This window comes from Zootoca vivipara, chromosome W (genome assembly GCF_963506605.1).
Source record: "Zootoca vivipara chromosome W, rZooViv1.1, whole genome shotgun sequence".
Classification (NCBI taxonomy): Eukaryota; Metazoa; Chordata; class Lepidosauria; order Squamata; family Lacertidae; genus Zootoca; species Zootoca vivipara.
In genome coordinates this window covers 2177394-2249482 of record NC_083293.1, presented here as the reverse complement: position 1 = coordinate 2249482, position 72089 = coordinate 2177394, and the positions used below count along the sequence as shown (strand labels likewise).

Sequence of the window (72089 nt, the reverse complement as noted above, 5' to 3'; positions counted from 1 at the left end):
TTAGGCTGGGGAAGGCCTGTACCAGGCCGCCCCCCTCCTCTCAGTAGTCCTGTCCCCTCTCTCGCCCTCGCACCGCCAGGCCCTGCCGTGAGGGGGCTGCCCGAGGTGGGGGAGAAGAGAGGCACACAATGGGTGCAGAGTCCGGCCTGAGCAAAAGAAGGGGCGGGCCTGGTCTAGCTTACACCCGTCTGCGACAACGGCAGCAGCCCACCCCGCCCCGATCTCAGCCTTATACCGAACCCAACTAAGCTCAGTGTTGTCTGCACTGGCTGGCAGTAGCTCTGCGGGGTTTGGGAGACGCCGCTGGGGGTTGAACACGGGACCTTCTGCACGCGGGGCGGGTGCACTGCCACTAAGCGAACGACCCCTAAAGCCCCGCCGTGTCGTTTTCCTCTTCGCTGGCCCGCACGCCCCATATTTCGCTTTGGCATCCCTTTACGTTCTCTCTCCCCCCCCCACACTCCTCCCTTCAGCCTAAATTCAGGATACTCCTGTCCCACCCCAGTCTTTTGCATTGCCGCCTTTACAGCTTGCACGTGACCGCCTATTCTCTCCCCCCCCCCCAAAAAATCATATTTTGCGTTGGCTTCCCGTCCTCTCACCTAGCCTACCCCCTCTCCCCTTTCAGCCGAAAATCAAGGTGTTCCTATCCCACCTCGTGATTGTCCAAGAACATCTGGAGGGCCATAGGTTCCTCCTCCCTGCTGTGCGAAGAATCTGCCTCAGGCCATCACACAGTCTAGTGTCCCAGCATCCTGTTCTCACAGTGTTCTCCCTCAGTTTAATTCTCAGGTCAGAGCATTCCTTCCCTTCCTTATGTGTTCATAGTTTTCATCTACAGTATCTTAACTAACTTATCCTGCTCTTTGTGCCTCCACCCCCACTTCAGCCTAAAGTCAGAATCTTTCTTTTCTCTTTGCCAGTTAGGATTGTCCCCTGCTGTGTTGTTCTATGACATTACCCTGGGTGTAGCATTGTTTCAGGGTATTGGTGGTGGTGAGTAGCAGAGTCTGTTTGAAGAAAGAGCTCTATTTTGGGTGTCAAAATGGTTCTTTTTGTGGGAGAAAGCAAACAGGAAATTTATCAGATAAAACATATTCTATGTTCTACAGTTCCACAAGAGTGTTATGGAGGTTTGTTTTGCATATTTCTGGTATGCTAAGCAGGGGGAAAAATTGGTCTCCAAGAAGAAAGGGGCAAACCTCACGTGTGTGCTTATTAGACAAAGGAGGCAGTGGGGTAGAGGGAAGGATCGCTTGCTGTTTTAAAGTGGCGACTAGTTTGTTCATATGAAAGTGATTTTGAGAATTCACCCATGACATACAAACACTGTTAGACATGGGAGATGATGTCAAAAGGTAACATGATAAGCTGCCATCTAGCATTGTTTATACTGACTGGCAGCAGTTCTCCCAAGAATTCAGGGCGGGTTCTCTCCCAGACCTACCCGAAGATGCCAGGGGTTGAACCCGAGACCTTCTGCATGCAAAGCAGGTGTTCTGCTTCTGAGCCACAGCCCCTCTGGAGAGTGCCAGGTTGGCAAATTCTGCTTATGCAGGATTTCCTGACTGTCTCTCATCCTAGCACTGAACTTCAACTTTGCTTCGGCAAGGTGGTTGCTTTATATGCCTTCAGACACAGCCCCAGGGACTAACCATTACTGTGTTCTGGGTGGTGAGAATTTATTACATATTGCAAAGTTACTGCACCATCTTCCCCAGAGGTTGATTAGCCATCCTTTATCTGCTCACACATAAAATTTGAGAGAGAACAAATTTATGATTATGCTACTATCCTCTAGTTACATACCTTGTTCTCTTTGAATAGAATGGAAATGATACTATTCACTGTGGATTTATGATTTTCATCCTGTAAAAATCATATTAGATATATTTGTAGCAATGTGGCCTCTTTCTGTCTGTTGATGGTTGAAGACAGGTTTGTAACTACGGTAGCCACTTACTTGCTTGGTCTCATATGGTAACAACTCATGCAGGTTACAAGGTATGGAATATTTGTTCTGCTGCCTGGAACACTGCTTCATATGTGGTGGGATTGCTGCATAGTTCAGAGCTTCTGGACCCATACTTTTTCATTTAAATCAAAGCATTGAGCTTCACCTGGATTGAATCCATGGTGCCTGTGCAGCACAAAAAAAAATTCTGCTGAAACATTCAAAGGGATGCTGCTCTTGTTGCCCACAAAGGCACTCTCAGTACTCGAAGTTCATTGCTAGAACAGAAGGATATAAAATGAAATAAACAAATTACTTTACTTTCCCTCAGAAACTTGTTTCACATTTTCCTCCTTTGCTTTTACATGCAGTTGAGCCAGGAGCAGCTGAACAAACTTTACCTGATACATTTGCATTGCAGCAGCATAAACCGTTCTCCATTTAAAACTTACATACATGTGTGTGTGGGAAACAGAACATAACTTCACAACTATCCAGTATATTGAACATTCCCACCTTCAAACTAGCTTTACAAATATATCCTCAGTTATTAACCTAAAAATGCCATACTAAACATGTTTACTTAGATCTAAGTTTCACTTGAGTTCAGGGGGATTCACCTGTAGGTAAGGGTACAGAATTGCAGCCTTAAAAATTTACATGGCCTGCCAGACAGAACTATGAAAGCCATGTGTGACTAAAAGGGAAAGGGAACCTACCTTTGATGCTATCTCCATTATCACCTCACATATCACCAGACCCAGTCTGGATCTCCAATCCTTGGAGCACGGTACCAACTCGGTCATCATGCATAAACCTCTTGGATTTATGCTTCTTTCAGCAGCCACATTGTTAGTGGCCTCCCATTGGAAGTCCAAATCAACTCCTTCCCAAGAGAAGTTGCTAGTGAAAGTATGGGACATTGCACTGTCAAAACATCTGACACATAAGTGGAGAGTCCTTAACTGTTCCTTAAAAAGATTCTTTATTTCACATGGTTTTTCTCCTATGTTAATCAAACAGCCCACTAAACCCCCTGTTTTATGGATAAACATGTGGAGAGGCTTTATTAAGAACTGATTTGACTCACCCCCCTTTTAAAATATGCGACAGTTGAATGCTGTACATATTGTATTCTCAGTTGCTTTCAGGTCTTCCTCCTCAGTGTACAGTGGTACCTTGGTACTCAAACGGCTTGGCTCCTGAACAAATCGGCTCCCAAACGCCGCAAACCTGGAAGTGAGTGTTCTGGTTTGTGAATGTCTTTCGGAAGCCGAACGTCACTGGCGCTGCTTCCGCTGCTTCTACTGCTTCTACTTGAGTGCAGGAAGCTCCTGCAGCAAATTGGAAGCCACACCTTGGTTTTCGAACGGTTTTGGGGGTCGAATGGACTCCTGGAATGGATTAAGTTCAAGAACCAAGGTACCACTGTATCTCTTAAAAAATAATAATTCTGCATGCATTTGTATTGTTTACACTTAAAACTTTTACTGTATTTTATTGTATTCTCTCTCTCTCTCTCCCCAGGATGAGCTTAAATTATCCAGTTGAATTCAATGGATTTTAATTTGACTGTATTACACCCTATTATTGCATCCTGTTTTTAAGTGTTTTTCTGCTTTCCTTCTTACTCTAACCATACGGAAATGTACAGAATCCTGAGCTGGGAATCCTACAGGCCTGGGAAAATATTTTTCAGGTTCCTATGCATGGTGTCAGAAGAAAATATTTAGACATCTTCTGTGCTGGAAGATGGATATCTGTTTTCTTGAGTGCTGCTAGCAAAGAGTCTAGATGCCCAGGATCTTCTTGGCCCTGCCTAGTGGACACTAGCATCTTACTGTGACTATGCGGTCTATTGATGGTATGTTTTTGTTGCTGTTTTATGGGTTATTGTTTGGCAGTTGAAGTTGTATCCAATTAAGTTCTACTCACAGTAGATGCATTGAAATTAATATACCTACCTTAGTTTATCAGTATATTAATTTCAGTGGGTCTGCTCGAAGTAGATTCAACATCAGAATCATAGAATTGTAGAGTTGGAATGGACCATGAGGGTAATCTAATCCAGCTCTCTGCAATGCAGGAATCTTTGCCCATTGTGGGGCTAGAACTCACAACCATGAGATTAAGTCTCATGCTTCACCAACTGAGTGATTATTATTAGTATACTGGATGCAACCTGGTTTTTGTGTGTGTGTTCAATGCTTTGTGCTTTACAACTTGGTAAGTCACTTGGAGATACTTTATACCAGAACATAAGAAGAATCTGCTGGATCAGGCCAGTGGCCTATCCAGTGCAGCATCCTGTTTTCACAGTGGCTCAACAGATTGCTGTGGGAAACCTGCAAGCTGCACTTCAGTGCAACATCCCTCTACTTACCGAGGTAGAACATAGCCATCATGGCTGATCCTCTTTTAAAGGATTAATCATACTATCCCTGCTCAGGATTCTGACTGCATTGCCAGACATCCTCTGCACTTTAGTATAGGACAATTGCAAGTGGCTCAGTATAGAAATAGTAAACCTTGCCAATGGGCAAACTGCCAACAGGGCTAATGGAGGGGGAAATGGGGTTCATAGGAGCGAGCATCAAAGTTCAAGGTGAACTATGCAGATTGGGTGCCTGTGAGATTCTGTCCAGCCCTGGCAACCACCCTACAAAAGCAAGCCCACTGACCTTCATCAATCTGGGTGTTTATAAATGTCAGTTCATGCATGTATTTCACCCTTGCAAATAAGTCTGCACAACTTACTAGTCAGCCTGCTGCCATATACCTGTATTAGTCATTGGTGCAAGCTTACAGTATAAAAGCACCAACTCCATTCCTGTTTGCCAGTGTTCTCCCTACCTTGTTTTTCTCATGGCAGTTCCTTGATGCTGCAGATAACCTGATTTTTAAGCTTAATATATTTAACAGGCGAGGAGGAGGATCCAAGATGGCGACGTGAACGGTAGCCTTGTTCTATGCTCAGTAAAGCTTTTGCTTTTTACTTTCTGCTTTGAAGGGTTTTAAGGGCTCTAAGATGCCTTAGGACGTTTATTTTAGAAGTTTTATGGTTTTATGGTTCAGATTATTTCTACTTCTCCCATAAATCTGCAAGAAAACGCTGTAGATAAAGACTGTTAAAGGGAGCGGGGCTCATTAACAGCACAACCTGCCCTGACCCTGCAGTTTCGAGAAATCTTCTCCTTATTTTCTTGCCGATATGAGAGGGAAGAAACGCCGCAGACAGCATTCGAATGAAGCTACAAGCACTGCCAAAAAACAGACAAATATCAGGGATTTCTTGCCTGACAATGACCTAAATGATATCTGTAGAAACTTCCCTACCGCAAACAGCTATGAGGTCCTTGCTCCCAGTACTACTCATGAGGAGCCTGCCGGCACTGTGGATGGCCCACAACTAGCCTCGAGCCTGTGTATGAAGGAACAGAAGGAACAGACTCTTGAGTCCCTGCAGAAAACTTCACCTGAATTATCCCAGTCACCAGCCCAGTTAAACGAGGACCGAGAGGCACTGGAACTGCTAATCTGTCAGACTGAGTTGATAACACATACCATCACCAACTTATATAAAAGGCTGGATGGGATCGAAAAGAAGCTTGAAAAAGTCTTTGGCTTGTTCAGTTGCCCCCCCTCACTTCCTCAGCTTAACAACATTGCAAACTCCGCTCATCCCTGCCCAAGTGTGCAGGCCAACCTTGCACAAAAACAAGTGAGATGTCTGCCCAACCAAGTACAAAACTCAAGTCTGCAACTCCAGAACAGCAAACTTGCAGTACTGGTGGGAAACCACCCCTTGAACTATAACAAATGGGTGGGTAAACACTCGGTCGCAAATTCCCTGACCCAACTGTTGGGGCAGACACTACGCCCCGTAGATATCGTGGACATCTCATGGTTGCCCTCTGGACCTTATATGAGACGTATGGTTATTAACTTTAGATCTGCCCATCTCGTTGCAAAGATTCTAAAACTAAGAAACCGTACAAGAAAATGGTACATCTACTTTACAAGGGTATTCGCCAATCTGACCCGTACACCGCTATGCACCAGGATAGGTGCTGCCTGTGTTGATGCTGGGCCTGTGTGCCACAAAGAACAAATAGACGGGGGAATGGAGCCAAGGACTCCAAACAAGGGCAAACCTACTACCCCACAGGGAGTGGCAAGCCTGCCTGCAAATGACTTAATTGATTTTCTACACCCCCCGCTTGGTACCCTGGTCTCTACGTGCAACGAGCCTGACAGTGGACTACCCAAGCAAGACCAGTCTGAAATGCTCTCGTCCTCATATGCCTCGATGCCAGAATTGGAGGCTTCCATCATTCTAAGCCCAATACGCAATCAAGATTCACAGCATTTGTCAAATTCTGACCCGTTAGCAACATCGACACAAGATACAGCTGTTGACCTGTTACCTTTGCAACCTATACGGGTCGGCAAAGCCCTTGCTCTGGAAAAACCAGCTGAACATCTTGATATTTGTAATAGTGTCATCGAAGATCCTCTGGGCCATATCAACTTATTGGCCCCTCAGTTAAAGTTATCACACCCACCTAGGGACCAGCGACCTCAAACCTGGAAACACCAAGCAGGGCAGAAAGAGGATGAGCCTAACCCAGGAGCCTCAACCCATCGGAAAAGAGACTGACTGCCACTAATTCCACCATCACCCTATTTCCACATTCTATCTTGGAATATGGCGGGATGGCTATCTAAGCAGGGTGACGTCGACCTTCTGGATTTTCTTACAAAATTTCAGATTATATGTCTACAGGAGACATGGTGTCTAGATCCCCATGTCCCTTCTTTACAGGGATACGAAGCCTTTGTTACCCCTGCGATAAAACCAAATATCCGGGGCCGACCTAGTGGCGGTTTAGTCACTTTTGTTTCAACCAAGCTAAAGTGCAAGGTCCAGCAACAGCAGTGGGTGAAGAGTAACAATTTACAAATCTTACTCATTTCTAGCAGTGAAGGAGGAGATTTCCTTTGCTTTAACATATATATCCCTCCCATGGGCACCCCTCCCCAGTCGTCACAAACCTGGGAAGATCTAGAGCTATGCTTGGAGAAGGCCGAACTAGAACTCCCTGGCATGGATATCCTGCTGGCCGGTGATTTCAACGCCAGGATAGGAAATGACATTAACATGTACTGCTCCAAATCTCAGTTCCTGCCAGAGGCAGATTGGTTTATTCCCTGGTCCTCTGACGATAAGGTCTTGAATAAGGCAGGCATTACACTAATGGAGACTGCCTTCAAATACAATTTGTATAGTCTGCATGGTACCTATATGGATAGGTCAGGGGGTTTCTTTTCTTTCCTTGGGCCTAGGGGTGCGAGTGTTATTGATTATATCCTGGTCTCCCCAAAACTTTTGGAGAGGTCACAGGGCTTCAGCACTTTCAATAGAACTGAGAGTGATCATCTCCCTATAGCAATCTCCTTAACTCCCCTTGGTTTGGAGGAACCGCAACTCCATCACTGCACAGACCTACCTCCAATTCTGGCCCCCCGTAGGCGTAAATGGAACAGCGATCTGGAATCTAAAATCAAACAACGCTTACACTCATCAGATTTATTGGCCTTGAGAGACCAGTGTATTTTATTTAATTCTGACCCCTTCTCAACATTCCAGCGGGTCTCAGAGTCGCTCTTCCCACTACTCACGAACTTCAATCCTCCCAAACAACAAAACAATTCGAGGGCCTGGTTCGACAAAGACTGTAGGAACTTAAGATCCTTGCTCAGAAAACTACAAAATAAGGTAAAACAGGAAGGGACTCTGAACTCCATGGTGAACCTTCACAGGTGCCGTTCTCATTATAAAAATACTCTAAAACTTAAGAAATCCCTCTACAGGAAGGAACAATGGGAGGCACTTGACAAAGCGATTAAATTGCGGGACGACAAAAAATTCTGGGAAATAATTGCTCAGGGAGTTTCACCCAAAGGGAAAATTGTAACCAACAGTATCTCATCTAACTTATGGTACTGTGAGGGACAGGGGATATCGCGAAGTCCCTCCCCTCCTGAGTTCAAGCCCATCCCCGAGCACAGGGGAAAGCAGAGAGAGTTCCGATGCCAGTGGGGAAGCAGGAAGTCGGGGCCGAGGCTCAGGCAAGGTAGAGGAGCCAGGGTCCCAGGTGGGACAGGAAGGGGCGAATAAGGGGGGGAGACCCATCCCCCCAACTCCGGAATTACGCAGAAAGAGGAGGGGAAAGAGGATGGGTCTGCCAAAGCTTTTGTGTTGGAGAAAGACGCGCCAAAAGCCATTAGGAGGTTCTGAAACCGACTGATCACATCACTCCGTGTAAATAGCAATGACTTTAGCACTGTAAATACGCAGCACCAATAAAAGAATAAAATGCAGAGCTGCGTAGCGTCGTTACTCTGAAGTAGTCCACTCCGGCCACTGTGACAGCAACCTCCTAATCCTTTTTGGGCTACTTTGGAGTTGCCGGGATGAGCGTGTCAGAGGCGGAGAGATGGCGGCAGATCGCGGAGCAAGCCCAGCAAGAACTGCAGCAGCTGTCGCTGCAGGCGCAGGGGGAATTGAAGGCAGCTAAAGAAGAGACTAAGAAGGTCCAGGACGACCGGCTACAACTTGCGGAACAGGTGAGAGCGCTACAGGAAAGAGAGCAGGAATTAAGGGCGGTGGCGGTAGACCTCCAAAACAAGCTGGATGCAGAGAAAAACAAGGCGGGAGGGGCACCCCAAGTCCAAGTGCTGCCAGGAAGGAGAGCCGGGACGCTAGTAAGCAAGTTCAATGGAGACCCGAGGGAATATCAGGGCTTTGAGACTGAGATTGTGTATGCTCTTGAGCTGCACCACGATGAGTTCCCTGATGATGAGCACAGGGTAGCGTTTATTGTGGAGCACCTTACCGGGGCAGCCAGGGAGTGGCTAAGACCGTTAATCGCAACAAAGAATCCTTGCATGAAGAATGTCAAACTATTTCTAGAAGGTTTGAAAACGATGTATTCGTCCGATAGTCATATGGACCAGACTAAGGAGGAACTTCATAATTTACGCCAAGGAAATATGACAGTTCGCGCGTATTGGGCGAAATTCACCATGCTGGTGCACAGATTGGGGTGGGAACTCGAGTCACCCCCAATGCAAGCGGCGTTCTACTTGGGGTTGCATGAGGAGGTGAAGGATAAGCTCTCGAGAGGTCCAAAGCCCAGTAATATGGATCAGCTGAGCAAAGCGGCTCTGGCGGTGGGGGTGAGACAGGAATCCCGGTGGAGCGACAAGCAAGCAACGCGCGCAAAGCGGGCTTGGTTCCCACGGTCGCAGGAGAAGCCACTCCCCCAACAACCCTTTCAAGCCACGCCTGGGGCCAGTCAGGACCAGGAACCCATGCAGATTGATAGTGCGCGCGCGCGCGGGCTTTTCAAACCCCGGCGGCGCCAAGACGCAAGGAGGGAAGGGGTGGGAATTGCTTTCTCTGCAACTCCCCCCAGCATCTCGTCAGAGACTGCCCACATCGCAGGGAGTGGCAAGGAAAGGCGGGAACGGTTGTGCCCTCCCCCACTGATGCAGCACCACAGCAGGGAAACGGGAAAGCCTGGCTGCAGGAGACAAGGGGCAGCAGCCAGGCACAGTCAGCAGACAACAGCCCCAGCCCACCCACCCGCACAGAGAGGAGCAGAGCCAGCCCACCCCTCCCAGAGCAGGAGTGGTTCTAGAAGTGACGCTCACGCTCCCAAATGGCTATCCCCTGACGGTCCTCGCCCTAATTGACAGTGGTGCCTCAGCCAACTTCTTCTCGAGAAACTTTGCAGAAGAGCACCAGATCCAGCTTCTGCAGCTGGATTTTCCCCTGCACGTGGCAACCATTGACGGCAGAGAGCTGCTGGGAGGGGCCATCACTCATCAAACCCCCCCCCATGAGAATGACGGTGGGAAGGCACTCAGAGACACTGGCATTCAACGTCACAACCATCTCAGACCCCCCCATCGTCTTGGGCATGAGCTGGCTGGCGCGCCACGACCCCTCCATCAGTTGGCACCAGAGATGCATCACTTTTGGATCGGACTTTTGCCTGGAACATTGCATGCAGCACCAACCAGGGGAGGGGCCTCCGATAGCCACGGTGGCCACCATGCACATCAAAGGGGGTGAGGCGATACCCAAGCCGTACTGGGACCTGCAGGAGGTCTTCAGCGAAGCGGAGTCCGACCACCTACCCCCACACAGGCCTTTTGACTGCCAGATCAACCTGGTGCCAGGGGCAACTATACCCCCAGCCAAGCTGTACGCCATGTCAGACCAGGAACTGGAGGATCTGCGCGCTTTCATCGACAAGAACCTCAAGCGGGGGTTCATCAGAGAAAGCAAGGCAGCAGGGGGCAGCCCAGTCTTCTGGGTGGACAAGAAAGACACGCAACAGCGCCGTCTTGTGGTGGATTTTAGACGGCTGAATTCAGTAACAGAGCCAGTGGCTTTCCCCATGCCCAGAGTGGATGATCTCCTGACAGCGGCACGCAGGGGCAAGATTTTCACCAAGCTAGACCTGAGGGGGGCGTACAACTTGATCAGGATCCGGGAAGGCGATGAATGGAAAACCACGATGTTCACGCCTCTGGGCTCTTTTGAATATCTGGTGATGCCCTTCGGGTTGCAAGGGGGCTCAGCATGCTTCCAGGCCTTCATGCACCACGTCCTGGGGTCCCTCCTCTTCAGGAAATGCTTGGTCTTCCTGGATGACATCCTTATCTATTCCGATGACCCAGTGCAGCATGTGAAAGATGTCAGGGAGGTGTTGCAGCGCCTGAAGGAGAACCACCTGTATGTGAAGCTGGAGAAGTGCAAGTTTCACACCAAGGAGGTGGACTTCCTGGGCTACAAGCTGTCAGACAAGGGGCTGGCGATGGACAAGGACAAGGTGCAGGCCATCCTGGACTGGCACAGCCCCAGGACGCGCAAAGATGCCCAACGCCTACTAGGCTTCGCCAACTTCTACAGGAAGTTCATCAAGAACTTCTCTCGCGTTACGGCTCCCATCACTGACTGCCTGAGAGGCAAGCAGAAGTTCAGGTGGACACCAGAGGCGCAAGCAGCGTTTGAAAGCCTCAAGAGGGTGTTCGCCTCAGACCAGAACCTGTTCCACGTGGTTCAGGACGCGCCCCTACGCGTGGAGACAGATGCTTCTGATAAAGCTGTGGGCGCCATTTTGTTGCAACTGGACGCCAACAGAGAGTGGAGACCCTGTGCCTTCTCCAGGAAGTTGACCCAGCCAGAGCGAAACTACACGGTGTTTGATCGGGAACTTCTTGCGATCCACGCTGCGTTCCAGCACTGGAGACACTTCCTGGTGGGCGCCAAGCACCCCATCCAGGTGTGCACAGACCACAAGAACCTGGAGTTCTGGAGAACTGCCAGGGTGCTCAACCAGCGGCAGATACGGTGGGCAGAGTTCTTCTCGAACTTCAACTTCTCCATACACTACATCCCGGGAGAGCAGAATGTCAGGGCGGATGCCCTCTCCCGCAAGCCAGAGTACATGGAGGAGGAGGCGCCACCGGCACCCAGGCACATTTTCCCCCCGTCAGCATGGTCCTGCGGAGCAGCAGTGGTGAGCGAGGCGGAACTCACAGCACTGACGGCAGCGGATGAATTTGCCAACCGCATCTTCAGAGAACTGAGAAGGGGGGGGGAGCAGGCAAAAGACTTTGCAGAACGCAGGGGGCTGCTTTTCTACAAGGGTGCACTGTACCTGCCCACCACCCAGCTTAGACGTACGGTCCTCAAGCAGATGCACGACAACCCAACGGCGGGTCATTTTGGGAGGGACAAAACCGCTCACCTAGTCATGAGACACTTCTGGTGGCCAGGGGTGCGGGAGGATGTGAGGGATTATGTAAGGGGCTGTGACACCTGCCAGCGGGCAAAGGTGGTCAGAGCGCCACCAGCAGGTTTGCTGGAGCCCTTAGCCACACCGCACAGGCCGTGGGAAGTAGTGTCCATGGACTTCATCACAGACCTGCCGTCGTCCAGGGGCAAGACCGCAGTGTTGGTGGTGGTGGACCTCATGTCCAAAATGTGCCACTTTATACCGTGTGCCAGGGCGGTCTCTGCAGAAGAGACAGCCAAACTGTTTGTGGATCACGTATTCAGACTGCATGGATTACCTTTAAGGGTTATTTCGGATCGTGGCCGCCAATTTGTTTCCAGGTTCTGGCGGCGGCTCATGAACCTCCTGCAGGTGGAGGTCAGCTTGTCGACGGCTAGACACCCGCAGACCAATGGACAGGCGGAGAGGGTCAACGCCATTCTGCAGCAGTACCTGAGATGCTACGTCAGCCAGCGGCAAACGGACTGGGTGGATCGCCTGCCACTGGCAGAATTTGCCTACAACAATGCGGTGCACGTCTCCACAGGGGTGTCGCCCTTTAAAGCCAATTACGGGCGTGACCTCAGATCTTTCCCAGAGAGGGAGGGGGAGGAGGAGGAGGAGGGCCCACAGGCTGAGGATTGGGCAGAGGAACTGGAGACGGTGCACCAGCAGCTCAGAGAACACTTGGAGAGAGCCAAGGAAGCGTACAAGAAGGGGGCAGATCGCCACAGGCGACCGGGGGAGGTCATTAGGGTGGGGGACAAAGTTTGGTTGTCCTCGGAGGGCCTTCCCATCAGAGGGCGATGCAAAAAGCTGGCGCCCAGAAGGTTGGGCCCCTTCACGGTCACGCAACAGGTCAACCCGGTGGCATACAGGCTGGCACTGCCAGAGGACATGAGGGTGCACCCTGTGTTTCATAGATCGCTGCTGTCGCCGTACAGGGAAAGCAGCAGGCTCCGAGGCAGCGAACAAACCCCTGAGGGAGGGGGGGAGAGGGAAGGCAGGGAGCAACTCAATGAGGCCACGGCCATCCTGGATTCAAGGTGGGGGGTGGGGGGACTGGAGTACCTCATGGCATGGGAGGATGCTCCACCGTCCCAGAATGAATGGGTCCCAGCCACTCAGATACAGGAGGAATTCCTGGTAGAAGAATTTCACGCCCTCTTTCCCCATAGACCCAAGCCCTGGCACATGGAAAGGGAGGGGGAGGGGGAGGAAGCACGGGAGAGCAGTTCACCATGGCGCTGGGAAGCGGAGTTTGAGGAACCAGAGGATGAGGTCTGGGTGTCACCGAGATCCACCCAGTCAGAGGAAGGAGCAGATTGGCAGAACATTTTTACCCCCACCAGCTCTGACGCCACGGACTTTTTGGGATTCCCATCCTCCCAGGCGGAAGGGGGGGCTTGCAGGACTGGGGGGAGGTGTTCACACCAACGGGCTCGGAAGGTACTGAGTTCTTAGGCTTCCAGTCGTCACCGACACCTGGGGGGGACCTGGGGAGGGGTGAGGGAGAGCTTGGGAGGGGGGTGGATGTGAGGGACAGGGGATATCGCGAAGTCCCTCCCCTCCTGAGTTCAAGCCCATCCCCGAGCACAGGGGAAAGCAGAGAGAGTTCCGATGCCAGTGGGGAAGCAGGAAGTCGGGGCCGAGGCTCAGGCAAGGTAGAGGAGCCAGGGTCCCAGGTGGGACAGGAAGGGGCGAATAAGGGGGGGAGACCCATCCCCCCAACTCCGGAATTACGCAGAAAGAGGAGGGGAAAGAGGATGGGTCTGCCAAAGCTTTTGTGTTGGAGAAAGACGCGCCAAAAGCCATTAGGAGGTTCTGAAACCGACTGATCACATCACTCCGTGTAAATAGCAATGACTTTAGCACTGTAAATACGCAGCACCAATAAAAGAATAAAATGCAGAGCTGCGTAGCGTCGTTACTCTGAAGTAGTCCACTCCGGCCACTGTGACAGGTACCAACATTTTTCCCAGCTCTATACAGCTCCATACAGTGTTAAGCCGAGTCAGTTTCCTCCTCTTAAAACCGATCTGTTAATGGACTGGGATCCTGTTACCGAATCAGAATGTTTACAGCTAATTAAAACTCTCAAGAATGGTAAAGCTCCCGGTGAGGATATGATTCCCCCGGAGGTGTTTAAACTAAATGCCCAGTGGTGGGCCGCTATTTTGGCCCAACTTTTTACTGTAATAAATAATACATGCAGAATCCCGTCAAACTGGAAACTGAGTCTGGTAGCCCCCATTTATAAGAAGGGAGACACCCAAGACCCGTCAAACTATCGCCCCATAAGTCTCCTGGACATCGCATACAAACTCTATACTCGCTACCTACTAAACAAACTGGTTGACTGGGCTGACCACTCTAACTTGTTTAATCCGGAACAGGCAGGGTTTAGAAAGGGCCACAGCACAACAGGTCATTGTATGGTACTACAGACAATGATAGATAAGTATACAAAGGTACATAAGAGCAAGCTTTTCGTGGCTTTTGTAGATCTTACATCTGCCTTTGATTCAATCTGTAGGGACAAACTATGGCAAAAACTATATGAAACAGACATTGACAGACGACTTCTCAAAATACTAAGAGAGTTACATACAGATACCACAGTCAAAATCAGAACCGGGATGTCAGGCAGCTATACTGACCCAATGCCACTGGGGAAAGGGGTTAAACAGGGTTGCTTGTTAGCGCCGTTCCTCTTTAATTTTTATATAAATGACATTGTTCAACATATGGCGAAGTACAAGTCATCAGCTCCTGCCCTGGAAGGCAAACATCTGAATATATTGCTATATGCTGACGACATGGCACTTACTCGAAGGGGCCTACACAGCATGCTGGAGGGGCTCGCAGCTTATTGTTCCCAAAACTCTCTAAAGATAAATTATGACAAAACAAAAATTGTGGTGTTTACTAGAGCTCGCCACACATTTAGATGGTCTTTAGATGAACACATAATTGAACAGTGTCCTTTTTAAAAATATCTTGGTATTACTTTCCAAGCCACATCTAGCTGGCGTGCCCATGTCAAGGCTGTAACCCTCCTAACACGTAGGACAATTGGTGCTTTGCTCAGCTTCTTTTATACGAGGGGAGGGCAACTGGTGATCCCGGCACTAAAAGCTTTTGTTGGAAAAGTGATTCCCCAGATGCTATATGGGGTAGAACTCTGGGGATGGAATCAGAAGCTGCTAGAACGGCGTGAAATCTTCCAAAATTTTTATCTCAGAAGAATTCTAGGCCTCCCTCAGAGTACTCCGGCAGCTTTCCTAAGAGTGGAAGTAGGATTACCTTCTGTGTCTGCCAGGGCCCACTTAACATTTCTGCGTTTTTTCACCAACCTCGCAGATGCCTCAAACACCTTATTGGCTAAGCAAGGCTTTGTATCTTTACAACATAATACTACTTGGCGTCAAAACCTATTAGATATTCTATCCAGATACAATCTACCTGAGTTTAATACTCTCAAACTGTGGAGCCCTGATAAAGTTCGGGAATGGATTTTTGAAAAAGACGCCTTTTTGGACACCACGAAGATAAAAAACTCTGGGTTTTCCTACTGGTTTCCCCGAGTAAAAGCAGTCAGAATCTGTGCCAACTACTTGGTGGAGATCACTGATCCCACCCTTCGGAGAGCTTTTACTATGGCGCGGTTCCAAACATTGCCAACTGCATATCTGACCGGTAGATTCACAAAAACCCCAGTAGAACATCATTTATGCCCTTGCCTTATGAAAATTAAAGAGGATCTTACCCATTACCTCCTCTATTGCCCCATTTACTCGGGCTTTAGAGATGCAATGCTGCAAATTATACCCAACTCTATAATCAATCCTGAAGATAGAGTAAAATTTTTGTTAGTTGATGCAAACCCACGTATTACCCATGCGGTAGCGGTTTTTGTGATGAAGGCCATGAAAGCCAGGGAAAGATTTATGGATGACAATGTAAAGACCCCTTCATCATCTGTTTAACTCGTTGCTTGTCTTCCTTCTCTTCCTGTTTTGTGGGATGAAGGTTTTGTTGGGATAGCATGCAATGAATTTTAATATTTTTAATTATTTTTCTTAATCATTTAATATTTTTTAATTATTGTTGTGTTGTTATTTGTGTACAGGCATGGTCCTCACAATAAACGGATTTGTTGTTGTTGTTGACATTTCCAAAAGAATGGGTATTTAACAGGCTAGTATTTGGGTGGCGCTGGTTTAATAAGGAAGCTTTCTTTTAGTCAGAAAGGTGACTGCTTTGGGTAGGACCCAATCCCAAATTAATCTTTTAAAAAAATGTTTAAAGTGTTACGGTACTATGGATATTAAGCTTATCCAACAAAGTTCTAATGAACCTAGATCAGTCTTTTCCATTGACTTCAGTGGATCTGTTCTGAGTAGAACTAACATGGAATAGCACCGTAGAAAGTAGAGGCTATTTTTCATAAATGATTTCAGCTGTAACAGAGGAGTAGGGGATTGTTTCAGGTTCGTCTTAAATATTTTTGATATAGATGGATTAGTATTGACACTGCTTTGCCTTGGTCTGCTTTGTATTTGATGTGACCATTTCTGCATTGGTAAGTAAATCTTCTACAGTATTGACTGCTATGGCCATGTTAACACAAAGCAGAAGGCTTTCCATGAGTTGGGGGAACATAGCTTTTGGAGGGTTTTCTTAAGGGGAAAGGGGTGGGAGGAAGAATAATAATGGTAACAGCCTGCTGGATCAGGCCAATGGCCTATCCAACCCAGCATCCTGTTCTCAAGTGGCAAATCAGTTGCAAGCAGGACCCAATTATAAGAGCACTCTCCCCTCCTGTGGTTTCTAGCAAATGGGATTCAGAAATATTTTTGTCTAAGCCTTTATCTGTCACAGTTCTAAAAATTCACTCCCTCTGTGGAGGGACCAATAAATTAGAACCCTAGAACGGGGTGATAGAGAGAATCAAGTTGGATTGGGTGGGCATTACCAAGGGCGGATCAGAGTTAGCCCCCACTCTATAGTGTGCCTTATTGGACCCTTTAGTTTATCCTACGTAAGGGAGCAGCTCCCATTCATTCCCTAAGTTAAGCGCTGAGTTTTGAAGACACTTGCGCCTCCCCCCCCCCCCCCAGGATAGGAGGTTTAGCCCTCACTACAAGCTTTTTCTTCCATGTCCTGCAGGATATCCCTTTAATACTCATCCCTGACTATAGCCAAGTTTTAAATGCATTTGCCCATATCCTCCCACCTATATTCCCCCACCCCACTCTTTCTGTTTTCCCCATTGTTCCCTTATAAGATAGGCAGGGACTGTATTTTTTTGCCTATGAAAGTTTGTAAGGTACCATATATGTAGGTGACACTGAATATATTATAAGTAATAAGCACCCTCTCTTTCCACATGCCCACCTGTCACAGTAATGGCTGGGGTTTTTTGCTGAAAATTTTATATCAATTAGCACAAGCTTTTAAAAGCAGCTCCTCTTGGACTGCAGGATCTTGTGTGGGCTGCTCCATTGTATGTCCAGCATGCCTCATACAGCCTAGAGCATGGGTAGGCAAACTAAGGCCCGGGTGCCGGATCCGGCCCAATCGCCTTCTAAATCTGTGTTTTTACATGGGTAGAATGTGTCCTTTTATTTAAAATGCATCTCTGGGTTATTTGTGGGGCTTAGGAACTCATTCATTCCCCCCCCCCCCAGAGTATAGTTCCGCCCCCCCCCCCACAAGGTCTGAGGGTCAGTGGACCGGCTCCCTGCTGACCCCTGGCCTAGAGGCTGAGAATTATCTCATTTAGCTCTCTCTTTTTAGTGATCTTTGATCTGTAAATGCAGAAAAGCCTTTTCCCTCCTCTTTTGATGTCATTTTGTACCAAGCTGTCAAAATGAATAGATTTTGAGTGCTTTGAGGTGTGACCAGTGCTATATTGTTGTCTGTTTTCAGCATTTGCCAAGCTCCACATTTCTTTGGTTTTGTCATATTGCAAGGAGGGCATCTCTTGATTTTTATTTTTATTTTAAATCATGTCTTTTACTATTTTAAACCCAGAATCTGTACTTGCGTGTTTAAGGTGAAAACTGGAGTGGAATATCAGAACTTGTACTTGGGAGCTTATCGGAATCCATGTGCCTAAATGCCAATGACTGCTGACGTTCTATAGTTTCTTATGTCTTCATAGAATTTAAACTGTTGATTATAGTGAATCCAAAATAGTTGTGCTGGTTCATATCTTCTTGCATGAGCAGCTGTAATGCCTCTGCAAAACCAGCATTACAATGTGCAGTAAAATGTATAAATAAATGCTTGAAGTTATTCATAGCTGCTTCAGCGGTTTTCTACTGAAAGTGGGACATAAATCTTAATAAATCTGTGCCAAGAGTTCAGTCCCAATGGAATGTTAGCTTAGCTGTTGCAGAGTGACATTCTTAAAGTGACCCCACATGTGGAAAACACATCAGAATGGCAGGCTCAAATGATTAATTTTTTTACCAGGATGATACTGCAAATGAGATCCTAGGTTCCTAATAGATGACAGCTCCAGGGCTTATTCCCGAGGGTAATACCATTTATAATAATTTTTTGGTTACTTACTGTGAATCTGTGAAAGGTAGCCAATGTGATACCTTCTTATCATCCCTGTCCATTGGCCAGTGCTTGTTTTGAGGCCGTACACACTGGTATGCCATACCGCCACATATTTTTTCCTTGCCTGCTACTGCCCCTTTTTTCATGGCAGCAGGCACAACCTCCTGGAAGTGCTTTGGCACAGTCCTTTAATGATTGCCGTAGCACCTTCCAAGCAGGTGCTTGCCGATCGTAAAAAGGTTGTGGCAGACCCCAAGGTTTGGTGTGACCCTTTTACGACTGTGAAGCACCTTCCTGGAAGATGCTTTGGTGATCATAAAAGGGCCACACCGGGAGGCCGTGCCTGCTGCTACGGAAAATGGTGGCCACAGCAGGCAAAGGTGCAATTGGGAGAGTTGGGGGTGGGTGCCTGTGGTTCTTCCCACTAGTCACTTCTCCTCCAGGATTAGGAGGAGCCATTGATGAGCACCCTTTGGGTTCGGTCAGTCAGCCAGTTTACTACTGCAGGCATAGTTTATCCAGCAAGTGTACTTTCTTTGGAGGGATGTGTGCATATGTGTAGGTGTATGTATTTTCTGGACATAATGTCTTACTGTGCATCTTCTCCACCACAGCCATATCAAGGTACACTTCCACATGTCTTTTTAATTTGAACAAAGTCACAGAGAATCAGCTAGCTTGTGAGATAGCAGATATCTATTACCCACCCAGCAGGAGATGTTTGAGAGAATTGTTCAGAAAAATCCTTCTAATGTAACATAAAAGTTGGATGGTACTGAAGACATTAAAAACATTGATAGTTGAATATAATATGGTGTAAAATAATCTCACCTTTATGAATAGACACTTTTAAGACACGTTATTATAGTTTGCTGCTTTTTGAGGGACTGTTGCATCATAGCCTGGTGCTTTTGTGGCCAGTCAGATGACTGGAAGCAGATGGGGGGGACCTAAGTGTTATGTAAACTCTATATTAAAAACAGATGTACTACAAAATAATATGCAGGCCAATAAAACCACCTCCCCCACCCATCAGCTGCTTTCAGAAAGCTTCTGAGATTTCACCAGATGCTCCTTCACACTTCCAAGCATATCTTCACTATCATGAGGGCCAATCACTTGCTTCTTAAAAAGACTAAACCTGAGAAACTTGAGGTACTGAGTTCTATGCCTGATAACATAAATTTGAAGGCTTATTAGCTGAAACTGGTCAAATAAGAGAAATAGATGGCTTTTGACACTGTCAAACCTGGAATCCTAAAAAGATCCTGCTACTCATGCAATAAACGGGCAACAAAAACAGTTTGTTTATATTTCCTGTTTTCTTTTCCCAAGCAGAGATAATATGCAAGTGTGGTGTCAGCTCCCTAAAAAAAAGGTCAACAATTCTGGGGACCCCTTCCTAAATGAGGTCAACAACTCTGGGAAAAAGGGGGGGCGCCGGATATGCTTAAGACGGCCCTGCTGCTCTGTCCCCAAGGTTCCAGGTTGATACCTTCAGAAACATTGGGTGGTGTTCCCCTGCAAAGAATAGCCCAGCCATGTTTGTAAATTTCATTGGGTGTTGTTGTTGTTGTTTAGTCGTGTCCAACTCTTCGTGACCCCATGGACCAGAGCACGCCAGGCACTCCTGTCTTCCACTGCCTCCCGCAGTTTGGTCAAACTCATGTTGGTAGCTGCTATGACACAGTCCAACCATCTTGTCCTCTGTCGTCCCCTTCTCCTTGTGCCCTCCATCTTTCCCAACATCAGGCTCTTTTCCAGGGAGTCCCCTTCTCCTAGTGTCCTCCATCTTTCCCAACATCAGGGTCTTTTCCAGGGAGTCTTCTCTTCTCATGAGGCGGCCAAAGTATTGGAGCCTCAGCTTCACGATCTGTCCTCCCAGTGAGCACTCAGGGCTGATTTCCTTCAGAATGGATAGGTTTGATCTTCTTGCAGTCCATGGGACTCTCAAGAGTCTCCTCCAGCACCATAATTCAAAAGCATCAATTCTTCGGCGACCAGCCTTCTTTATGGTCCAGCTCTCACTTCCATATATCACTACTGGGAAAACCATAGGTTTAACTATACGGACCTTTGTCGGCAAGGTGATGTCTCTGCGTTTTGGGTGTACTCTTGAGTAAAACTCAAATATTTTCTTTAGTAGCAAAGCTGGGTAATAAGTGCTGACATATACATAATTAGAACCCAAAATGGTTCTACTGAGAAAGTAGAGATCTTGGAATTTTTAGGGGAATCCTGAGATTTCCTGGTATTTTTTTAGTTTTAGATTTCCCTCTTTCTCCTCTAATAACACTTTGTACGTGGGCCAATTGTTGTCCATATTATTCCTTTGCACAGCCACAATTTCAAGTGGTGAAATCCACCAAGGTGTCTTGGGTTCAAAGAACCTTCTATATTTCTGCCATATTGTGTCTAAAGATCTTCTAACGATATTCAACATAAAAACATTCTTTCTTTCGATCTTTTCCTTCATCAGGTAATAAGAGGACAACATTTTTTAAAAGCCCAGTGAGAATTGATCGTGCTTAGCACCAACATATAAAATTCAATTTCTCTTGGAAAAGGAAAGTGGAAAACAGAAGGAGGAGCCAAATGGCTTGATTGAGCTCTTATAGTTTATATTCCATGGGACGATTGGCACCATGGGATTAAGCAGGCATCCCCAAACTTCGGCCCTCCAGATGTTTTGGACTACAATTCCTATCTTCCCTGACCACTGGTCCTGTTAGCTAGGGATCATGAGAGCTGTAGGCCAAAACATCTGGAGGGCCGCATTTTGGGGATGCCTGGGATTAAGGATCACAGCAGCATTTTCTTGCAGAGCCGCCTCGTATAAATATACGGTCATATAAATCTAGTTAAAGCCAGGATGCAGCCTACTTGCTAATGGCAGTGTACCAACTGACTATGGGAGGATTAAGCACACAGTTGATACCGTAGGAGCCACCTTGCCCATGACCCATCATTATTATTTCAGGCTTGTCTGGATTCAGTGTCAATTAGTTTTGCCAGTTAATAGTACTGATAGGACAGCATTGGTAATATTCAGGCATCCTTTCTATTTCTATGTTTGCTCTTCTCTTTCTTCCATCAGTGCTGGAAGATTTTACAAAATGCTTGCAGATTTTTTCCCATTAAAATGGACTTTTGTGGGAAATGGTAAGCAGATTTGAACTAGACATGTTGAAAATGACAGTCCAGGTTTCAGCAAAAACTGGATCTTGCATTTAATTCTGTGAATATCCGATAAAAGGATAGCTGGCTGCGAGTATGGTACACAGCTGTAATCCACTTGTTTACCATTGGGACCTCATTGTGTGGGAGGCATCTCAATGTTAACTCGTAATGCGGTGCTTGAGATATGCCAGAAACCAAATGCAGTGGTACCTCTACTTACGAATTTAATGCGTTCCAAACGCACATTCGTAAGTCAAAAAAAGTTGTAAGTCGAATCCCATAGGAATGCATTGGGAGAAAAAAATTGTAAGTAGAAGCAACCCTATCTAAACCGCATTCAGGATGGCGGACGGAGCTCCATTCGTAAGTAGAAACATTTGTAAGTAGAGTTATTCGTAAGTAGAGGTACCACTGTAATTCTATTCTTTTCCAATTCTAGTAAAAATAATAATTACTTAATGAAGACCAGCTAACAAAGCCCTGGTGGTTTGAGCTATGCAAATACAGAACTTTTGGGCCAAAACTGTTTTGTTTTCTTCATACTTGCTTCCACTTCTACCCTGAGCGAAAGCATTTCAGAATTGATTGATTATTCATAGCCATGGTTGGAGGCAATATGCTTCTGAATAGCAGTTGCTGGAAACTGCAGGAGGGGAGAATGCAGTTGTCCTGCTTGAGTCTTGCTTGCAGGTTTCCCACGAGGCAAGGGGGCGGGGCCACTGCGGAGGAAAGGGGCGGGGCTCCCTGTGCAGATCCTGCTACCCGTCCCCTTCCTTCCCTGCCCCCCCCTTTTGCCGGCCACTGATCAGAGTAGCGGGGCCCCTTCCACGCCCACCCACCCAACCGCGCGCGCTGCTCATAGGGCTCCTGAGCGGCCTATCCTTTGCCGGAACCAGTCCTCGGTCGTCGGGGGGCCAGCGGCATGGTTGATGTTGATCGGCCGCCTCTGCACATGCTTTCCCAGAGACCTTGGGGCGCCCTTTTAAATAGGGGTATCGCCTAGGAAGCCGCCTCGTGCCTTGCTGCCGGTGCATGGTAGCGCAGTGTTGACTGCGCCAGCAGCTCTCCGTGGCTTCAGATTAGGGTAAAATCAAATTTCGAGGGTTGAATTTGACCACGTCCATGCTTAGGGAACTGCTTTGTACTGAGTTGTGGGGAGGGGTGGGGGTACCCTGCTGCAGACCTGATCTGGATTTCCCTCCTACTGCATGGCTATTTACTCTGGGGAAAATGGTTAACATAATTGCTAATTGTGTGAATTATGTCATGTCTAGTCACTTTCTTTGGAACTCTTTTATTTCCATTGCATGCTAACCTTGCAGTATAGTTCTTTGTAGGCTTCTTTCTGTTGTATCACAATTGATGATAGATGGCTGGTTTGTAAATTCTTGTTCAACAACATGATTCAGAGTGTAAATATGCACAATGCTTGATATGTACAAAGTGTGTGATGTAGTTTTTGTGGCTTTTTTATTTAAATCAGATTTTTTAAAATTCAAATCAGATTTCTAAAATGCTTCTGGAGGAAAAATCTTTCTAAAGATAGTTTTCTGTTTAAGTTACATTACAGTCCAAAGGCTATTCATTAGGAAATAAGGTTTTGTTGTAAGTTTTTCATGTGTGCTAAAACTCAGTCTAAGTTTTTTTTCATTATTAAAAAAAGTTTAACCACATCAGTTAACGAAGTGTCTAGGCGTACTGTAGTTTCTTATAACAAGAATACAAAGCTTGAAAATGAATGAACAGCAGCTAAAATAATGTGTTCATTTTTCACATGGTCTGGTCCTTCACCTGCCCACCCCCCTCAGGAAAAGGTCTTCCTTCCACTCTTCAGGTTTAATCTGAAATCTTAGGTGCAATACTGTAGTCAGAGCTCAGAAACTGCTCGCACTAATGAAATCCCCTTTCGCAAAATGCACCTAGAACAATGGGAGTTTCAAACACTGGGTGGGGGGAGCATGTACTGTTGTGTACTTTTGGGAAGAAGTACCCCTTTGTTCATTAGTAGCTGGCACTCTCTCTCTCCCTCTCTCCCTCCCTTGTCCCCCACTTTTTTCCAGAGGGAAATGGGGAATCAGTGTGCATTGTCGGTTGTCACTTTCTAAAGGCACACTGTGGCAATCTGATTTTATTTTCTGAAGGGAATCTTTGGTCGTCTTTCTGATTTGATCTAGTACTAAATAAATACAGTACAACACAGCCAGGATCAGTTTGAGTTGTTTGTGGAATATAGCACAGTGGTACCTTGGGTTACAAACACCTCAGGTTATAAACACTTTGGGTTGCAGACTCTGCTAACCCGGAAATAGTACCTCGGGTTGAGAACTTTGCCCCAGGATGAGAACAGAAATCGCGCGGCGGCGGCGGGAGGCCCCATTAGCTAAAGAGGTACCTCCATGTTAGGAACGGTTTCAGGTTAAGAACGGACCTCCAGAACGAATTAAGTTCATATCCAGAGGTACCACTGTACTTTGCCACAGTGTAGTTATACGCATTCCTGCTGTTTTGTGTATTTTGAATCATTACTAGCCACCTTTACACATGAATATCTTCCATCCGTTTCTTACAGATAAATTTGGTCTGACGGGAAATATTCCAGTTCCAACTCCAATGGAAAACTGCAGGGAAGAAGTAAGAACAATTTAGTAGCTTAGTTGATAATAATGAAAAAGAGTGGTGGAAAGTGGTGATTGATTTTATAGGAGCTCAGATTGCTTAGGTTACTTTCTCCATGGTGTGCGAGAGTGAATTTGTATAGAGCAACTATTTAGAAATGATTTTGGTTAAATTTTTGGAATTCCCAGAGGGAATACATCCCAGGATGTATAGTGCAGCTTTAATAAGCCGATGATAACAAATGAACCAGATAACTCACAACAATAATAACTTGGTAAATTATGTATGTTTTCAATTCTTTCATTTTTATGAGATCCAGCTATCGGTTTCTGTTTTTTTGTTTCAGAGGCAATTTTCTTCTTACAAATATTTTTTTTTTATTGTTTGTGCCCATTAAGCATCTCAACTGCCTGTCAAGCCTCTGCTTAAAGACCTCCAAAGAAGGAGACTCCACCACACTCCTTGGTAGCAAATTCCACTGCCGAACAGCTCTTACTGTCAGGAAGGTCTTCCTAATGTTTAGGTGGAATCTTCTTTCTTGAAGTTTGAATCCATTGCTCCGTGTCCGCTTCTCTGGAGCAGCAGAAAACAATCTTTCTCCCTCCTCCATATGACATCCTTTCATGTATTTGAACATGGCTATCATATCACCCCTTAACCTTCTCTTCTCCAGGCTAAACATACCCAGTTCCCTAAGCCGTTCCTCATAAGGCATGGTTTCCAGGCCTTTGACCATTTTGGTTGCCCTCTTCTGGACATGTTCCAGCTTGTCAGTATCCTTGAACTGTGGTGCCCAGAATTGGACACAGTACTCCAGGTGAGGTCTGACCAGAGCAGAATACAGTGGTACTATTACTTCCCTTGATCTAGATGCTATACTCCTATTGATGCAGCCCAGAATTGCATTGGCTTTTTGAGCTGCTGCATCACACTGCTGACTCATGTCAAGTTTGTGGTCTACCAAGACTCCTAGATCCTTTTCACATATACTGCTCTCAAGCCAGGTGTCTCCCATTCTGTATTTGTGCCTTTCATTTTTTTTGCCCAAGTGTAGTACTTTACATTTCTCCTTGTTAAAATTCATCTTGTTTGCTTTGGCCCAGTTGTCTAATCTGTTAAGGTCATTTTGAAGTGTGATCTTGTCCTCTGGGGTATTAGCCACCGCTCCCAATTTGGTGTCATCTGCAAACTTGCTCAGGATGCCCTCAAGCCAATCATCCAAGTCATTGATAAAGATGTTGAATAAGACTGGGCCCAAGACAGAACCCTGTGGCACCCCACTAGTCACTACTCTCCAGGATGAGGAGGAGCCATTGATGAGCACCCTTTGGGTTCGGTCAGTCAGCCAGTTACAAATCCACTGAATGGTAGCATTGTCTAGCCCGCATTTTACCAGCTTCTTTACAAGAATATTGTGGGGCACCTTGTCAAAGGCCTTGCTGAAATCAAGATAGGCTACATCCACAGCATTCCCTTCATCTACCAGGCTTGTAATTCTGTCATAAAGTGAGATCAATTTAGTCTGACATGACTTATTTTTCAGAAACCCATGCTGACTTTTAGTGATCACAGAGTTTCTTTCTAGGTGCTCACAGACTGTTTGCTTAATGATCTGCTCTACAATCTTTCCTGGTATTGATGTCAGGCTGACTGGGCGGTAATTGTTTGGGTCCTCTCTTTTCCCCTTTTTGAAAATAGGGACAACATTTGCCCTCCTCCAGTCTGCTGGAACTTCGCCTGTTCTCCAGGAATTTTCAAAGATTATTGCCAGTGGTTCTGAAATCACCTCTGCCAGTTCTTTTAATACTCTTGGACAGCCGTCCCCAAACTATGGCCCGGGGGCCGGATGCGGCCCAATTGGCCTCCCAATCCGCCCGCGTGGCCATTATGCACTTTTAAAAAAATTTCCCAGCGAGAGCCATTTTACCTCCCTGCGTCGCCTCTTCCTCGCCGCCAGGAGCCTGCGCCTGTCCTGAGCGCAGCAGCAGCGCCAAGGAAGGGAAGCATGGCACGGGCTCCTCCTGGGCGCCGCCTGTGGCCATTCCTCCTCACGCTGCTCCTCCACGCAGGCCCTTCTTAGCCATAGGCTAGTGGCACCGCGTCTCTCTCCTTCTCCGAGGACTCCGCGCCGCACCTCCTTCTCCTTTCCCCTGCGCTGGGTTCCGCTCAGTCGAGCTTCACCCACCATCCCGCGCACAGCTCTTGCTGGTCCCGCGGTGCGTGCGCTGGTGGCGAAGCTTGACTGAGCGGAACCCAGGGCTGGGGAAAGGAGGAGGTGGTGCGGCACGCAGTCCTCGAAGAAGGAGAGAGACGCGGCACAGCCTCTCAGCCCGGAGGAGAAACCTCCCCTCCACCACAGCTCGCTTTAAAGCAGCGAAGCTGGGCAGGAGCCGGGCTGCTCATTCCTCCCCGCCCCTTTGCTGCCTCCCCCAACTGCGGCTCCTGTGCCTGCACTTGTGAGAGGCAGCAGCGGGACAGGAGCCTTTTCGGGCTTGCAAGAGCAGGCAGAGGAGCCCAGGGGGTGCCCAGGAAGGCAGTGGGGAAAAGCGGCACTGCGCCTTTAAGGGGCTCTGAACGGAGCTCCTGGCTCGCCCCTCGGCTCCTCAGCCCCAGAGCCCAGTCCAAAAGGCAGCTCCGCAGCCCTGGGCAGCAGCTGACAAAGGAGACCTGCCTAATCTGCCGTAGGACCCCAAAATATCAATCTCCCGCTTTTTGTGTGGGTGGGTGTGTTTTCATCCCGGTGTTTATCTCCTTCATCTCTTAAGGTAGCTGGGTCTCCCCCCCCCCCCCTCTCAGTGCCAGGCTAAGAGCTCACTTACTTTGCAGTAAGTTCAACGGGAATCAGGTAGGGCTCCCCATGAAACGTGGCTAAAGCCCTTTTGTCTCTTCTAATGCTTTCTATGATGATCAAATTCAGTTTTAAACTTTCAGATACAAAGTTCCCCCTTCCCCTCTCCAGACGCCAAAGACCAGTACTGTAAAGTTATAGTTTTTTGCCATCTGTTTTTAGAGCAATACTGTATTATAAAGAATTAATGGTGTCACTTTGGACTGCCTTGAATGAATGTGGCAGCATCTCCCTCCCTGACCCCACACCCCCAGTCTTCCCTCCATGAAGGCAGCATCTCCCTCCCTGACCCCACACCCCCAGTCTTCCCTCCATGAAGGCAGCATCTCCCTCCCTGACCCCACACCCCCAGTCTTCCCTCCGTGAAGGCAGCATCTCCCTCCTTGAACCCACACCCCCAGTCTTCCCTCCGTGAAGGCAGCATCTCCCTCCTTGAACCTACACCCGAGGGAGAGGTGTGCCCGTGGGGGGCTGAGCCTCCTCTCAACAACTCTGGAAAATGGAAAATTGAGTCTTTATCCCTCTGGACTCTCTCTCTCTGCTGCCCACCCAGCAGGGGTCCTTTCGCCAAAAAAAAAAAAAGTCCGGCCCAGCACAGGGTCTGAGGGGCGGTGGACTGGCCCCCGGCTGAAAAAGTTTGGGGACCCCTGCTCTTGGATGTAGATCATCTGGCCCGGGAGACTTGAATACATCTAAATGAGCCAAGTATTCTTGTACTACCTTCTTACTTATTCTGGGCTGTGTTTCCCCTGCTGAATCATCTGCTCCATATTCTTCAGGTCGGGCGTTGTTTTCTTTTTTGGAGAAGACTGAGGCAAAGAAGGTATTGAGGAGTTCTGCCCTTTCTCTGTCCCCTGTTCGCACTTCACCATCTTCTCCCCTAAGTGACCCCACTGTTTCCTTGTTCTTCCTTTTGCTACGGACATACCCATAAAAGCCCTTTTTGTTGCTTTTAACCTCTGGCGAGTCTGAGTTCATTCTGTGCTTTAGCTTTTCTGACTTTGTCTCTACACGTGCTGGCTATATGTTTGAATTCCTCTCTGGTGATTTCCCCCCTTTTCCATTTCCCTTTTAGTATTTCTGTCCATGGGATCTCACCCAGCGTTTCCCTAAGTTTTCTGAAGTCGGCTTTCTTAAAGTCTAGGATTTGAGTCTTAGTATGCTTGGTGGGGGGAACTGGGTTGCTGCTCTTGACGAATGCTTGCTGGAGCTAGCAGGTGTCAGGATGCTTCTGGATACTGAAGGAGCTTCACCACCTACACTCCCCACCCCACCCTTTTTTTCTTTCAGGTTTGTGTTGAGGGAGTGCAGCAGGCCTTAGATGAGCTGCAGGTAATCAGTAAGAAGCACAAACAGCTGAGACACCAACTGCAGGCACTGTTGAAGAGGGAATATGAATCCCTCCAGATGCAGCAGGTAAGAGGATCTTAAGCAGACCGCCACTTTCCAACTGAGTACATTCCCGGGCACAATTGAAAATGTTGGTGCTGACCTTTAAAGCCCTAAACGGCCTCGGTCCTGTATACCTGAAGGAGCGTCTCCACCCCCACCATTCAGCCCGGACACTGAGATCCAGCACCAAGGGCCTTCTGGTGGTTCCCTCATTGGGAGAAGTGAGGTTACAGGGAACCAGGTAGAGGGCCTTCTCGGTAGTGGCACCCACCCTGTGGAACGCTGTCACGGTCCGGTCGGCGGGCATCAGGACCAGAGGCAAGATGGTGGTGAAGAAGCAGGAACAGGTGCAGGGCTGAGGGTCCAGCAGCAGGCAGTTGCAGGGTCAAGGAGCAAGGCAGAGACGAAGGTCCACGGGGCAAGAAGCAAGGCGAAGGTCCAAGGGTCGAGGAGCAAGGCAAAGGCAAAGCAAGGGTCCCAGGAGCAAGGAGCAAGGCGAAGGATCAAGGAACAAGAAGCAAGGCGAAGGTCCAAGGAACAGGAAGCAAGGCGAAGGTCCAAGGGTCGAGGAGCAAGGCGAGGGTCCAAGGAGCAAGGAGCAAGGCGAAGGATCAAGGAACAAGAAGCAAGGCGAAGGTCCAAGGAACAAGAAGCAAGTTTCTGCATTGTAAATCCCTTTCAGCAGAGACCTGTTCTATACTTTGCAAGCGCCAAGGACATTGATGTGCCATAGGAACCCTTATTATTAAGAACAGGCAATGGATTTATTTAATTAGCTGGTGCAGTTTGTATCCGGGCACAGCCAATTGCCTGGAAGCAAAAAACGCCAAGCTCCCTTCTCATTTGATGCATGTGAACCTGTAGGTCTTGTTGCAAGGGCTTCCAGTCTGAAAAAGAGAGCCAGTGTGGTGTCGTGGTTAGAGCGCTGGATTAGGACCTGGGAGACCAGGGTTCAAATCTCCACTCAGCCATGAAACTGACTGTAGGGCCTCGGGGGGCCGATCGCTGCCTCTCAGCCTAACCTACCTCACAGGGCATAGCTGCCAAGTTCCGATTTGAAAAATAAGGGATCAGCAGCACTCACCCAGCAGCGCGGCACTGGAAGTCGTTTCTGCACATTTCTGGACATGCACAGAAGCGACTTCTGGTGCCAGCTCTACCCATGTCTGGGCACCGAAAGAAAATCGCTTCTGCGCATGTCATTATTACCTCCGTGTGGAGAGAGAAAGAGAGGTAGTAATTCAGCAGAAACAATCTCTAAAAGTTAAGAGGGTTTCTCATTTTAAAAGCTCTGTATTATTTTCAGCTGTGATGCAATATCCCCTCAAATATTCCTTCAAAACTCTCTTCAAAACCCACCTTTTCCACAAGACCTTTGGCTTAACCCCATAATCTTCATTATCAACTGCAACATATTTACACACAAAATAACAAAAAATTACCTTATACTCAGAAGACCACGAATCTCTGCAAAATTTGACCTGTTTTATCAATGCAGATTTTTAAAAAATATTTTTCAAGGGTCATAGAATCATAGAGTTGGAAGAGACCACAAGGGCCATCCAGTCCAAACCCCTGCCAAGCAGGAAACACCATCAAAGCATTCTTGACATATGCCTGTCAAGCCTCTGCTTAAAGACCTCCAAAGAAGGAGACTCCACCACACTTCTTGGCAGCAAATTCCACTGTCGAACAGCTCTTACTGTCAGGAAGTTCTTCCTAATGTTTAGGTGGAATCTTCTTTCTTGTAGTTTGAATCCATTGCTCCGTGTCCGCTTCTCTGGAGCAGCAGAAAACAACCTTTCACCCTCCTCTATATGACATCCTTTCATATATTTGAACATGGCTATCATATCACCCCTTAACCTTCTCTTCTCCAGGCTAAACATACCCAGCTCCCTAAGCCGTTCCTCATAAGGCATCGTTTCCAGGCCTTTGACCATTTTGGTTGCCCTCTTCTGGACACGTTCCAGCTTGTCAGGATCCTTCTTGAACTGTGGTGCCCAGAACTGGACACAGTACTCCAGGTGAGGTCTGACCAGAGCAGAATACAGTGGTACTATTACTTCCCTTGATCTAGACGCTATACTCCTATTGATGCAGCCCAGAATTGCATTGGCTTTTTAAGCTGCTGCATCACACTGTTGACTCATGTCAAGTTTGTGGTCTACCAGGACTCCTAGATCCTTTTCACATATAAATGAGTGTAAATTACAATGAGTTCTGTAGATACAAGAAGAGATGTTTTTAAGGAACATCCAAGCACTAAATGGGCAAATTAAAATCTGCTTATTTGTTTTGATTTGTAATATCAGCTAACATAGCTCCCCAAAACATATGTGGTCTCATGTTATACTGCACAGTCTGGATAAATCCCTCTTCTCTCCCCCCTGTCTAAAATACAGTATTTTCTAAATATCAGGTAGTTGTTTATCTCTCTGACCTCTAAATTAGTCATTTAAAACTCTGCTATATATACCTGGGCTGGAGAGTTTGTGTGGGTGCATCTGTAAGCCATAAAATACATCTGTTTCTTCCATGACTCAAATTAAAATTTCAATATGTATTTTTCTTTTCTTTTTTTTTTAAAAAAATCCCACTTAGAAACCAAAAACCTTAAGAACTTCAGCAACCTTCATTCCACCCCTAAGATTATGTTAGGACCCTCATCCCAACAATTTTATATAAAGAAGTATTTCTTTGGGGGGGGGAATGTAGAAACTGATGAAGCCACAGCAAAGAGGAGTTTAAAAATAGAAATTTGCTGCTGCCAACATTTGTACTGAAGTTGTAGCTATTTCCCTTCCCAGCACAAAGCAAAGTTTAGAGGGCAAGAAGCGCCTCCCCCCAAAATTAGGACCTTGAGCCCGTCGTGGCTCCTGCACTCACCAGAGGCACCGCAGCACAAGGGAACAGTTGCTGGGGACCAGGAAGGAAAGGCGCTTGGCGGGAGGACAAGCTAAAGAATCGCCACACGCTCTTCCTGGTCCCGGGCTGCAAAATGAAACGTGGAGCCAGTGCCGTCCCCGGGAAGACCAAGCGAGCGTGTCCATAGAGATAGGAAAAAGTAAAGAGTGATACTCGCGCGCACACTTCCTGGCTCAGTTTGCAAAAATAAAATAAAAATTACGGGGGAATTACGGGATATTTCCCCATTCGGGATGACAGCGGGAAATGGCTTTAAAAACGGGGGTTTCCCAGAGAAAACGGGAGACTTGGCAGCTATGCACAGGGTTGCTGTGGGGATTAAATGAGAGGAAGTACCTAACATATGCCAGCTTCAGCAAGTATAAGCAAGCAAGTATATGCCAATTGCAGTATTTTTGTCACGGTCCGGTCGGCGGGCGTCAGGACCAGAGGCAAGATGGTGGTGAAGAAGCAGGAACAGGTGCAGGGCTGAGGGTCCAGCAGCAGGCAGTTGCAGGGTCAAGGAGCAAGGCAGAGACGAAGGTCCACGGGGCAAGAAGCAAGGCGAAGGTCCAAGGAACAAGAAGCTAGGCAAAGGTCCAAGGGTCGAGGAGCAAGGCGAAGGCTCAAGGAACAAGAAGCAAGGCGAAGGTCCAAGGGTCAAGGAGCAAGGCGAAGGTCCAAGGGTCAAGGAGCAAGGCGAAGGCTCAAGGAACAAGGATCAAGGCGTAGGCTCAAGGAACAAGAAGCAAGGCGAAGGCTCAAGGAACAAGAAGCAAGGCGAAGGATCAAGACGTCAGCAGGGCAAGGGTCCACGGAGCAAGGATCAAGACGTCAGCAAGGCAAGGGTCCACGGAGCAAGGATCAAGACGTCGGCAAGGCAAGGGTCCACGGAGCAAGGATCAAGGCGTCGGCAGGGCAAGGGTCCACGGAGCAAGGATCAAGACGTCGTCAAGGCAAGGGTCCACGGAGCAAGGATCAAGAGGCCAGATGCAACCAGGCAGGGAAAGCGTTGCTGTGGCCAAGAGCTGAAGGGAAATGCTGGGCTTTTATCCCTCCCAGCTCCTGCCACCAGGTGCAGTGAGATCTCAAGTGGCCTCACCTGAGAGACTACTCCTTGCCTCTCCAGCACAAGCTGAGGTCTCCACCTGTGTGGCCACGCCTTGCTTCTCCAGCACAAGCTGAGGCAGGCCCCAGTCCTGCAAAGCACTACAGGCCCCAGAGCCTGACTCCTGCCCATACTCCTGACAATTTTGCACCATTCATTTTGCAACAGCCACACTGAAGGCCGACAGCCCCGTTTCCTGACCACAGGAAAATGCCGCAATATCCCTCAAATCACAGTTGAAGTATCCTGCTTCTCTCCCCCCCCCCACCGTGTCAAGAGTTTGTCTCTTGGAAATGAGGATAAGGACAGGGGTAAGGAATCTCTGAACAGGGTGGATAAAAATCAATGATTTTTTTAAAAAAATCAAAAAAATCGGATTTTTTTTTATTTAAATGTTTTTTTGATTTAAATTGGATTTTTTAAAATAAAATGCTTTTTGAGGAAAATATATTACCATCCAAAGGTTATTCCATCATGAAATAAAGATTAGTTTTTTAATTATGTAGAATAAGGTTATATATGTTTAATTTTGGGGGTAAATAAATTCCATTAATCCATTCACAATGTCATGCTCTTCCAGAGGTTTTTGTAAGATTATTGGGCAGTTTCTCTGCTTACAAGATATTATCACAGATGCTTGGTTTACTTTTGCAGTTCTCAAAACTGAATTTGACTCAACAGAGATCACTTGCCTCTTCTTCACAGCAAAAGTTATAACATGAATAGAGTTGAGAAAAAGACCTTAATCCTATTGTTCTACAAACCTATGTATACAGAAACAACCCCTTCAGTGCTAACTTTCAAGAAGTTCAGTGAATAGAATAGAAATAATATTTTTCTGATTGTTTGGAGTGGACAGTATTTAAGTTTTTCATGTGTAGGCTGGGCTGACAGTCTAAGTTTCTTAAAATATATATATTTTGTTTTTGTTTAGCCAAATTAGTTAACAAACATGGATGTTTGTTTAAGCACATAACATATGCTGTAATGTTATTGTTTCAGTTGAATAAATCTATTTAAATTGTTATTATTAAGGTAATGATTATTTTTCTCCTTCCTAAGTACAACAGTAAAGTTGTCCAAATATGAATGATTAACCTATTAAACTGGGGATAAAAAACTAATATGAAAAGTTGTGATTCTAAAAATCTTCATCTACCAGCATATTAAAGTTATACCAGCAAGAATTAGTCTTTATGTAGAAAACTACAGTACTGTATGATTTAAATCAAGCCTTACTGACTAGTGATTTAAATTGTGATTTAAATCAAATCCACCCTGTCTCTGAACTGGGCTCTCTGAGGTGGGGCTGTTCCCCTCAAACTGTGCTTGCCTGCTCTGCCCCAGATGTCATATGTGACACCAGGTGTAGGGAAGGCAGTGGGAACCGCAACGTACACTCCCAGTTGTGACACCAGGTGCTTTGAAGTCCCCACTCCAAGCCCCCAATCCCTGACTTTATTGTGATACCAGAGGATGGGCAGGCAGGCAGCCCTCACTCTACTGTTGGGAGAGCCAGTGTGGTGTAGTGGTCAGAGTGCCGGACTAGCATCTGGGAGAGACCAGGGTTCGAATCCCTGCTTGGCCATGAAGCTCACTGGCTGTGACCTTGGGCCAGCAACTGCTTCTCAGCCTGACCCACCTCACAGGGTTGTTGTGGGGGATGGGAGAGCCATGTACACAACTTTGAGTTCCTTGGAAGAAAGGGTGAGATGGGAATGCAATGACTAACTAACTGTGGGATGTGAAACACATAGCAGTCACCTCTTGCTTTTTCATGCAAGACCATTTGCCGTCATTTACAGTCATCAACACTAGGGACCCAGGTGGCGCTGTGGTTAAACCACTGAGCCTAGGGCTTGCTGATCAGAAGGTCGGCGGTTCGAATCCCTGTGACGGGGTGAGCTCCCGTTGCCTGGTCCCAGCTCCTGCCAACCTAGCAGTTCGAAAGCACGTCAAAATGCAAGTAGATAAATAGGAACCGCTACAGCGGGAAGGTAAATGGCGTTTCCATGTGCTGCTCTGGTTTGCCAGAAGCGTCTTTGTCATGCTGGCCACATGACCTGGAAGCTATACGCCGGCTCCCTCGGCCAATAATGCGAGATGAGCGCGCAACCCCAGAGTCGGTCACGACTGGACCTAATGGTCAGGGGTCCCTTTACCTTTTACAGTCGTCAACAGCTATCAGTCAGTCAATCACCCATTTCCACCACTCTTCTGAGTGATACCCCCTCCCCACCCTTTCTCTATATATAAGCGTCTGGGGACTTCTATTTCAGCGTATCTGAAGAAGTGTGCATGCACACGAAAGCTCATACCAAAATAAAATAAAAAACTTAGTTGGTCTTCAAGGTGCTGCTGGAAGGAATTTTTTTATTTTGTTTCGACATAGCAGTCAAGTACAACATTCCTAGAATGGATATACTAGGAAATGCTTTGTACTAGCCAGGAGAAAATAATATAATATAATAATAATAAAATGTATTTATACCCCGCCCTCCCCAATCAAGGCCAGGCTCAGGGCGGCTAACACTAGATATAAAACAACTGATTAAAATACAACTTAAGAACAAGATTAAATACATTAAAATTAAAATGCAGCCTCATACAGAAGGGAAAGGGAAAATGGGGGAGGGGATCAGATTAACTCCAGGCCAAATGCCAGGCGGAACAACTCTGTCTTACAGGCCCTGCAGAAAGAAATGAGGTCCCGCAGGGCCCTGGCCTCAGGAGACCGAGCGTTCCACCAGGTCGGAGCCAGTGTTGAGAAGGCCCTGGTTCTAGTTGAGGCTAATCTGATTTCCTTTGGGCCCGGGACCTCTAAGGTGTTACTAATTATGGAACTTAAGGTCCTCCGCGGGGCATACCGGGAGTGACGGTCCCGTAAGTACAAGGGTCCTAGGCCGTAAAGGGCTTTAAAGGTCAAAACCAGCAACTTAAATCTTACCCTGTACTTCACCGGGAGCCAGTGCAGCTGGAAAAGCATGGAGTAAATATGCTCCCATGGCAGGGATCCAGTGAGGAGCCTCACTGCAGCATTCTGCACCTGCTGGAGTTTCTGGGATAGCTTCGAGGGCAGCCCTGCGTAGAGCAAATTGTTACAGTAGTCAAGAAGCCTGCCACTGAACTGCGCCAGGTGGTTATGATGGGAATTGGTGCCTGGGTTTTTCTTTTTCCTCTTCCCTCCCTGCAGCTTACCCCTTGTGTGTTAGTCTTTTCTTCTTTTTTTAAAGGGAAATTTGCAAGTCTGCAAGGGGAGAGGGACTGTCTTGTTCTGATTGTATGTAAGCCGCCCTGGCAGGCTTTTCGGATGGAAAGCGGGGTACAACCCCCCCACCACTGCATTAAAACAAGCAATACACAGGGGGGGCCTTGGGGGGGGAGGGAGGGGTGGAAGGAAACCCAATTACAAATTAGACCTCCCTTGGAGGGTCGCACCTCATGGGTGCCCCTTGTGGCAGGAGGGGACCTGTGGGGAGGTGTCATGAAGAAGGAGGAAAATAATGTTGAGTTTTAAGAATTAGAATTTGAAATAAGAATAAGAAACCCGCCATAATTATATTTAAGAATCATGAAAATCAGGAAGAAGGGATCTGAGGAAGTCACAAATATAATGTCTAACAAATTAAGAATTTGATATTTTTTATTTGTTTGTTTGTCTGTCTATTATGCTGAAAGATATAAATGGTTGGGGGGTTCCCTATCCCAATCTCTCCTTATGTCTCGGGGCCTCCTGGTGGCAGGGGGGGGGGGTTCAGGGGGTGGGGAGAGGGGGGTGGGGACAAAACCAGCCTTAAAATGGACTACCTTCGACTCTCAACACCCGCAGGATCCACTTGTGGCAGAAGGGGACTTGTGGGGGGAGGGGGGAGAAGGTGGGCAGAAATGTTCTCTTTTTAAATGTTTTGTCTTTTTGTGTTGTTATACAAAACTAATAAAATTATTTAAAAAACAACAACAAGCAATACATAAGTGATTGTCATGGCTCAAAATGAACATTAAAAGCAACCCCGTTGGGTCAGGCCAAAGGTCCGCCAAGCCCAACCTCCTGCTTCCCACAGGGGTCAAACTCTCAGGAGTGCACACCCACCCACCCCGAAAGCAGGGCATCCAGCCAGCAGCCTCCTTGGATGTCAATGGGGTACGCCTTACCTCAAAGCAGAAATCCTGCCCCAGGATGCTGCTATGAACAGGCTTAATGACCACTTCTTCCTCCATGCTGAGATCCAGGGCCTCGACAGCGCTACTTGGACTGAGCAGTGACTCCTGGGAGCGAGATTCCTTCAGCCTGGGCATTAGATGGGATCTGGAGGGAGGGGAAGGCAAGAACAGTGAGGATCAGAGGGGGCCCTGCCACACCCTTCCAGCACCACGGACAGCGCCAAGCATTGCTTTTCGCAATAGCCCTTGGAAAAAAGAAGTGTCAGGTTGGACCAGCAGCACACCTGGGTTGTAATTAGTAATATAATGTTAGGGAATTTTATTAGGGGGGGGCACCCAAACGAGGCTTCATTTGGGAACCGAGATTGGCACAAATGCCCTCAAGGGGACCCCGTCTGATCCTACAACACCACTCTAGTATCGCACCAACACGAACCCCTCAAGATCAAGCCCTGTGTAATAAAGGCTCCCTTTCCTACCCTTTCTCTGTTGCCTGAGACTCTATGTAACCTTATTTCTTGATGAATGAATACCGCGTATCTGTATTTCTAAATGGAACCCCCTTTTGCGACTCTGGCCAAGGGCTCTCAGGGATGCAGGGAACAGCCATAACCCTTTAAGTGAGAGGTCACGTAGCCAGGGTGGTGCTCCTCTGCATATCTATAATGCATTCAGGTACCATCTCCTGCCATTCCCGACCCTCCGAAGCCAGAGGCAATACACACACCTGGACCCATTGTTTTTCCCCCCCGCCAGGTACTCAAGGATCCCCTCCCAGATACTTACTGGTACTTGCTTATCAATGTCCTTATGTTAATCTTGTTTACCTCCTGTTTACCTGTATGCTAATGCCCCTCGCCCCTTCCCCTTTTCTGACGTTTTACCCTGTCACAAGTGATGTATGTATGATGCTTTCGGTGTGCATAATGGGATGGTGGTGGGAACTTTTAAAAGTTCTTGCAGCCCTGTTCACGGTGTTCAGTCTGGCATTGAACCTGCTGCGCAGTAATAAACCTTGCTGTTTGCTCCGGATCGTGGCTGGACTCCTTCCTTTTATACTCCGCAACGACCACAGGCCCTTGCCTGATGAGCTGGGTGGCTGAGCATTCTCACACCCAGAATTTTGCCCTAACATATAACAACCTGTCTCACTATTTATTTATCAAATTTCTATACTGCCCTTCATCCCAGGATCAGTTTACAATATCAAAACACAAAACACGTGCATTGTACCTAGTCAGACAATGGGCCCCATCCTGCTCAGTATTATTTATCCTGACGGCCAGGAGCTCAGTATTGTCCACCAGGCTCTCCTGGATTTCCGGCAGGGAGTCTCTCCCAGCCCCCCACCTGGAGAGGCTAGTGGGGCTCAAACCAGGGACCTTCTGTTTGCAAGGCAGATGCTCTCCCCTGATCTACAGCCCTTCCCATCCATGTTGTTGTTTAGTCGTTTAGTCGTGTCCGACTCTTCGTGACCCCATGGACCAGAGCACGCCAGGCACTCCTGTCTTCCACTGCCTCCCGCAGTTTGGTCAGACTCATGTTCGTAGCTTTGAGAACACTGTCCAACCATCTCATCCTCTGTCGTCCCCTTCTCCTTGAGCGCCCTCCATCTTTCCCAACTTCAGGGAAACAGCCATCCATACAGGTTCCCAAAGTAGCTCACAAGTGTAATAAAACAAGATAAAACAATAGGATTGGGTTAAAAACCAATAAGGAAAAGCAACACGCAATCAGCACCATTGTAAACCAAGACGCTGAGGATCGGAGATTTTAAATAGAAGCCTGCTAACACATTTCAAGTGAAGGCTGCCTTTGTGAAGGCCAGGCGGGAAGGAAGTGGTGGTTCTAATGCAGGCATGTTTCTATTGCGAAATAATATTGGGGGAAACTGAGTATTAAGAGTGCTAACATGAATCATATACCCCAGTTTCCCAGTGGCCCTTCAAAGTACGATTCACGCAGAGTTTATAGAAAAACAAAATACGCAAACAGAAGTTGACTTGGCTAAAATATACCACCAAAAGTTTAAAGATTTTTCCCAACCTAGCATGAAACCCCTGACTAGCAGTATACCGTTTAAAGTATACAGAAGAAAAACAAAAGGTTGGCTTTCTTTAACAGAAAAACAAACTGACTCGGAAGAGACTTTAAACTAAAGATAAACACGCTCTCTCCCAGCAACTTTACATACCCACATTCCAACCTTCCAACCTCTCCAAATCTCCCACACAACTGCCACACAAAATGCTTTGGATGTGGTTTTGGACTCGCAGCTGTCCATGGAGGCACAGGTTAATTCTGTGTCCAGGGCGGCTGTCTACCAGCTCCACCTGGTACGCAGGCTGAGACCCTACCTGCCTGCAGACTGTCTAGCAAGAGTAGTGCATGCTCTGGTTATCTCCCGCTTGGACTACTGCAATGCGCTCTACGTGGGGCTACCTTTGAAGGTGACCCGGAAACTACAATTAATCCAGAATGCGGCAGCTAGACTGGTGACTGGGAGCGGCCGCCGAGACCACATAACACCGGTCCTGAGAGATCTACATTGGCTCCCAGTACGTTTCCGAGCACAATTCAAAGTGTTGGTCCTGACCTTTAAAGCCCTAAACAGCCTCAGTCCAGTATACCCGAAGGAGCGTCTCCACCCCTATCGCTCTGCTGACTGGTGAGACAGTCTGCAGGCAGGTAGGGTCTCAGCCTGCGTACCAGATGGAGCTGGTAGACAGCCGCCCTGGACACAGAATTGACCTGTGCCTCCATGGACAGCTGTGAGTCCAGAATGACTCCCAGGCTGCGCACCTGGTCCTTCAGGGGCACAGTTACCCCATTCAGGACCAGGGAGTCCTCCACACCTGCCCGCCTCCTGTCCCCCACGAACAGTACTTCTGTCTTGTCAGGATTCAACCTCAATCTGTTAGCCGCCATCCATCCTCCAACCGCCATCATGGTCAAGGCTGGCTGAATGGGAGGGACCTTTGGTCGTGCGAGATCAAGCAGGGAATTCAGGGAAAGGAAAGGCAGATTTGAGAAGATCGGCAACAGCTGGTAGGAATTCCCTCTAGAGAGAGGTGTGTCAGGCACTTTGATTAGTCAGCTTCCGGCAAACGCAGAAAATGCCTTTTGACACTTGAGGAGTGTATATTTTTTAGAACACACCTTATTTTTTGTGATTGTAGGCTTTTTTTAAACAGTTTCTAATGCTGTGTTTTAGTGCTGTAACCTGCCCTGTGACCTTAAGATAAAGGGCGGGTAATTAATAATGATAATAATTTTACATTCTTGGGTCTGAATGAAAATCTGCTAAAGATTATTGTGTAATCCTTTCCCGCCCACAGACAAGGAAAGGAAGCCGGCTCCAGAACATTTCCCACCCCTCATTTCTTTGGACAATGATGGGAATAATTTTAAGTCAGCCACAACAATGCAGCACGGACAGAATGGGCATTGTTGAGGTCCCAGAGCAGCTTAAAAGAAAACAAATACTCGGGGTGTCTTGGAAAGGAGAAGGGAGCAAAGACGCAGGATAAATGAAAACCTCCCTGCAGATAGTGACAAAACCAGTGTAGACTTTCACAACCATCTGTTTTCCCCTCGTCCCTCCCTGGGATCATTGGAATGGGTTGTAAACTTGACATTAGGGCTCCAGGGATGATGCAGGAAGTTGAAGGCACCCCATAAGCAGAAAGGGAGTCCCTGGCAAGAGCAGAACCTTATGGAAGAGCTATAACTCAGTGGCGGAGCACCTGGTTTGCATGCAGAAGGTCCCATACGCACAAAATTAAGACGCCAAGTACCGTCATAACATATGCTTTCCTTTTTTCTTATTCCCCAAATGTCTATTCTATTCTATTCTATTCTATTCTATTCTATTCTATTCTATTCTACTATTCCATTCCATTCCATTCCCACCCCAGCTTTTTTCTCAAAGTGGCTGAACCCCTTAACCTTCTCTTCTCCAGGCTAAACATACCCAGCTCCCTAAGCCGTTCCTCATAAGGCATCGTTTCCAGGCCTTTGACCATTTTGGTTGCCCTCTTCTGGACACGTTCCAGCTTGTCAGTATCCTTCTTGAACTGTGGTGCCCAGAACTGGACACAGTACTCCAGGTGAGGTCTGACCAGAGCGGAATACAGTGGTACTATGACTTCCCTAGATCTAGATGCTATACTCCTATTGATGCAGCCCAGAATTGCATTGGCTTTTTGAGCTGCTGCATCAGCTAAATTCTTAGGCTGGGCTAAAGTATGGCTCTCCTAGGGTGAAACTGGGCAACACTTCTTCATCAGATGATGCAACTCTATTATTTAAACTGGGTACTGAGCAATCATAAAATATTATCATTATTATTAATTGCATTTATATCACGCCTTTTTCCCTCCAAGGAGCTCAAGGCAGCTTACATGGTCCTCCCCCACCTCAGTTTAACTCTCACAACCACCCTGTGAGGCTTGGCTGGGCTGAGAAGCCAGCTCAAGGTCACACCCAGCGAACCTCATGGCCCAACAGGGATATGAACCCTGGTCTCCCATGTCCCAGTCAGAAATGCTAACCACTACACCATTCTGGATCGTGACGCCTCTCTATTGTACATGCAGACAGGAAAGGAGATCGCTCCCTGGCCCCAGGGAGCCTACAGTTTAAAGGCTAACAGTTAGGGGAAAGGAAAAAGGGCTGCAGCTCCGACACCAGGAACTGACGCTTTGTGAGTGGAGGGTCCCCCCCCATTCAATTCTCAGCAACTCTGAGGAACGGCTGGCAAAGACCAACCTATCTGAAATTCCCTGGAAGGTTACAGCTCAGTGGCAGAGCCCATGCTTTGCATACAGAAGCTCCCAGGCCCCAATCTCTAAAATCCCCTGCCTGAAACCCCTGGGAACATCTGCTGTTAGTGTCAGTGGAGGCAGCTACCAATGCTCCGAAAGGCCATTGCAGGAGAGGCGCAAAAGGGTTAAGCTTTTGGGGATACTGCTTTCTCCGGAACAGAGATCAGTCCTGTCCCCCCCCCCCCAGGCCTCACCAAAAGGGACTTCCATCACCGCCCCATCACCGTCTCACAGCTGTGGCCTGGCATGGAACATCTGCTGCGGGAGAAGTCAGGCGAGAGCTGGGCACCTCCTTCTCTGTGCCGAAAAAGCTTGAGGAAAGGAAAAACCGAACGGGGGCCGTCTCTCCCACTGCTCCCAACCACCTGGTTCCCCCCTCCTCGCCCAGCCCACCTACTTTCCCCTCCTCTGGCCCCTGCTCAGCATCGCCAAAGCAGCAGAGGCGCACAAACACACACTGCGAGCTTTGAGCTTGATCTGGCTCCCGCAGCTGCTGATTGGCTGCTCTGTAGCTGGGGAAGGGAGCCACAGCTGCCGAAAATGTCAACATCCGTGCGCTTGCGAGCAAGCGAGCGAGCACCCGCTGCGCACTGTGAGGAACGCGGAGGAGCGGTGCCATGGACCCCGCAGTTCAGGGCCTGGGACAAGTGGTGAGATGGTGTCAGTTTCGTGGTCCCAAAGGGATCTCCCCAAAAGCAAATGTAAGAAGAGGCTGGCTGCTGGATCATGCCCGTGGCCCACCTCGCCCAGCATCTTGTTCTCACAACGGCCAACCAGATCATCCAGTTGCAGACTTAGGACCCACCCGCAAAGAGTCGTCTAGCCCAACCCCCTGCAATGCAGGAGTCACAGATAAGGCATCCCCGACAGGTGGCCATCCAACCTCTGTCTCAAAACCTCCAGGGAAGGAGAGACCACCAGACCTCTCCCCTCCTCTGGCTTCCAGCAACTGGTGTTCAGGCAGAGCAAAGCCATCATGGCTAGTGGACACTGACAGCCCACTCCTCCATGATTTCATCACCCAAGCTGGTCACCCTCACGCCCTGCTTGGGGAGGGAGTTCCACAGTTTTAATTACTGTATGCACTGAGTGAAGGAGTCGTTCCGTTTATCTGTCCTGAAACTTACAACATTCAGCTTCATCGGATGTCCACAAAGTCTAGTGTTATAAGTAATCTTCCAAAGTGAGGGGGGGCTTGATCTGGGCTTGATCTTCCTAGCTCTAGGGCATTTACTTGTTATATGCTTGCTAACTATGCCGTTTGCTTGCAACTATAACTGGAAACTGCATACACTGAGCGGTTTAAGTGAGAGCCTAGCCCAATGCTCCAGCCAGCTGAAGGGCTGATTGGATGAATGGTTTATGCCCTCTAATTTTGCTACCAGCAGGCTGCTCTTTAGGTCTCCAAGCTGCAACCTGACCTGCTCCTTCCTCGCAGCTGCAGAAGCGTTGCCCCCCACTTCCCCTGGCATTGACACCAACCATTTCCGAGGGCTTAATGAGTGACCCAGAATCTTCCAGAAATGAAAAAGCAGGGCACCCCCCCCACACACAAGTTCAGCTCATGGAGGAGCAGAGGTTGCTAGCCAGTGGCCAGGAAAGCATCACAGCACAGTCCTACCCATGTGTACTCAGGAGGAAGCGGGTGCAGGATTGTGGCCTTGCGCAGCAAGGTGGTGTTTAAGCAGAGCTCAGATGGCCACATGCCAGAGGTTCTTTAGCTGTGATTCCTGCATTGCAGGGGGCTGAACTAGATGACCCTTGGGGTTAGGGCAGGGGTGAATGGTGGGGGTGGAGACGCTCCTTCAGGTATACAGGACCGAGGCCATTTAGGGCAGGGGTCAGCAAACTTTTCAGCAGGGGGCCGGTCCAGTGTCGCTCAGACCTTGTGGGGGGCCGGACTATATTTTTTTTGGGGGGGGGGGATGAACGAATTCCTATGCCCCACAAATAACCCAGAGACGCATTTTAAATAAAAGGGCACATTCTACTCATGTAAAAACACCAGGCAGGTCCCACAAATAACCCAGAGATGCATTTTAAATAAAATGACACATTCTACTCATGTAAAAATATGCTGATTCCCAGACCTTCCACGGGCCAGATTTAGAAGGCGATTGGGCCGCATCCGGCCCCCGAGCCTTAGTTTGGGAACCCCTGGGTTAGGGCTTGCTGATCAGAAGCTTGTCGATAAGAAGGTCGGTGGTTCGAATCCCCGTGACTGGGTGAGCTCCCGTTGCTCAGTCCCAGTTCCTGCCAACCTAGCAGTTCGAAAGCACATCAAAGTGCAAGTAAATAAATAGGTACCGCTCCGGCGGGAAGGTAAACAGTGTTTCCGTGCGCTGCTCTGGTTCGCTTAGTCATGCTGGCCACATGACCTGGAATATATGCCGGTTCCCTCAGCCAGTAAAGCGAGATGAGCGCCGCAACCCCAGAGTCATCCGCGACTGGACCTAACAGTCAGGGGTCCCTTTACCTTTACAGTTCATATAGCCAAAGTGATTCATATCTGTTGTCACAGTGAATACATTACTTCAAAAAGATCTGTAAGACCAGTCTTCTGGACATGTGCAGAACACCATCATGGGGATCCTTCAGCTCAGATTCCTGCATTGCAGGGGGTTGACTAGAGGACCTTTGAGGTCCCCACCAACTCTGCAATTCGATGGTCCAAAGCATCTGTCCTGCCTGCAACGGCCCTCCCCCAATCCTGCATGATTACTCATAAAAGGAAAGGGCTCCGTCATAGCCTAGAAACATCCATCCCTCCACAGGCTGGAGCCTTTCCCAGCCAATCAATCCCTCAGCCCCCTCCTGACACATCCGTTCTTCTCTCTGACTTCCTTCAAAGGTTCGCTCTTGATAGATGACTCTACCTGAACCCAGAGACCAGAAAGAAGGGGTGGGATGCATCCTGCTCAGGTCTCAGGAGACCTCTTAGTTGTGACCTTCATGGGTTGCTGTGAAATGGCCTGTTTGCCCTCTCCCTCTCTCTCCACAACAGCAAACAATTCCACATGCTCTTTCAAAAGATGGAGGCCAATACCTGCCCAGTGTGTGGGAGTGCGGGGTTTAAACCAGTATTCCTGTGGATAAGAGCATAAGAAGAGCCTGCTGGATCAGACCAATGGCTCATCCAGCCCAGCCTCCTCTTCTCACGGTGGCCAACCCATGAGACCTGAGCACAAGAACCATCGTCTCTCCTCCTTCTAGCACCTGGTATTCAGAAGCATGGCTGCCTCCAACCGCGGGGGCAGAGCAGAGCCATTGTGGCTTGCAGCCATGCACAGCCCTCTCCTCCATGAAACTGCCCAATCGTTTTTGGTGGCCATCACAGCCTCCTTTGGGCGTGAGTTCCACAGTTGAACTATGCGCTGAGTAAATAAACACTTTCTTTTATCCATCCTGAATCTTCCAGCTTCTATCATATCACCTCTTACTTGCCTTTTCTCCAGAATGAAAACCTTTCTTCGTAGGTGGGCAGCTGCATCCCCTTCATCCTACTTCCTCTGTCTCTGAATGCCAGCTCCTGGGAATCACAGGTGGGGAGAGCTGATATGGCACTCAGGCCAGGCTTTCCATGGGCATCTGGCTGGCCACACCGAGGAGGGCTGGACTAAGTGGAATTTTGGTCTGACCCAGAAGTTAGCCTGTTCTGATACTATTAGGGGCCCCCTGCTCTCTGCTCCCCAGGGGCTGCCAGCTGGAGAAAGAAAGTTACTAGCTGTGCACACACCAACTTAGAATGCCCCTGGGCTAGGGACTTGTGTGAAACCAGAATGGGCCAATTCAATGCCAGCATCCTATGCCCACATACAATTTATACACTGCTTGATTGTAAAAAGCCTCAAAGCAGTTTACAAAAAGATGAAACAATAAAAGTACCACTAAGAAAAATTAACAGCAATAACTTCAGACATTTAAAAAGTTAAAACAACAATAGAAGAAAAACAGATTACCGTAAGACTTGCATTAACTTTCTGAACACCTGGGTAGGTTTGTCTAACAAAAGTGTTTTAGCAGGTGCTGTAAAGGGTACAGTGAAGGTGCCTGCTACATCTCAAGAGGCAGGGAGTTCCAAAGCTCCCAATTGCCCTGTGCTCACTTAGTCTGGGCTGCTGGAAATTGAGGGAGGCTATACATCTCCGCTGGGTTTGTCGTTTGTCCAGTTTTGGGCTTGCGTCTGAAGGAACAGAGCTTCCAGATCAGTGGTGAAGAACTATAAAATTCACAATGCTTGGAGACCTCTTTAGAGGGCTGAAATCCAGACACCCGGCCTCCAATCAAATTAGTCCACGAGGCTGCCGGGAAGACAAGGGTGAGGGCAGAGGGGAAGGAGTCATGGAAGATCTTTCAGAGAGCTACTCATCCGCTACATGTGTCTTGTGAAATCAGGCTAATGAACAGGATTTATGGTTTGGCAGTTACGATTCAGAAAAGGGTGCCTTTGCAACAAGAAGGAGCAACAGCCCCTGGGCTGAAGACTGGTCTGGAAGTCGTTGTCATGGCAGCCCAATGGAACCTCTTTCTTCAGAGGCAGTCTACCCTGGAATGCCACGTGAGGGGAAAACAACAGGAGAAGGGCCCCAGCCTCAACGCTCTGCTGTAGTGTGGGCTTGGCAGAAACATCTGGGAAGAGGATGGCTCTACACAAAGTAGGCTGCTGCCATCTTTCCAGGGAGAAGGGAACTCTCAGGAGTTTAACAGAGCAAAGGTGGCACTGACAACCATTTTTATCTCCACTTTCCCCACGCAAGGTGGAAGCTTCAGCCAATGTTCAGCCTGACAGGCCTTGAACACAGCTGGGATGCCCAAAGGTTGGGGGAGAGAAGGGCCCAAAAATGTGTCTTGTGAAACCAACTCTTTGAACTGCAAAGGAAATGCTGAGGCTGCAGAAAGGCCTTTGCTTTCGGACTCTCCCCACCACTCGACAGTGACACAAAAAGGCTTATTTTGCAGTAAGGTTCCTCCAGGTACGCTCCTGCTCACTTGCGTGCTGGTAAAATGCAGTCACCCAACCACAAAAGTGCTATGATAGAAGCAATGAATGAGAACTGCTCCAAGTTTGCTTTTGGGCAGCAAGTTGCCCATGTGCTGCAGTGCAGCATCTGTAATTGCAGGGCCAAGGACGGGAGTTGCGGCAAAGTTGTGGATGCAGAGCACTCTGTACAGAAGTCAGGAAGAAAAGGAAGGCTGAGGCTCAGCAGGGGGGTAGTGGTTAGGGCGTTGGACTGGGAGAGGCCAGGGTTCGAATCCACACACGGGGCAGTCTCACACGGGGTGAAATGAGGAGGGGGAGCAGTGTGTGCACCACCTTGAGCTCCTTGGAGGAAACATGGGGTGTAAAACATAACAAAACATGGCAACTGGTACTAGTATCTCTTTGACCACTGTGGGAAGTGGGACATTGGGCTAGGTGGGCCCTTGGCCTAAACCAACAGGCCTCTTCTGACACTCTTAAGCAGGCACCCCCAAACTCGGCCTTCCAAATGTTTTGGGGCTACAACTCCCATCATCCCTAGCTAACAGGACCAGTGGTCAGGGATGATGGGAGTTGTAGTCCCAAAACAGCTGGAGCGCTGAGTTTGGGGATGCCTGCTCTTAAGCATTGAGGAAAGTAGGGAATGCAACTGGCCCAGAAGGTGGGGAGAGCTGAGAGTTTCTCACAGCCATGAGTTGCACAGTTGAGGGAAGCTGGAAGTCCCCGTATTGACTGGAATTAACCAGGCACATCTTTGGCTGCAGGGGCCTCAGAAGCAGCTAATTACGCCATCTCTCTGTGCAGCAGGCCTCCAGGCTGCACTTTCTGCCAGTCTGCTGGCGGAGTCTGCTCTTAGCTAGCACACCCAGACCCTCGCCTTCCTAATTTGATTGCTAGTGCCCTGCACTTCCCCGTCTCCTGGTGCCGAAAGACTGCGTGTCAGGAGCAGGGCTGCCGATTCCTAAACTGGGATGGCTGTTTGCACATGCACGTCAATTAGCAATATTAATACGCCCCACGTGTTACGCTTTGAAGAGCGAGGAAAGGCCTGGAATGCAAACTTTCAGAGGGATGCGCTGGATCAGCTTTGAAGCGTCTCACTCACCTTCCACGCCTTTCTTTCTGTGGGCCACCAATAAGCCAGCACTGCAAATACCAAGACAAACAAACAAACAAAACCCTCCACGACTGGATTACGGTATGCAAATCAATGAGATTTGCATACTTTAGCATCAGAGAAGGTGGCCCACGAACTCCCAGGGACCTCTTGCCTGTCTGGCTCTGTGGTCCCTATTGTGGGGCTTGTGGGTGCCCTCTCAAGTACCCCCGCCCCTCCCAATTTGCATATATTTATTTAAGTGTGGGGTTGGGTGGCTGTTTTTTTTTCTTTTTTTAAAGTTCAGTAGGACTGTAAGAATGCAAGAAGACCCTGTTGGATCAGGCCAGTGGCCTCTCTGGTCCAGCATCCTGCTCTCGCAGTGGTCAGCCAGATGCCAGTAGCAATCCAGGGTGCAGGATCTAAGCACAAGAGCAATATTCTCCCGCCTGCAGATTCCAGCTATCAGGGTCATCACTGCCTCCAACTTCAGATTCAGAGAACGGCCATCCTGACTAGTAGCCATTCAGAAGGACTTTCTGCATTAAAAGGGCTTTCTTTGGCCTGTCCTGAATCTTCCACAAGTTCTAGTGTTACGAGAATGGGAGAAAACCTTGTCACTATCCACTTTCTCCACGCCCTGTAGAGTCTTACAAACTTCTATCACGTCATCTCCTACTCGCCTTTTCTCCAATCTAAAAATTACCAAACGCCTGCAACCTTTTCTCATAGGGGAGTCCCTCCATCCCCTTTCTGAACCTTTTCCAACTCAACAATTTTGCTTTTGAGGCGAGGTGACTAGAATTGAACACAGCACCATAGACTCGTAGTACAACATTATGATATTGGCAAGTTCTTTAAAGAGTTAATTCCCCAGTATCAAATTAAATGCATGGAGGAAGAGAGGGCTACTGGTGCCTATTGATGGTTATGGGGAAGCTCCAGATTCAGGGGCGGTCTACCTTTAAATAACAGCTGCTGGGAAACAGGATGCTGAGCTGTTTGTGCCTTTGCCCTGACTCAGCAAGGCTCGGCTCAGTGCAGTGAGTCAGGTAGAAACTGAGATGGAGGTGTGCTCCACAGGGGGCCAATTGTACTTCTTCTCTTCTCTGCTTTAAAAATAAAATATTTGCCGGCATGCAAAGAAAATGTTTTGGGAAATCAGAGAAATGTCGCTTCAGACAGTGCAAGAGAGCCCCCAAGTTGGGGAGGGGGAATCTGCTCATCTACCTCAGTGGATGTCAGCAGAGGTCAGAAGACACCCTCCCCCCACCTGGTGTCCTTTGCCATCCCATCTGAGGCAAAAGAGCAGGAAGCAAAGGAAGTGGCCTGCAATCATAGCTGCCAAGTTTTCACTTTTCTCACGAGGAAGCCTATTCAGCATAAGGGAAAATCCCTGTAAAAAAGGGATAACTTGGCAGCTATGCCTGCAATGCAGTGTGTGGTGACCCCATTGTCCAAAGACAAGATGGGCCCCTTGGCGTGAAACTCTCCCTGTTCGTTCACTTGCTAAATGCAATGCACCTTCCAGACATTGCTGCACTTCTTGTGACTCTTCCCTCTTTGCAAACATTGCTAAAGAGCTCAGCGGGAACAAAAAAAAGCGAATAGTGGGACATCTGCATGGCCCTAAGGAAATCTCAGAGGGAGACTTCCGGTGAGCTGCGGACACGGAAGGGAGCGCGAAGTGACCGCGCTGTGGTCGCTTCGGTTGAGACGGGGGAGTTTACCAGGTTCTGTAGGGCTTAACAGACCCGAGATTCAAGGGGAGTTACCTTGAAAAATAGGCTACCCAGCGGCGTCCTTAAGCCATTCTCCTCTCTTTCGGGGCCCAAATTAGTGGCCTCAGGGGGGGATTGAGTGGTGGACGCGAGGGGGAAGCACCGCCAACCGCGTCTCACGCAGCCTCAGGCTCCCGTGGTAAGCAGCCTGCCTCCAGGATATTTATCTGCAGTCCCGGTAGGCATTTCAATGATTTGAATGGAGAACTTATGTGTGGAGTCTGCCGGGCTTCAGAGGGGCTAATCTGAATTTGGAATGGACTTCTCTCTCTACTTGGAGTTAAAGATGGCGCTCGATTAAAGGTTGCAAGAAAACGCCGACTAAAATTAGTAACCGGCGGATAAACTACTCACCGGCCGCGGAGGAGTGTGTCACCAGCGGAGTCTCAAGGAAAGACTGACTGAGGAGCCTCCTCCCCCCCAGAGAAAGGTGGGGGAAAGTGAGGGTAAAACCATTCTGAGAATCATACAACTAGATTCGTCTCAGAGACCTCCGCGGTGCAGAGTGACAAAAAATATAAACAAAACGAATATTATTCTTCCCATTTTGCTGTAGCCAGCGGAATAAAGAGGTATGCTGAAGGGGGCGACTCTCCTGGACTAAAATATTTTAAGTTATTTTAAGTTACTAAGTATTCGAAGCTTCCCCTCTGGGAAGTTAATTTACTCAAAGATAATCTCGGCAAACAACGCAAACCCCCGCAGAAGTGATCCCCGCCCCAGCCACTCCCATGCTTCAGAACGGAGGGGAGAAACGCTTAGCGGCGTGGACCTAGAAAGAAAAACGGAGTTATTTTTAAGACCCTGAAGTTAGTTTGGCGCTATTAACTGACCTTTTGGGCGTCACCTGGGTTTGCACGGACTGTTCTATTACTAAACCTGGTGGACCAACAGAACTACCTAAATATACCTGGATATATCTGGGACCCCCACCTCACTTTGACTTATTGTTTTGGAACTGACGGAGGGCCACCTGAATTTTAAGAGACCGGATCACGAAGGAGGACAACTGTGAACATCTAGGAGGAGGGACTGTGAGTTCTTTCCTCTCTGCACGGAACTACCTTTTGTTGAGAGAACTATCTTCTGTTGAGAGAAAGACATTTAATATACCTGGCTCACCAAACTGGTGATAAGTGGGGAAATAGACTTGGGGGGGAGCCAAGTAACAATTACTTTTGAGAACTCTCAACAGTATAAGGAAAAGGCAAGGGTTGTTCCTGTAAAGGAGAGGGGAGGGAAAGTGGGGAGGGAGAAGAGCGGGAAATATAAAAAGTGACGATTAAGTGAATTTAAGAAAATGGGGGGAAAAAGAGGTGCAAAATCGATAGCAACCCCATCAGACAGACGCCCCTCTAGACAAGAGGATGGTAAAGATTGGGAAGGACTCCTAAGTGAGATAAAAAAAGAAATCAAACAAAGTGAGCAAAACATCGAAAAAAAACTAGTAGACATACAGAACTCAATTGACCAAAAATTTGAAAAGGTGGTGGGGGAGCTAACCCAAGAAATTAGAGAGGTGGCAGGGAAAACCAAGGGTTTGGAAGAAGGTGCTAAAAAGGTGCAAAAAGATGTGAAAGAGGTTAAAAAAGAAACCGAAAGCTTAAGGGAAGAGATAAACAAACTGAAAAAGGAGAAAGAAGAAATGTTGGATAATATGGCCCTTATGGAATATAGACAAAGACAACAGAATTTGAAATTCAGGGGCCTGCCGGAAGAACGGGATGAGAACGTAAAGGAGAAACTCTCGGTGGAGTTAGCAAAGTGGATGGGCATAGACAAAGGAGAAATTGAGGCCGCAATTATGAATGCGTTTAGGATTAGGATGAAACCGGTAAAACCAAAGTCAAAAAAGGTCCCTGGGGATTGTTTAGTTATTTTTAATTCGATGTACATAAGAAATGAAATTCTAAAATTAAGCTTTTCAAACAAATTTGTAATTGACGGGAGGGAGATAATCATATTTAAAGAAGTGCCCACAAGAGTACTACGCAAGAGAGAGAAATTCCGGGAGTTTATCAAGGTGTTGAGAAAAAACGATATCGGTTTCAGATGGGAAATTCCGAATGGAATTACTTTTCACTTCAAGGGTATGAGATTTACGTTTAAAAATCAAGGTGATATTGATAAATTCGGGAGAAGGTATGGACAGATCTTAGGAATGGAAAAGAGTGAAGAAGAGGGAGCGGTAGGGGGGGAAGAGAAAGAGGAGGAACTACCAGAAGAGGGGGAAGAGAAAAGCATGGGTGAAGGAGAAGGAGAAAACTCAGATATTGATATAGATAAGGAGGAACGTACATAAAAAAAGTGAATATAGTGTACTCCTACGGAAAACAAATAAGATATATTTAACAGAAATAAAAACTATGGCACTGAAAATAAAATCTTGGAACGTGAATGGACTAAATAGTAAAAGCAAAAGAAACAAATTTGAATATGTTCTAACAAAAGAAAAATTAGACCTGATTTGTTTACAGGAGACCCATATTCTAAAAAAACATGAAAGGATTTTGACGAATAAAAAATTAGGCTTAGAATTTTCCACCTCAAGCGATGAAAAGAAAAGGGGTGTGGTTTTCTATATAAAAGAGAAGTTTAAACCGGAATTGGTTTTTAAAGATGAAGAGGGCAGGGTAATTGCAGTTAGAGTTATGGTGCAAGGAGAAAAATTGTTGGTAGTAGGAGTGTATGCCCCAAATCAGAGAAAAGCAATATTTTATAAAAAATTAGAGAAAAGATTATTAGAATTCATAGATGAAAAGATGCTCCTTTTGGGAGATTTCAATGGGGTGGTTAACCCAATATTGGATAGATCGGGGACGAGGAAATCAAATAAAGACTGCAAGTTACCAAAGTCCTTCTTCAACATGGTAGAAAGGTTAGACCTAATTGACAGTTGGAGGTACAAAAATCCCACCTCTAAGCAGTATACATTCTTTTCAGAGCCCAATCAGAGCTCTGGAAGGATAGATTATATTTGGGTATCAAGGGAATTGGGACCTAAAATAAGCAAAACTGACATTCCACCAAGGACCCTCTCGGATCATAATCCGACATATTTAGAATTGTCGGAAGAGCAACCCTCATCCTTTCGTTGGAGAATGAACGAAGGGCTATTCTTTGACCAAAGAATTGTGGACAAGGCCCGTGAAACATTCAAGGAGTATTTAGATCTAAATTTAAAAGAGGGGTCGGGAATTAATTGGGTCTGGGATGCGGGAAAAGCCTTTATGAGGGGCTTTCTAATAAAACAAAACAGTATAAAAAAAAAGGAGAGGGAGAAGAAGATAGAGCAAATATTGAAGGATTTGTCAGAGAATGAAAAACGGTTGGGCAAAAACCCGTCAGATAAAGGAACAAAACAAAAAGTAAATATGTTGAAAGCGGAGTACTCAACGTTAGTTAGCGGGGAGATAGAGTGGAAGCTAAGACGGATAAAACAAAAGAATTTTGAACACGCAAATAAATGTGGAAAGCTGTTAGCCTGGCAGCTTAAAAAAAGGCAAAAGCAGAACCATATAAGCCAAATCCAAAAAGAAGGCAAGATGATAAAAAATCCAAAAGATATAAGAATTGCTTTCCAGAACTTTTATAAAGAGCTCTATCAGAAGGGGACGGAAGAGGGAGAAGAAATAGAAAGGTTTTTAGAGAATTGTGGAGTGGGGAAAATAAATTTAGAACAGGTCAACACACTAAATGCACAAATTACAACAGAGGAGGTACAGGAGGGAATTAGAAAGATGAAAATGGGGAAGGCACCAGGCCCAGACGGGCTCTCAGCCAAATACTATAAGGAACTACAAGAACAAATTACACCGGTACTAACGAAACTAATGAACCAAATCCTGGAGGGAGGACAGATTCCAAAGTCATGGGAGGAAGCTTTTATTACCCTAATCCCAAAGGAAAACGCTGACCTGCTGGATGTGAAAAATTATAGACCTATTTCCCTTTTGAACTTAGATTATAAACTATTTGCGGACATTATGGGAACTAGACTCAAAAAAGTTCTATCTGATATAATACATAAGGACCAGGCCGGATTTTTACCAGGACGCCAAATGAGAAGTAACATCAGAAATGTGATTGATATTATTGAATTGTTGGAATGGAAAATAGATAAAAAAGCAAACATTGCTAAAGAGCTCAGCGGGAACAAAAAAAAGCGAATAGTGGGACATCTGCATGGCCCTAAGGAAATCTCAGAAGACACCAAGTTGGGAGAAGGCCACAGTTCAGCGGCAGAACACCTGCTCAGGGTGCAGAAGTCCCTGGGTTCAATCCCTGCCACCTCCAAAGCATCAGGTAGAAGCTGAGGTGAAAGGAAGACCAACACCTGCTCCATTTACTGCCCCATAACCTTCCAAGTGCCATGGCACACTACTGCTGAGGTCCAAAGCAGCAGCAGCAGCAGCAGCAGCAGCATCAGTTTCCTGCATTGAAAAAAGTTCATCCAGCTAGATGGAAGCAAACCAAGAACAACAACTTGTGAAGAGGTGCAAAGGGCAGCCCCATCTCAGGACGGGTAGTTAAGAAGCATCTGTGCATTCAACCTGTCACTTGGATGCAAGAGAGGTATAGCTGAATCCCCAAGGAGAAGACGGCACAGTTGGAAGAACAGAGAATCACGCAGGGACACGACAGGCAAACTCATTGCAGTTGAACAGATAAAGGCTTTTAGGAGGCTGAAGTAACTTGCAAATATCCAACCACATCACACAAGTGGTTCTGTGACACAGCATGCTAAGGATAGGCCCTGGAATTATCACAACTATCTTCACAACATCCCTGCAAAGAAGGCCAGTATTAGGCCAGGACTGCAAACTGAGAGAACATGATGCAGCAACTTTGCTGAAAGGCGAGCTGCCTACGTGTGACTTTAGTCCATGCCTAGATGCTACTGGTAACTCCAGCATCCAACACCAAGAGTTCAGGGCAGAAGAATAAGCAAATAACCAAAGTTCGTCAGAATCAAACAAACCTGCCAGCCAGAAGCTGCAACCAAGCCAGAGCTTTGGTTTGTAAACTATGGCTTGCAAGCAACTTCCAGCTCATGCCTGCAGTTCCATTTGGATGTCTGAGCAAACTTGCTGCAACTCTGGAAAGGAAGGGTAGAAGCGGCAAGAGCGGGGAGGGAAGCAAGAGAAGGAGCAGGCAAAGGCCTATGAAATGTTCCTGACCTTGGAGATCGGATTTTGTGATGTCTGAATTAAGTCTGAGTTGATTTGAGTCGATAATTGCTCCAGATGCTCATCATCTGGAGTGCAAAAGAGCTGTGCTGGGTTAGACCAAAAGGGCAGGGAAACTGGGGCCCTCCAGCTGAGCAGCCAGCATGGCCAATGGTTAAGGACAATGGAAGATGCAGGGCAAAGACATCTGGATGTCCAGAGCACCCCCACCCTCCAAATGCCAGGCCCAGAGGCCCACAACCAGAGCACAAAAGTGAGAAAAATCCCCCCCCCCCGGTGCTATTACTGTACCACATTATTTTATCACCATCGTTCTTCTTCCTGTCACTTAGCTGTCTTATAGGAGCACAAGGGGGCTCCTTCCTTTGGCCCAGGAGGGTGGCAGCTTCCTCTTTAGAACTGGTCATAAGAACATAAGAACCTAAGAAGAGCCTGCTGGATGAGGCCCATGGTCCATCTAGCCCCCGTTCTCAGTGTGGCCAACCAGGTGCCCCAATGGGAAAACAGGAAGCAGGATCCAAGTGCAAGAGCAAAACTCTTCCTGCGGCTTCCGGAAACTGGTATTCAGGAGCTTTGCTGCCTCTGTGGAGGCAGAACAGAGCTGTACTGTAGCTCATTTAATGTTGATAGTCTTCTCCTCCTCCATGAATTTGTCCAATCATAAAGCCATTCAAGTTTCCTCCTGGTGGAGCAAATGCCAGTTTAACATGAACAGAACCTGCCTGGCCACCTCACCCCCAAGAAGACCCTTGACGAGTATCTCTCTCATTTCAAGTTAATTTCACAGCCATAATGGATTTTTCAGAAAGTATTTCGAGAACATATTTACCCTCCAACATCTTACTTCCTTTCACATTTGGAATAACGCCCCTCCCTGCTCTCTTACACTTTCTATCTAATTCCCCAAGACATCCCAATCCTTGAATAATTCCAGGTAGTTCCTTTTTTTAATCAATAGCTGACAGACTTGTCAAATTACTTCGGGGACCAACAAAGCAATTTTTAAACATTCATAAACCCTTGCAGAACAGTTTAAGTGCACTGAATTTTAAGAGCGAAAAGGTGAGGGCTGGACAAAAATGATCAAGCAGGATTACGGTTTTGTAAACGAGAATTTAATTCATCATTAATGGATCATTTTGCAGAAACAGGCCTGGTCCCCCACACTCCTAATGTAGCACCCTGCTTGTGGTTGACACTTAGCTGGAATGAAATAGTCAACGCAGCAATAGAGAAATTAAAATAATAATTTATTTGTCAGACAAATAAATGAGAGGCACAGTGGTATAGTTACCAAAAAGCTCTGCCTGCTCTAGCCCTGCTGGTCAGCACTTATATTCCCTCAGCCCAGCTCCCTTGCTCCTCCTTTTGGCTGCCTCTGTCCAATCAGCTTGGTTGAAATTCCTATTGGCTGTGTGCTAGAGCCAATGATAAAAGATACACCCATTTCCTATTACCTTTTATGGGAGACAAAGAGCTATATTTCCTTCTATCATAAATGGCAGACAAGTAGTCGTATCTCTTTCATTTGCCTAAACAAGGAACATTAATTACCAGATCACCTTTGCCCTTGCATTCCAAAACAAATGGCTAAAACAAAATGATTAAAACAGATGGCTATGGTAATAAATTCTATCTAAACAAAAGCCTGGATATGTTCCCACACACCCAGGAGCTATAGGAATCTAGCATCAGAATCTAACATTTCTTACTTTCTAAATCCTTTGCATAACTCCATTAAGCCAACAAATCTCATAAAAGGCACATTGGTTTATAATAGTATACAATATAACAGAAACTTTCAGAAAAAGGTTTGTGTACAAAAGAGAAAAGGTTTGTGTACAAAAGACCTCAAGCAAAGCAGAGGCTTGAAAGCAGAGGTTTGAAAAGACTCTTTAGAAATGAGCAATGAGCCCCCCTTTTCCATGAGCCCAGCTGTTGTTGTCTTCCCAGTAAACCTTAGACTTTATAAAAATAATGGCTGGGAACTCTCTCAGGGTATCATTTTCTGTTAAATAATATTTACCAACTCTTAATTAGTGTATATGCAGCTGGGTTATATTTTCTAAATATGCAGGGTCATCTCAAGCCAGTAAGTTTAACCTTTTATGACCTAAGAGGTTGTAAAGGCCTTTTGCTTGTCATAAATCAGGGGGCCCTAGCAAGAAGAGCAAACAACAGTTAGAATGCTTTAGCCGGCTGGAGCAACATTAAACATTTCAAATATATCTTTTAAATTCATACAGGCCTCAATCAGGTGCCTCACTAACCTGTTGCAAAAATGGGAGAGCAAGAGATGGAGAAATTGCAGATGGGAAAAGGAGGGGGGGGAGTGAGGGGAACGCGCACCAGCCCTGACCCGATTATTTCCTTGGAAGTCCCGAATGTCTAGAGGCTCCAGCATACAATAGCGTATTAATACTCTGTGACTGAATCATAGAATTGTAGAGTTGGAAGGTACTCCTGAGGGTCATCTAGTCCAACCCCTGAAGGTAGCCTTCCTTCCTTCCTCTGTTCAGTAAGACACCAAAGAGGGGCTGGTGGGCCAGGAAGGAAAGCTCCAAGGGGCCTGCTATTCATGGAGTGAGAACATGCAGGGGGGCTGTGACTTGTTAGGGCAAAATTCTGGGTGCGAGAATGCTCAGCCACCCAGCTCATCAGGCAAGGGCCTGTGGTCGTTGCGGAGTATAAAAGGAAGGAGTCCAGCCATGATCCGGAGCAAACAGCAAGGTTTATTACTGCGCAGCAGGTTCAATGCCAGACTGAACACCGTGAACAGGGCTGCAAGAACTTTTAAAACTTCCCACCACCATCCCATAATGAACATCGAAAGCATCATACATACATCACTTGTGACAGGGTAAAACGTCAGAAAAGGGGAAGGTGCAAGGGGCATTAGCATACAGGTAAACAGGAGGTAAGCAGGATTAGCATAAGGTAACAATGCACGATGTCCCAGGACATTGTTAAGCAAGTACCAGTAAGTATCTGGGAGGGGATCCTTGAGTACCTGGTGGGGAAAAACAATGGGTCCAAGTGTGAGTATTGCCTCTGGCTTCGGAGGGTTGGGAATGGCAGGAGATGGTACTTGAATGGATTATGGATATGCAGAGCACCACCACCCTGGCTACCTGACCTCTTGCTTAAGGGATTATGGCTGTTCCCTGCATCCCTGAGAGCCCTTGGCCAGAGTAGAAAAAGGGGGTTTCATTTAGAAATAAAGATACACTGTATTCATTCATAAAGAAATATGGTTACATAGAGTCTCAGGCAACAGAGAAGGGGTAGGAAAGGGAGCCTTTATTACTCAGGGCTTGATCTTGAGGGGGTTCGTGTTGGTGCGATACTAGAGTGGTGTTGTAGGATCAAATGTGGTCCCCTTGAGGGCATTAGTGCCAATCTTGATTCCCAAATGAAGCCTCGTTTGGGTGCCCCCCCCCCCTATAAAATTCCCTAACAGACTCAAGGAACATCCCAAGGGGGTTGCAGAGCAGAAAAAGAGGAAACATTTGAAGTCAGAGGGTCACATTCCATCAATCTCTTGAGGGCCACATGTCAGCTGTGGGCAGGGCCAGGGGCAAAAGATGGTAAGGGGCAAACCCCCTTGCTTACAGGACTTGCAATGGCTGCCAATTTGCTACCAGGCCAAGTTCAAGGTGTTGATACTAACCCTAAACAACTCAGGTTGCTTGAGAGAGAGCCTTATCCCTTTATGCACCCAGTGAATCACTGTGGTCTGTGGGAGAGTCTCTCCTGCAAACTCCAAAGACCTCAGGAGCCGACTCTGCAATAACTCGGAGCAGGGCTTTGAGTGTGGCTGCCCCTGTCCTGTGGAATTGCATTCCTGTTTGAGATACTGCAGGTGCCCACTATCTGCATGCACTAGAAGAAGTGGGATGCCTTTCTGTCCCATCAGGTTTTCAGGGATAAATGGGTCTTTACCATGTATTTGCTGGTTTAAAACTATTTTATGTGTAAATCACATTGAGACGGTGGTTTAGAAGGCAATTAATAAATTAACTGCAATAACAGCAACAAGGATAACTGCATCCCTCGAATAGCTCAGTCGGTAGAGCTTGAGATTCTTAATATCAAGGTTGTGGATTTGAGCCCCACAATGAGCAAACGATTCCTGCATTTACGGGGGGCTGGAATAGATGACCCTTGAGATCCCTTCCAACTCTACAATTCTAATATTCTATGCTGCTGCTGTTGAGCCATCTGTATGCTCAATGTATTAACATTGGTGCAAGTGACTCTCCTGGTAGTAGGGGATTAATACATAAATTCTACTAGTACTACTACTACTACTACTATTAATAATAATAATAATAATAATAATAATAATAATAATAATGTCTCCTCTAAAGCCAAAAGGATATCTACCTCCTGCTGTGTCCCAGGGCACTCAGAAAACACAAAACCCCTAAAACAGAGAGTGCAGCTCCCTTTCATTTTAATCTTCCTTGGAGGCTGATTCAGGGAACCAGGCAGAGGGCCTTCTCGGTGGTGGCGCCTGCCCTGTGGAACGCCCTCCCATCAGATGTCAAAAAGGAAAACAGCTACCAGATTTTTAGAAGACATCTGAAGGCAGCCCTGTTTAGGGAGGCTTTTAATGTTTAACAAATTAGTGTATTTTAATGTTTCTGTTGGAAGCCGCCCAGAGTGGCTGGGGAAACCCGGCCAGATGGGCGGGGTATAAATAATAAATTATTATTATTATTATTATTATTATTATTATTATTATTATTATTATTGACAATGGAACCAGTGGTGAGACAGGCAAGGAGACAAGTGTGCTGGTGGGGTGGGGGTGGGGGGCGGAAACGGCTGCATCACAACCCCACCCCCTTCACCCTCCAACCTGACAGCCCCAAATGGCTGTAGAACTGCAGAAAATTTGGAAAAACAACAACAACAACCCATAATGTCTTTTCCCCAAGGATTTTATTCGCTCCCCCGCCCCTCCGCTCTGCCGCACCATATTCAAGTGACCTAGATATGACAGTTGTTTGCAAATATCTAATTCCAACGCAAGCTTTCCTTTTCTCCCTCCCCCCCCCCCTCCTTTCCTTCCCAAGCATGGGAAAGGCAGCTCTCAGCCAACATCTGCCCCAATTATTTCCTCGGACTGCAAAAAGGAACATATCTGGGAGGCTGGAAATAATTAATGCAAACAGCTTTAGCCATGGGTTTTTTGAAGAAGAAGAAGAAGAAGAAGAAGAAGAAGAAGAAGAAGAAGAAGAAGAAGAAGAAGAAGAAGAAGAAGAAGAAGAAGAAGAAGAGAGGTTGGAGGGAGGGCAAGAAAGAGAAAAAAGTCAAGCAATCAACTTGAGCATTGACATTTTCAGAGCAATGAGGACCGTTAGAAGGGGAATTTGGTGTACTTGTGGCAGAAGCAAGTAGAACGCATCCCCCCCCCCTGAAAAAACAACAACACCCAAGGGTGGTGCTTCACATGAGATACTGGGGAAGAAAGGGGTAATCTTAGCCCCGTCTTGGCCCTGAACGCAGGAAGCAACAGCAAAAATGACAATAGCTCTGAGCACACGCAACGTGCCCAGAAATCTGGTCTTGCCAGCTAGGGATGATGGGAGTTGTAGTCCAAAAACAGCTGAAACCCTAAGGTTGGGAAACACTGCCGGAGTCTAACCAACTAAACTATATCAATTTTTCTCCTTTTACAAACTCCTATTCATCTTTTTTTTAAAAAAATAATAATTTTTATTAGTTTTACAGATTACAAAAACGGTACTTACATAAACATATTTTCCACCTTCTTTCCACCCCCCTTCCATGGGCCCTCCCCTGCCACAGGAGAATCCCATGCAGGCGAACAGTTGAAGGTGGTCCATTTTATGGTTGGGTTTATGTCTCCCTCCCCCTCCCCCGCCCCAAAGCCCCCTCCTGCCACCAGAAAGCTCTAGGGAGTCAGGGCAGAAAGCAGGAAGGCAACCACCCAACCATCCATTCTCATACCAAAAAGAAAGAATCTATACTAAAAAAGGAAAAAGAAAAAGAATACAAAAAGAAAAATAGAAAAATAGAAAAACGACAAGAAAGAAAATATAAAGAAAATTAAAATAAAAACAAAAATAATCTTTTCCAAATCAGCATTACTAAACCATGTTTTGTGGGCTTCCCCTACCTCCCCCCTTCCCCGGTTTTCATCCCTTTATTATCCTCTTTAACAGTTTCCTTATCTATAAAATAATTACTTTTATTCCTCATAAAACTTTTAACTTAACTATTATCATTTTCGCTAAATCTCTTAATCCCTATAATTCCAAATCCAATTTTTCTTCCCTTGCCTAGTTTCCCCCCTCAATAAACTTCCTTGGCTTAAACTTTTCCCATAATCAAATCTCATTTACACTCTAGCAATTCCCAATATAACCTTTCCTCCCCAATCTCCGGCTACCTCCCTCCATTCCAGCAAGTTCCGTGGTCAACAGTCCAGTTTTAATCCTAATAATCCATCCTATTGATCACACACCCATTCTCCCTTCATCCCACCCCCTTTTTCCAATGTTTTGCCCTCCAGGCATCCATAAGGCCCCCCTGAGTTTCTCCCCTTCTTAGGTTGTTCTTGTCTTTCTCCTTGTGGGTAATCTGAAATTCCGCTGGTTCCTGTCGATCCCTCCTCAAAAGAGGGGTATTCCGCTTATCCTTTTGTGAAAAAAAATCATCTTTTCCTTCGTGGTGATCTTCATTTTGTGTTGTATTATCACAGTCATCATTATTAGCTTTACCCTCCAGATCACAGTCTCCATCATTGTCAAAATCTTCTAAATCGCTGTCGCTGTCATTGTCACTATCTTTCCCTTCAATTTCAGTACCTTCATCATCTGAAAAGTCATATTTAGCAATCACCATCTGGAATTGCTGCTTTAACTCTTGCTGTTGAGTCTCATCTCGACATAGTCCTATTCTTACTTCCCACAGGGTTGTCAAAACAATTCGCTGGAACTCAGGCGAATACCTTTTTGTTGACATAGTTCAGTCTTGTCAAGGTCACTACTTATCATGTGGGGTGGAAAATGGTCGCTGCTTATTTTCCCAACCTCATTTTAGCAAACTGACTGCGTTTTCCAATTCATAGTACATAAAGATCCAAGCCAATAAACAAAAGCATGTACACAGAAATTCTAAAAAGTCTAAATAAGAAAGTTCGTTTATAAATCCTGGTCAGCTCGCTGGGCTGTCTGGGCTGCCGGATCCCGGGGAAGCAAAAGGTTTTCCTAATTCTTTTCCTTCTTTCTGCAGGGGATCAATAACCACTGTCCTTCTCCCCTTTTACCCTGCATCCAGGGGAGAAATATTTTGCGTCTTTGAGGATACCTTTTAAACCAAAATCTTCAATTCCCGGCTTCGGGTATTTATATACTGTTTCTTGAATTGCCGGTGGGAGGGGGTGGCTTCCGTTTTGTTTCCCTCTCTCCCAAGTCCAAATTAATTTCAATTCCAATTTTTAGAAGCTTACTTACAGTCTTAATTTCCAATTCTTTCTTGTGGAAGAATCCAGCGCTCTCCGCCTCCGGCTCGGAGCTTCTCTCCGCTAGAGCAACGATGGCGCTCAAAATGGCCCCCGCGACTTCGGCCCTTCTCGCTCCGGCGCTCTTACTAGGGCAACCGGAGAGTTGGGGAGTCCGGATTGGGGCTCCGCTGAGCGATTTTGCCCCCGGGGCGCTCGACCCGAGGTTCTATGGGGTGCAGCGTTGCTCTCGCTGCCCTCCCCCCTCTAGCGAAGACGGGCTGTCTCAGAGCGAGACAAAAACCCCGCCGATCGGCGCTGGCGCTGGACCGGAAGCCTCTACAAACTGCTATTCATCTTGGTCTCCCGTCTCTTTGAGTATTTCTGACCATGGGATCTCACCCAGTAGCTCCTTCAGCTTTTCAAAATTGGCCTTCTGAAAGTCTAGAGTGCATGTCCAACTAGACTCCGCTTTCCCTTGCCTCTGTATCCTGGAACCCAGGAGGACATGGTGACTTCCTCCCAAGTTTCCAGTACTTCTACTTTGTTGATGATGATGAGTTCCTTCCTGTTGGTGAGGACCCGGTCCAAAACAGATGATCCCTGTGTTGCTTCTTCCACCTTCTGGGAAATGAAATGGTCAATGAGGCTGCCGTCTCTTTTGCCCTTCAGGGCTTTCGTTCCGTCTGTGGGAACTTCCCACAGTCACCTGAGGCATATCTAGTGGCACATGCAACCCCAGGCACCAAAATACACTGTGGGCGAGGAAACGGGAAACACTGTGCTTGCGCTTGCAAAAAAAAAGAAGGAAGTGGCAAAACGCAACATTTCCCCTCCCCTCCATAAATTGCACAGATTTGAGGCCCCAGGAGGAAGGCGAGGGAACCACCCTTTGTGTGAAACACAACCAGGCCGGCTATAAAAAGAACATCCTGCTTTTGAGAGACGGTTTGGTTGTTTGGGAATCTTTTCTTCTTCTAACTTCATTGTTGGAAAGAGGGGTGTAAACTGGAGTGCCAGATTGCAGAGTTCCAGAAGAAGGAGAGGAATTTTCTTTCAGCCTGCAGGCGGAAGGAGGCGATGGTGAAAGCATGCACTACCGTATGTGCATGAAGCCACCGCTGGAATTGTTTTGTTTTCTGAGCAACACAAACTCCGGTCAGCAAAGCTTACAAGATCTTACTTACCATGGTGAGTTTTGCTTCCCAGTCTTTTCCAGAATTTTCTGTTTTCTGCTTTTGCAGGTGAGGAGCAGCCAGGGGAGGTGGGAAGAAAGGCTGGTATCTCCTCCAGCCCTCACCCACCAACCCCCCAAGCAGGAAGTAAGCCTCCTCTCCCCATCAGACCTCCTTGTATGGTGTGAGCAGCCGGGCTCAGCATGCTGGCTCTTGGCCCCCAGCCCATAGCTGCCAAGTTTTCCCTTTTCTCGCGAGGAAGCATATTCAGCATAAGGGGAAATCCCTGTAAAAAAGGGATAACTTGGCAGCTATGCCCCAGCCCAGCTCCCTGCGGCCTCAGGAAACTGTTCCAGCACGCAGTCTACAGGGAACAATCCTCAGCCGGTTCGCAGACAAAGCCAATATTATTAACTCCTTCTGCAGCAGGCAGGGGCTTTTAAAGGGACAGGCAAAAGTGCTCAGTAAAGCACAGTAAAGAGCGCGTGCTCCGAGTGCAGAAGGGGACAGGTTCAAGCCTGGCAGCTCCCCCTTGTTCTTTTCTTTTTGAAGGATCAGGCAGGAGATGGTGAGAAGGACACCATCCTTCTGGGAACCCTGGAGGACTGATGATGATGATCAATACAAACGCGGGATGGGCAGGTCTCCCTGAATATCCATGAAGGAGCATTGCTAAGAACTCAAAAGCACTCTGGGCGCAGATCTGCAGGGGGGGGGGCAGCAAAATCAAGGTGGTGTGTGACACTCTGCAGTACATCCAAGAGCCCCATGAACAAAGTTCTGTGCTTTTTAAAATAAGTTTTTTAAAAAGGAAAACTGGGGGGGGGCAATCTGGCAACCTGGGGTCCAGCATAGAAGAGTTGGGAGACTGAAGGGTGCCCCTGTTCCTAAGTCATGGGTAGGCAACCTAAGGCCCGGGGGCCGGATCCAGCCCAATCGCCTTCTAAATCCAGCCTGTGGACGATCCAGGAATCAGCGTGGTTTTACATGAGTAGAATGTGTCCTTTTATTTAAAATGCATCTCTGGGTTATTTGTGGGGCACAGGAATTCGTTCACCCCCCCATATAATCCGCCCCCCCCCCAAGGTCTGAGGGAAAGTGCTGAAAAAGTTTGCTGGCCCCTGTTCTAAGTGGTACCATTTATTTATTTATGTATTTATTTCATTTATATCTCACCTTTTTTCTCCAGAGAGGTTGAGGTGATTAAATGGTTGTCCCCCCCCCCATTTAATCCCCATGACAACCCTGCAAGGCAAGGTACACTGAGAGAGGCAATTTGGCTGACTCCAAGGTCACACCTGGTGAGTTTCCTGCGCCAAGCTAGAAGAGTGGGGGGGGGGGGGGAGAGAGAGGGACTTCCCTGATGAATTTCTGTAGGCATCATTTAATCCCTTAACGGCACAGGAATTCTGTCAGAAACAACAGGGGGTATAACCCTGTAGGGAAGGGGCTTCTACCACTTCTGTGGGAACTTCCCACAGCCACCTTGGATCGACCAGGGTCACGGAGAACGTCGTGGGAGGATTGGGCCCTGCACTAAGAAGTGGGTGGGTGACCTATGGGATCGGCAGCAAAATGCCTCGGCCCGATGCTCTTAAGTCAAGAGTCCAAAGTCCAGGAACCGTGCATTCCTCAGCATCCTTCGGAAAAGGATTTTTTTTTTACAAGCGTTTATCTCTGCTGCCCTCAGCCCCTCAAATGTGGACTTTGTCGCTGGAGATAACAAGTCTGCTTTGCAGCGCAGGAATGAAAAATCATGGGCAGAAAAGGACTATTGCTGAAATTTAAAGATCTTGCTGCTCAGATAGACTGCTTTTACCTTGAGCTGGCAATGTACAATATATAGATACAGATACGTATATTTTGCTGACTGCTGATTATTTAAGTATTTGCACCGTCTTCATCTTGCTGCCCCACAAATGCTGGACCTACAAAGGGTGTTAGGCTATAGGCTCAGGACCGAGCTGAAGCCATCTCAGGAAAAGTCTGTCTGGGCGGCTGCCCTTACTAAGCCTCTCTGTAAATTAGCATCGGGTGTGCCTTAGTTATAGAATGGGGATTTGTTTTTTGTTTGTTTTTAATGTATCAGGACCATATTATTAACAGCCCACATGACCTAGGATGGCCATTTTGTGCTCCCATCTGCTTTAATTTTATTACATAAAATTAAATTTTACATGGAGTTAGCAGGACTTCCACCCAATATTCTCTTCCAAGGGTCTCAGGTAGGGCTCTGCCTACAGGATCCTTAAACAGAGCAAGGTCTGGACATACCTCTTGTTTATTTCACCACGGTTATGCACTGCTTGATTGTAAAGCAACAAACAAACCTCAGAGCAGTTTACGAAAACCATATAGAACAACCAGATCAGACCAAAGACTGATTAAACTGGCAGCAGCGCCCTAAAGAGCTGAGTAGAATTGCCTGAATAAAAATGTTTATAGCAGTTGCCAAAGATAGTACAGTGGAGGCACCGCCCAATACCAAGAGGCAGGGAGTTCCAAAGTTTAGGTGTTGCCATACTGAAGTGTTGAGTTCTTTTGAGGAGGTACCCCTGCTGGGGTCCAACAGGCTTAGTGTTTACTCTCTCTTTCTCTCTCTTCCACACTGCTGATCCTGCCCTGGCTCAGAAGGCGTACTGTCCCCCGTCCCCCCCAAAATGTTGGATGTGCCAGGAGGGAGGGAAGAAAAGGCAGACACGGTAACAGAAGCAGTAATGAGAGCGAGTGTGCGCAGCCCGCAAACTGCCTCCTCCGATCTGCCTTGCTTGCTGGAGCTCAGGAGCAGAGTAGATGAGGATTTATGAGCTGTCAGGGAAAGCGTGGAAAGGAGTCCGTGACAAATTAATCACCAATCTCGGCCACGCTGACTGGGCGCTTTCCATGCCCGCCCTCACCAGCAGTGCCAGGTTGCTTGCCACGGGCCGGAGCCCTGTAAGGGGCGCCTTTCTGGTGACATCACCCCTGTTGTCTGCTGACATTTGCCAGGGCCCCACAAAACCTTTCAGATGTTCATTCATCCCCCCCGGGCTTTCTGCCAAGGCTCCCAACCAGTACCTGGGACTCGCCCATCCTTATATCATTTCATTTTATTTATTTGCTTTGTTTCATACAAAAACCACCATCACCTCAAAGCAGTTTACGAAAAGGATGCAACAAACAAACAAAACAAAACAAAACAAACAAACAAACAAACAGGAAGTACGGTAGTATTAAGAAGAATTAACAACAGTTTCATCCTTTCACAGAGTTTGTTTCCCAGTTCCATTAGTGATGACACTACTAGGGTTGCCATATTTCAAAATGTATGTGAACCGCCCTGAGGCTTCCGCCTATAGGGTGGCATATAAATAAATTCAATCAATCAATCAGTCAATTGACGATAAACAGATTAAAGCTCACAGCAGCTTTCTAAATGTCTAAGTTGGCTCATCTGAACAAAAATGCTAGTTAGCAGGTGTTGAGAAGAGTACAGCGAAAGTGCCTGGTTTCAAGAGGCTGGGAGTTCCAAAGAGTGGGTGATGCCTCGGTGTTGGTTGGAGCATGGTGCTGATAACGCTAAGGTCACTAAGGACAACTGCATTGCAGGGGGTTGGACTAAATGATCCTCAGGGTGCCTTCCAACTCTACAATTCTGTGATACTATTCTCAAGGATGGGTTTCTTCTGCCGACTGAAGCGCTTGAGTGGGCGCATGTGGGACAAGGCAATCTCGTAGGACGTCAACTGGTCCCAAGCTGTTCAGGACCTAACAGCAATACCCCTTGAACCTGGCCCGGAAGCAGGTCAGAAACCAGTGCAGATCTCTGAGCGCAGGTGTCAGGTGCTGACGAGGCCTCGCTCCTGCCAGCAACCATGCTGCAGCATTGTGCATCCTCAGGATCAAGAGCCAGCCAAGCCCTACGTGAAATCCTTCCCAATTTTAAAGAATGTAAGAAGAGACAAGCCAGATCAGGCTAAAGGTCTGCTTCAGCCTTCCCTGAGTTTTAGGCAAAACCGCCGTTACCCCTGCCAAGAGGCTACACTACAGGAATCATAGAATCATAGAGTTGGAAGAGACCACAAGGGCCATCCAGTCCAACCCCCTGCCAAGCAGGAAACACCATCAAAGCATTAATGTTGCTAGGCACTTAAAGAGGACTTGTGGACTGGGCCCAGGACAGAAATTCACATAAATGTACAGAATTTGGCCTCTTGGTGAATGAGGACCAGGTGTGTGTGTGTGTGTGGGGGGGTCCTCACTTTTTAAAAGGGGTGAGGAGAAGGAGAAGGGCGAGCTATCTAGAGCCTGGAGTAAAAAACGGGGGGCTCCACTACCTATCCACAGCCCTGCTACAGAGACCAGGCCCAGGGGAGTTGTAGTACGAAGCCTCTGGCTGGTTGACTACAGTATTGATTGATTGATTGATTGATTGATTGCATTTATGCACCAACTTTTTCTCCAAGGAGCTCAAGGTAGAGCACGTGCTCCTCCTTCTTCTCCCACAACAACCTTGCAAGGTGGGTTAGGCTGAGAGGCAGTGACCCCAAGGTCACCCTGTGCGGGGTTTGAACCCTGGTCTCCCAAGCCCTAGTCTGACCCTCAACCACGGACAACTCAGTATACCCTGGCTCTTTACACACAGCCCTGGTTAGAGCAACAGAAAGGCAGCGTGATTTCTGCAGGGGCATCCTGCAGAAGGGTAAGGGGTGATATGATAGCCATGTTCAAATATATCAAAGGATGTCCTATAGAGGAGGGTGAAAGGTTGTTTTCTGCTGCTCCAGAGAAGCGGACACGGAACAATGGATTCAAACTACAAGAAAGAAGGTTCCACCTCAACATTAGGAAGAACTTCCTGACAGTAAGAGCTGTTTGGCAGTGGAATTTGCTACCAAGGAGTGTGGTGGAGTCTCCTTCTTTGGAGGTCTTTAAGCAGAGGCTTGACAGGCATATGTCAGGAATGCTTTGATGGTGTTTCCTGCTTGGCAGGGGGTTGGACTGGATGGCCCTTGTGGTCTCTTCCAACTCTATGATTCTATGATTCTTCAGGAACGATGGTTTTAAATGGAATAAGAGTGTTTTAAGCATATCATGATCCAGAATCAATGGGAGGTGGAGTTACGGTGAAGCCTGTAAAAAGAGCTGTTCCCTCCAAATATGGGTGGGTGGGTGCTACTTCAGCCACAAGACTCCAGCCTTTTGCCAGCAGCGACCAGACAACCCCAAAGCCCAAGTGACGTAGCCCCGCCAAGAGAGTTATTGGCAGGCTACTGCTGAAGTCATTTGCTTTATTACCTTGGCGCCTGCTCACCCACCCCACCCCACCCCTACCTCCCCACCCCGTTGTTTGCCGTAAATCTCTTGGCAGCAGCCCATGTCTCTGTGTCCAGCTCTTTTTCCCCCTTCATAACCTCAGCAGAGGGCATCTGTATTCTCTCTCCCCCCCCAGCTTGGCTCAAAACCTCACACTGGGGCCTAAGTTCTGGCAAGGCCACTAAAAAGGTACTCCACGAACCTCTTCATTTAAAAAACAAAAACATGACTGGGGAAATAAAACACAGCAAAGCTTTACGTTTGTGCAATGCAAGGATTGGGGGTTTTTTGGGGGGGGGAGAGTAGCACTTCTGCTCCTGAGAATATCACTCTGAAGTCACCAAATCTGTAGCCATTATTGTTGCAAAGGTGTATTTCCATGAAAAATGGTTTTTAACCTGTCCCATTTCCCCAGAGGCGGCCAGGGGCAGTATGCATGGTCTCCCACAGCAGCAGCAGCAGCACCCTCAAAATTATTTGTGTAACTACTCTGCAAGGTAGGTTAGGCTAAGAGTGACAGAATGGCCTGGTGTCCCCTGCTGAGCTTCAGAACAGAGCGGGGATTGCAAAGTGGGCGTCCCAACTCCTTGACCAAGGCTCTCATGTTGGAAACCACAAACAGGAGCTGATGCTTAGGTGTGTGGGCAGAGCCTGGTGGAATCTCAGGTGCAGAACAAGCAGCTTACAACAAGAAACATAGAAATCTACCTCACTTTTGCACATCATGGGGTCAGAAAGGATATGCTGGAGCTAGAAAGGTTTCAGAAAAGGGCAGCCAAAAATGATCAAGGAGACAGAGCGAAAGGTTGCAGTGGTTAGGACCTTTTACTTTAAAGGAAAGGTGATAAGAGGAGACATGATTGGAGTTTATAAAGCGATGCGCAGCATGGGGAAAGCGCACAGAGAAAAGTCCCCCTGTCTCTTTCGTAATGCTGGAAGCTTCAGGACAGATCAAGGAAAGTCCTTCTTCGCGCAGTGCAAAGTCCAACTGCGGAACTCCCTCCTGCAGGAGGCAGTGGTGGCTACCAACTTGGATTGTTTTAAAAGGGGACTGAGACAATTCATGGGGGTTGGGGAAGGCGACCACAGTCAGAGGCAGCAAGGCTTCTGAATAGCAGGTGCAGGGAATCACAGGAGAGGAGAGCATTTCTATTGCGCTTATTTTCTGCTCCCTGGTTTCCCATAATGGGCATCTGCTTGGCCAGTGTGAACTAGATGGACCACTTGCCTGGTCCAACAGGCTCTTCTTTTGCTCACCTGTCTTGGAAGATGGAGTGCCAGGCTGCAGTTTATTAAACTATTTTTAAAGCAGAGTATACATAACTCCACCCATAGCCTGGGTCACGCACACACACACACCACTCATCCCTCAGCTGCTCATTTCTGGAATACGAAAAGTACCAAGCTCAATAAACTTAGCTTCTGAATGGAGTTTGCAGGCTTAGAGTCATAGAGTTGGAAGAGACCATAAGGCCCATCCAGTCCAACCCCCTGCCAAGCAGGAAACACCATCAAAGCATTCTTGACATATGCCTGTCAAGCCTCTGCTTAAAGACCTCCAAAGAAGGAGACTCCACCACACTCCTTGGCAGCAAATTCCACTGCCGAACAGCTCTTACTGTCAGGAAGTTCTTCCTAATGTTTAGGTGGAATCTTCTTTCTTGTAGTTTGAATCCATTGCTCCGTGTCCGCTTCTCTGGAGCAGCAGAAAACAATCTTTCACCCTCCTCTATATGAGATCCTTTTATATATTTGAACATGGCTATCATATCACCCCTTAACCTTCTCTTCTCCAGGCTAAACATACCCAGCTCCCTAAGCCGTTCCTCATAAGGCATTGTTTCCAAGCCTTTGACCATTTTGGTTGCCCTCCTCTGGACACGTTCCAGCTTGTCAGTATCCTTCTTGAACTGTGGTGCCCAGAACTGGACACAGTACTCCAGGTGAGGTCTGACCAGAGCAGAAAACAGTGGTACTATTACTTCCCTTGATCTAGACACTATACTCCTATTGATGCAGCCCAGAATTGCATTGGCTTTTTTAGCTGCTGCATCACACTGTTGACTCATGTTGACTCACGTTTGTGGTCTACCAGGACTCCTAGATCCTTTTCACATAAGAAATTAGCAAAAATTACATTTCATTCCCCTAAAATGATATGCTGATCGCCGAAGAATTGATGTTTTTGAATTATGGTGCTGGAGGAGACTCTTGAGAGTCCCATGGACTGCAAGATGATCAAACCTATCCTTTCTGAAGGAAATCAGCCCTGAGTGCTCACTGGAAGGACAGATCCTGAAGCTGAGGCTCCAATACTTTGGCCACTTCATGAGAAGACTCCCTAGAAAAGACCCTGATGTTGGGAAAGATTGAGGGCACAAGAAGAAGGGGACGACAGAGGACGAGATGGTTGGACAGTGTTCTCGAAGCTACGAACATGAGTCTGAGCAAACTGTGGGAGGCAGTGGAAGACAGGAGTGCCTGGTGTGCTCTGGTCCATGGGGTCACAAAGAGTCGGACACGACTGAACAACAACAACACAAAATCAGGGCAGCATGCGTGCTTCTCGTTCCCTGGTTTTATCCACCAAGCAACCCTGAAGTAGCCCATTAAGCATCATAGCTAAGTGGGGATTTGAACCCTTGCCAATCCCAATTTGACAATTTACAAAGAAAGTCACGGAGTGAGGAGGGCCAAAGACAGGCTTCAAACACAGAGAAGTTGTTTCCTCTTTCCAAAACTGCATTCCAGCCTGAGCTCCCAAGCAGCCTGCGTATAACTCCTTGCGCTGGGTGCAAGTAAAATAAACAGTGTGGTGTAATGGCTAGAACAGCCTTCCTCAACCTGCATGCTGGCTGGGGTCTGTGGGAGTTACAAGATGAATTCACATGGTAAAGGTAAAGGGACCCTTGACCGATAGGTCCAGTCACAGAAGACTGAAGTTTCCTCCATTTTCCAGATGTTTCCCTGTTAATTTTCCAAGTTAGATTTGAAGCTTACATGTGATGTAAAAACCACTTCCTGAACTCCACTGGAATACTGCGCAAGTTTATCACTCATTTATATCTGTGTTATATGCTTCCAGAAAAATATCCATTAGCAAACAATACAGAAATCTGTTTGGTTATTTATTGCATTTATATCCCACCTTTTCTTCCAAAGAGCTCAAGATAGTGAACATAGTTCTCTGCCTCCCCATCTTTAAACCCTCACAACAACTCTGATGTTGGGAAAGATGGAGGGCACAAGGAGAAGGGGACGACAGAGGACGAGATGGCTGGACAGTGTTCTCGAAGCTACCAACATGACTTTGACCAAACTGCAGGAGGCAGTGGAAGACAGGAGTGCCTGGCGTGCTATGGTCCATGGGGTCACGAAGAGTCAGACACGACTAAACGACTAAACAACAACAACAACAACTCTGAGGTAGGCAGTGTTCGAAACTCCCATTGTTCTAGGTGCGTTTTGCGACAAGGAATTTCATAAATGCGATCGGTTTCTGAGCTCTGGGTGCAATACTGCGCCTGAGATTTCATATTGAAATTGCCACTGTTACTCGGAAGTAAATCCCAACCAAGTTCAATGGGGCTTCCTCACAAGTAAAATGTGCATGGATTGGGGGCCTGAAAACATCCTTTTTCTTTTCAACCCAACATGTTTTGTTTAGGTTTTAGTT

General features: G+C 47.2%; 1 long non-coding RNA gene across 2 annotated transcripts; it reads right to left on the bottom strand.

Annotated features, from left to right (window-relative positions):
• Positions 1-22423: 22423 nt before the first annotated feature.
• Positions 22424-63342, bottom strand: LOC132591450 (uncharacterized). 2 transcript variants are annotated; one of them, XR_009556977.1, is made up of 3 exons: positions 63131-63342; positions 36588-36741; positions 22424-24182 (listed from the first exon to the last, which is right to left on the bottom strand). It is a non-coding gene; the product is annotated as an uncharacterized LOC132591450 (long non-coding RNA). The 2 variants fall into 2 exon arrangements; XR_009556976.1 differs by lacking the exon at positions 22424-24182 and adding an exon at positions 34671-35516.
• Positions 63343-72089: the final 8747 nt, after the last annotated feature.